At 38.4% G+C, this 72,089-nt stretch overlaps 3 protein-coding genes across 8 annotated transcripts in view; all 3 read right to left on the reverse strand.

Annotated features, from left to right (window-relative positions):
* Positions 1-2,201: 2,201 nt before the first annotated feature.
* Positions 2,202-6,332, reverse strand: LOC135477362 (prenylated Rab acceptor protein 1-like). 2 transcript variants are annotated; one of them, XM_064757465.1, is made up of 5 exons: positions 6,192-6,332; positions 5,565-5,774; positions 4,343-4,440; positions 3,853-3,954; positions 2,202-3,070 (listed from the first exon to the last, which is right to left on the reverse strand). In XM_064757465.1, the coding sequence occupies exons 1-5, from the start codon at positions 6,254-6,256 to the stop codon at positions 2,979-2,981; spliced, it is 567 nt and encodes a 188-aa protein (XP_064613535.1). In that variant the 5' UTR covers positions 6,257-6,332; the 3' UTR covers positions 2,202-2,978. The 2 variants fall into 2 exon arrangements, with proteins under 2 accessions (XP_064613535.1, XP_064613536.1); XM_064757466.1 differs by having other exon boundaries at positions 6,187-6,315.
* Positions 6,333-18,506: 12,174 nt separating this feature from the next.
* Positions 18,507-42,227, reverse strand: LOC135482284 (high affinity cGMP-specific 3',5'-cyclic phosphodiesterase 9A-like). Of its 5 annotated transcripts, none has more exons than XM_064762194.1 (18): positions 42,003-42,227; positions 41,503-41,714; positions 34,731-34,801; positions 33,522-33,599; positions 33,084-33,145; positions 32,544-32,598; positions 32,114-32,184; positions 31,119-31,236; positions 28,912-28,966; positions 27,720-27,794; positions 26,730-26,816; positions 26,063-26,250; positions 25,695-25,851; positions 25,077-25,193; positions 23,148-23,252; positions 22,284-22,412; positions 21,739-21,822; positions 18,507-20,837 (listed from the first exon to the last, which is right to left on the reverse strand). In XM_064762194.1, the coding sequence occupies exons 2-18, from the start codon at positions 41,569-41,571 to the stop codon at positions 20,817-20,819; spliced, it is 1,542 nt and encodes a 513-aa protein (XP_064618264.1). In that variant the 5' UTR covers positions 41,572-41,714; positions 42,003-42,227; the 3' UTR covers positions 18,507-20,816. The 5 variants fall into 5 exon arrangements, with proteins under 5 accessions (XP_064618264.1, XP_064618262.1, XP_064618266.1 ...); XM_064762192.1 differs by lacking the exon at positions 28,912-28,966 and adding an exon at positions 29,603-29,660 and having other exon boundaries at positions 42,003-42,225; XM_064762196.1 differs by lacking the exon at positions 28,912-28,966 and adding an exon at positions 29,603-29,660 and having other exon boundaries at positions 33,102-33,145; positions 42,003-42,223.
* A 23,045-nt stretch (positions 42,228-65,272) lies between these two features.
* The window catches only part of LOC135463597 (serine/threonine-protein phosphatase 2A 65 kDa regulatory subunit A alpha isoform-like), an 11,730-nt gene continuing 4,913 nt past the window's right edge, over positions 65,273-72,089 (reverse strand). The window contains 12 exon segments of the mRNA XM_064740918.1: positions 65,273-65,289; positions 65,620-65,655; positions 65,658-65,710; positions 66,397-66,539; positions 66,803-66,958; positions 67,130-67,189; positions 67,724-67,765; positions 67,767-67,847; positions 68,327-68,426; positions 69,071-69,227; positions 69,593-69,707; positions 70,027-70,182. Coding sequence (XP_064596988.1) covers positions 65,273-65,289; positions 65,620-65,655; positions 65,658-65,710; positions 66,397-66,539; positions 66,803-66,958; positions 67,130-67,189; positions 67,724-67,765; positions 67,767-67,847; positions 68,327-68,426; positions 69,071-69,227; positions 69,593-69,707; positions 70,027-70,182 — 1,116 coding nt within the window.

The raw sequence follows: 72,089 nt of genomic DNA on the forward strand, positions 1-72,089 counted from the left end.
TTCATGGGCGCTTCGAACAAGTTTTATACTTCTAATTCGGAAATTTACAGAATTGAGTTGGCAATCAGAGGTCGATTCCTCGCCTTATCGAACCCATCATATGGAGCATACATATATTTATAAAAGATTTTGTGAAATACTTTTTCAGGAAATTCTAGAAATACAGTTCATATTAATATACTGTACAGTTTCAGTTTGTAATATTTTTGGGTCTTGCCAAATATGACTTCTGGAACTAAAATAATGTTTTGCTGTGAGGATGAACATTGTGTTTTGATTTATAAGGGTGTTATATTTTAGAAGTTTCTAAAATAGCACCAGTTGCACGGCTATCTATATTCCAGAATTTGGCATTTTTTGCTGTATATGAAGGAAGCGTGAGTAAATCTCCTACTTTTAACTGGCAGTATAGAAGCAACCGTTTTAAATCTATAAGCGTGAAGTCCGACATTCTTGTACCACTCGTAATCCATACAAGGGCATTCCAAATTGATTTAATGTTAATGGTCGTAATTAAGACCCGTTTGCAAAAAGAAAGACAAAAAAGTGCACCGGTTCCCAATGGAATATGTAAGAATATAATGTATAAATAACACAACGTTTACGTTTTCAATAATCCAGGGAAGACAGTTGACATCCCTTGCGTGTAGGCATATCTGTGCATTTCGTAGTCTGTGAATACTTTATGGATCAGTACAAATAAAGATATATCCAAATCAGACATAATTTGACAGCAACTGTTCATAAAAGCATTCATGTTGGTATAATAAACATCAATGCTACAGTCCACATATCACCCGAGTTAAGCGGAACTATACAGTGGGACTATGCGACACATATTTTCACCCGACAGGTGAATTCATTGTAGGCCTATACACGTATATGTCATGTAAGTGATTTGAGAACTTATATGCATGTATAAGGCCAACAAAACTACCTTACGAGCAATGTCGACCACATATTTCCACCAATTTTTCAAAAACTACGTTTTAACGACTCCGTGCATATTAAAAGCTTATCATATATTAGATGTCATGATCCACCTTTCGCCACATTTTTAACCTCAACTCTCTCACTAGATTTAAGTAGAAATCCTGCATTTCCTCTCGATTGTGTTCTGTTTAGAAATAGCACTCTAACAAAACGTATATACAAGTGTCAAATACCATGGATATCTTCACAGCATTCGAAACATTCATTTGTTTGACTGAATTGAGTTAAACATGGCTTTCGACAATAGTCATGCCGCGGCGGTGTTTCCTTGCAGTAGTGCTGCCTAACTGGAATACCATGTGAGGGAAAAGTCTATTCTGTATTGCAAAGGTACGATAATTTCTTATACCAATAGTCGTCTGGATTTTGAGTTCTGTGAACAGAGTAGACCTTGTCATAAGCACTTGGCCTGTTTACTTAACACAAACGCCAAGGCTAAACTCCAGGTCAGAGATGCGCCAAGAGTTCTCATTCCACAGCCTTGGGTGTATGACCGAATTGGGTATTTGTAACACCACTTAATCATTGTTAGGCGGAGCTCCTTTCATCACATTTGGTCATCCAATCTAGACTTTTTTCTTATAAGGTTTGTATTCTTATTCCATAGTACAGACAAGAACGATACTAGCAACGTAATCCAACCACAGTCCCAAATGTCATTAGTCTCGACCAGTTACCGTACGTATCATGTGGATGGGGATGGAACAGCTAGTGTCCCCTGTGCTACAAGAGATTCTTACTGCCTTCGACAGGTAAGCATCAGCGTCACATGTTGTCTTGATGTCATCTCATGTTGTAAACAATGAAGATGGCAATATAGAGGATAACAAGCATTCTGGATATACTGTATTAGCAAGGTATCTTGTCCCGGTGAAGCCACATACAACTTTCGTTTCAATCAGTTTTGGAAAAACGTCCGGAAAACTCTTAGTCCAAAACTGGACAAACCGGTCACAATTTTTGTTGAAAAAGAGCCGAAAATGTATCTTGATCTTAACTGTTTGAGACAGACACAGTGAAAACCTTTAGTTCCATCAGGTGCCAGTGACCGGGGGACAAAGAAAACTTCTGTTCCACCAATGGTGTGATTGTGCTTGCAGTTTTGGCAACCAGAAGAACTGATCTGATGATGTCATCCTGACAGTCATTTGAGTAAAATATTGACAGCAACTTCATGGAAATTATAGTCTGCAATACACACAAACCCTTTTTTAAGCTTTATTGCTTAGAAATTCATAAACAACAATATACTCCATTAAAGCTATAACACATCCACATACTACTAGTATATGTATTATCAAAAACAACAATACAAATACAAGATGGTAACAGTAACAGAAAAAAAAATTTGTCAAGTCAGAATAATGCTAACAGATTTGACCAACACAGTCCAAAGTAAAAACATACAGCAATATTTTCCTCATTTAGACAATTAAGCAAAAAAAAAAAAATCATTTTCTCAAGTTTTCAAGAAGGTCCAATTAAAACAAGTTTTCATTTCTCTCTATCCTCCATTTCTTGCTCCAATGGCACACCTAAAGTTAAGTCAAACTCACTTTTTTTATTCCAATATAATACCGGTCCTTGTACGGTGAGAAAAAAACATGATTGAAGCCAAGGTTAAATAAATACCTCATAATCTGGTAGAAAGTTTTACACCATTAACTTCTACATCTCACAATGAACAATGAAACTGTAAGATACAGAAACGTTCAAATTCAATGTACATGCAGGATGATACACATAAGTTCACAGTTAACTGTACCACCTGCTCATGTCACTTGCATTAGGACAAAAGTGAATATGTACCAGACAAATAGCTCCCCATATACATCAGAAACAAAATAATATGTCATAATATCTTCTTTCCAAACAATACTGCCAGTCTGTCAAAAGGTTCTTTCATAGTAATTCATGTGCCGTAATTACTTATCAAGATCACAGATGTTTAGTGACCCAGAATTTAAAAAGTCATAAGAGAAAGGCTAAACTGTTTCCATTTCCAGGTCAAAACCCTCTTGTTCTTGACGACCGCTGTACAGAGATGCATGAAGCATTATCACAAAGAATGAAGCACCTGCAAAAGAACAAAACATAAAAGGCACTCTTTTTATGTAAACAATTCATGGATTATTTGACCACCCAGAAAAAGAAGTAGGGCAATTTGAAGTAAGGTATGTATAGATTTATTGACATGTTATTGCCTGGCTAATTAAATGAACATGTACACTGCAGATCAAACCAGAAGGAGATGGCTTCACAAGAATAACATGGTCAACCTGCTTCATGCTAAGATTTACCACATGTGTGCCCGATACTCCCACCAAGAAGATATCAATCTGGCAATATCTCAAAAAATTGTCCTTTCCTCTGAAGTTCTTCTTATGTAGCTTGGAAAATAACCTGGTCTATATAGCATCATTCAAATATCTCACATGATCATCATAGCTAATTCAACAGAACATTATTAAAACATTAATATCTGAAACCACCTGACCTCAGTCTTACATTTTATCGTACTACTTTCATCCTAAAACTGCCACGACCGATGCAGATTACCTGTATCTACAGAATTTGTTCCAGGGAATGTTGCCAAAACTATAAAAGCAACTAATCATCAAAGAGCACACCAGATGGGAAAATACATGTCAACTGTAGTATTTCTTAATTTTAATGATAACAAATCAAAGACAATTAAACCACTTGTGAATGCTGATAATAACTTCAATAGCCTATTAATGACTTCAACAGCCGATTTTACAAAACTGGGCAGATATGGTGTGATGGTTTTTAAATACACCTAGATCTGACAAATGACAAATAGTTATGAGTTAACAAACTTTTGTCAACATTGCTCACCTATAACCCAAAAAACTGCACTTCCTGCTCCAGCCAGCCAGAAGAGCGGGAAGGAGAGAATCCCCACTGCAGTGTACTGATGAGCCACATTCAGCTCTTTACCTGAGAGAAATACACACATTGATTTACATGCACTAACAGATAATATAAACCATCAAGGGAAATGTTCAGTAGGGTAAAAAAAGTGTAATTAGGAACATCTATATTTTAGTTTATATCACTAGAAAATACACAACAAGGGTAAATCATCGCATATATTACGCAAAATAAAAAAATGAAACATAGGCCATCTTCAAATTATCAAAATATGGGAAAAAATTGAACACTTAATCTTTTTAACCATCACAAGTGGATGAGCTGAATGGTTATTTCTTCCTAATGCCAGTACACTGACAAATGCCTAAATAATGAGCGCTGTAGGTATAAATGATTAGAGTGACACAAGAAATGAACTTCTGTCTGAGTGCAAATCCAGAAGATAGCACCTTACCCATAATAACAACTTTCTTAGCTGCATTTTTCACACTGATGATATAACATGCTCCAAGGCAGGCTGCAATGGCCACAAGGAGTAAAGGTGATGTTAAGCTGAAAGAGAAAGCAAAATGGTCAAGGTCTTGATGCCATTTTATGCCTGCAATACACAACAACATGCCTGGTTGACACCAGATGGTAGAATCTTTTGAATATTTACAGAAAGTCACAAAGAAAAAGATAAAAATTTAATTTGCTCATTTGTTCCCTTTAAATAAAAATTATTAACTAAGAAATCATGTCTTCCATGAAAACCAAGTGTGTGATTTATAACCCAGCAGAGATATGTTGAAATCTTCCCAGGAAGACTCCACAAATGGCACTATAAGTGCAGTCAAAATAATAATGTCATCAAGGTCGCTATGAACAGTGAGGGTGGTCTATGGCAAAATTGAGCATGCACCTCACAATTTTGAGTTGCACACCTTGCCAAGGTTCATTCCTCTCCTTTTATAAACTAGTGCATAGAAGAAAGGAAATGTCTTGTGTAGACTGATGTGTTAAATCCTTTTTAAAAATTTAAAATTCATTTTCAAAAATATGAAAATCATTTTAAAACATGTCTTGCTTCTGATAGCCTGATCTGCAATATTTGATCTTGGCATTAGGGTTTAATGACATGATTAGGGCCTCTTCCATCTTGGTTTAATGTTCTTTACATTTGAAGTACAGTATACTGGATCAAGGCCCTTTAACAGTGGCAATTCCAGTTCCTGCATTCTCTTGGAGAAGTGTGTATTTTACACTTCTGTATGTCACACTTTCAAAGTTCAAAAATGTACTATACTCCAAGCACTACAAAATAATTATGAAAGCTTTAAAAATCAGTTTCAATGCTTTGAAATTTTTTTAAACCTGTGATTAGCATTCATCCGTCCATTACCTCACCCTAAGTAAGCAAGCAAAATAGTGACTATCACCATGTTGTCTGCTGCTGGCTGTTCTGCTAGACTGACTGAGTGGTTTTCAATTCAGCTAGAACCAAAACTTCATGCCAGCCATTTGTGAGCTTAGTTATATATATATATATAGATCTGATATCAAAGCAAGTTATATTACATTTACACTAAATGTACACGATTTTCACAGATCACTAAGGCTGACTGGCTAACTAGTGAAAATTCAGGAAATAATAAGAAATGTCAGAATAACAAACAAATATTAGTGCATATACTTACATACAGAATGCTACAAGGACTATGAAGACAAACAGATAGTTGCTCTGGAAACGCTCAATATTGGAGACAATTCTTTTAGGAAGGGGAGCTACAGACTTTGGAATACTGAAGCTCGAGGTACTTATAAATTCTGACCATGGCTTGACACCTTCCCTTCTCTTCTGGAGCCATTCTCTAGCCGAAACACTGGACAAAGTTAAAGCCATGAGCCTACAAACAGAAGCAACTATTAGAAATATGCACAGTGCAGAAAACGAGCCTATTTGGGATACTCTGTATGCGAGTTTAACTGCTTCAGTTGTAATTTGACAACTTAAATTCTGAACACCACAAATGTTAACTAAGAATATTAAGTAACCAACAAGTAAAACCGACTAATCCGCACGATAGACATACCTTGTTCTGACAAGAGTTTCGAACAGACTTGTTTTGACCCGTTTCATATGAATCATTCACATTAATGCTCAATCTTTTCATCTGTCTAATACATTATTAAATAGCCGTCTTCATTCAGCTGTGTTTTTATTGTATGATGTATGTAGTTTGTGTCGTGATACCAATAAGACTGGCGCTATCATTTTAAAAAATTTCAGCACTCTAGCTCTCAATATTTCCTCCATACCTTACCCTTTTTTGATAGGTGTCTGTATTTCCGAGGCCCCGTCGATGTCCCCTTGCAAATTTTCGGCCATTTCACTCTGTGATCATCTCTAACTTCTTCCTACAATTTTTTTTTCGTATGTTGTTTTCTGTCACTTCCTTACACGTTGTCAGTCAACCCTACGTCATAAAACATACCAACCTTGCCTGCGAAATGCTCTCATCGGTGGAGAAATCGGCCGATAGGGGGCGCTTCGAAACAAGTGGAACCTTGAAATCAGCCAAAGTGAATTTTCATAGCAGAATGAACTACATGATCTTTGGTAACTGGTAATTTTTTTAATTTTTTTTCCCTTGACGGTATCATGACAATGGCATGGAACAAACTGCCGAGAGTTGTTATTAACAAACGTTCAAATAACACGTGCCCACAGCAAACTATTGAATGACATGTATAAGAAGCAATGTCTATAGAAGTGCACTACCTAAAAAGGTACGTATATACATATAAGTTACAACAGGCAATATATAGGGCCTATATCGGACAAAACCCTCCTAAATCCGCATTTATCTAAATTTCTTAAATGCAAGGCTTTGATATCATTCAGTGGCTCAGCATCATTTATTAGGCCTACTTGAAACTTAAATGTAGACCTAATATTAAACCAGTAGTTTTCACCAGTGATCAAAAAGTGGTCAGGCGTGCAACTCTGTCACACGTACTATACATGTATGTACATGTATATTTCAGGTATGCACGTTAAAATTTTTTGCTGATCTAATGCCATTTCACTTAGGCCTACTGATGATTCTCAAATCAACGTTTTTTTTTATTTTTTTTTATTTTCTGCATCCATGGGAAAGACTCAGTCAATTTGAAATCGGGAAATGTTTTATAAGTTGTTCAAAATTAGACATACCCTTTGTGTTGTGCTTTCTTTAATTCATAATGGACGTTGTATTTATTTTTATTTTATTTTTTTTGATTGGTGTTTTACGCCGTACTTATTAATATTTCACTTAGGCCCCTATACGACGGGGGCACGTGGTGTTCTAGTTAACGCACAAGTTACATCTACAACGATGTGGCTATAAACGGGTCTACGCATCAAAGTTTCTCAACGCATCGTTTGAGCTTTTTAAGCTTCATTTTATGAATTTGTTGCCAAGTTATCGCCGATGAAGATGAAGATAAAATGATTTGATTAAATGAAATGAGACCTTGTTAGGGCATCTCAATCTTAAAGCCCGTACAACAATTTGAAAACAATGACAACATGCATGGACGTTGTAAATAATTAAACCTTGTATACCGCCCCTGTATATACACCGTAAAGATAAACCAACCAGGTTCTTTATCGGGTCGATTATTATAAGGATTATATATATCAGCTGCATCGTTTATAAAGTCTGTACATGGCCTTACACGTACAGTATGTCACTTGGTTGTAATACTGTTAACATGGCATAATCATCACTTTATGTGGGGCACTGCAGCTTATTTCTACATTTACTGTATACAGAAACCACAATGGCTACATACCGTATTTGAAGTGGATGTCTATTATATGGTATATTTGATAGCATCTTCATGTTCTTGATGGTTTATCATGACGTGGATAACCAAGTTTTTTTTGGTTATAATAAACCGACCGCATGTATGTAGGCCTATATATACATCTGTAAAGTTGCGGCAATAACAGGCAGAACTGCTCGTTTAGCGCTTTATTATATAACGTAGACTAAGGGGAGAAAACTTTCACACATATCGTTACTAGCGAGTTGTGTTATATTAAATATGCAGGCTATGAGAAAATACTCATTTTCTCACTGGGCGTCATATATGAACGTTAATTATGTGACATACTGTGTTTAGGCTGAGGGAAGAGACTTTCACACCAACCGTCGCATATAGATGAATCTGATGTGTGCTATATACTGTGTAGGCCTATATAGGCTATAAAGAGCAGAAGCTTTCACATTGACTGCCACTGCATAGCGAGTTGCATTATATGTCTATACGCAGGCTGATGGAAGGGACTTTCCTATATACCGGTACCTTGTTTTAATATACCATGTTAATACAGAGTGTTTGTGTGGCATTGTTGAACCTTTTCGTTGCCTATGTACCCTTACCTTAATCAGGGGAAGTAATTTCTTTTGATCATGTTTAGTTTAACATAATAATTCCCCTTGTTTCCGCCGGAAGTATAATCTCAATGGCATGGTTATCAGTCCTTTGTGTTCACTAAATGTTACAGGTCGATGGATGAATCAATGATATTAACTGAAAATGCGCTGATGTTTGTTGCATAGTGGTGCAAAGAATATTTGGACCAAGTGGTAAGCCATGTTAACTTTATCTGAATTTGATGTAATGAAACTGAAAACTCTTCAGTTGAATTCTTACTCTCTGTTATTCACGAGTCTGTTGATTCCTTGGTTATTGTCTTAATTAAGCACCTTACTAGAACCCTTGACAATAGATTAACAGAATACCATAAACTCAAAAGTCCGATATAACCCAGAGTTGTTGGTTGTGGAGTTATTAGAGACTCCCCAGTAATAGCGACCAGGGTAGGTGCGACAGTTGATGGCAGCTGTTGGGATCTAGTCTTGTGGTGCTAAGTGATTGGCTAGTTTATGTAATAAACTATTTGTCCAGTCTTAGTAAGACAGTGTAATTAGATCAGACTTATATCAACAAAAGATATTCATACATTAGAATTGAATGGTGATGTCACTGAAGACAATTTAAACAATTCTAGTGACTCAAACGAAGTGTCATTTAAACCTCAGGACTTTTGTGGTGAATTGGGAAAAGGAACCCAGAAATTAACCAAGACTGATTCTGATACCTCGTCTGGTGAAGAACAGAGTTTTGTCAAAGAAACAGCTCTTGATGTTGCTGATTTTGTGGAGCAGCAGTTCACTGAATTTGAGACAGTTTTGCAACATCAGATTAGTGAAATTAAACTGGCTTTTGTGGAAATGTTCCAGAGACAATGGAAATGAACAGTTTTCAGCTTCACAAAACGAAATGTTAAGTTTAAAACAAGTAGTGAGCAAATTCTGATCATTTCATTGCTGCAGTCAATGCTATTCAGAATTTATCATCCACTAAGGTTAACAGTAATATCGGTGAGGCTGGACAGAGAAAGACAGAGACTCAAAATAAATAATGAATGATAAGTGGCATACATTCCTGCGTTTCAAATTCTCCTACTGTGAGCAGTCAGTATGTTCCTGGATGGAAACAGCGTTCTGATAACAGAAGCAATGGAGTATTTGTTGGTGATATAGTGGGGTTGCACATCTTCTTCTGATGTCAATACCCAATTCACACCAAATCCGGTGGGACATGGTGATAGTATCAATTCTAAGGTGTTAAGTAGACCCAAAATGTGTAGAATGAAACCGCAGAGTTATGACGGTAGTGAGGATTGGGTTGAATACCTCCACCGGTTTGAATTGATGGTTGAAATAAATGTCTGGGATGTTACCTTCAAGGCTTTACACTTGGCTGGTTTGAGAGGGCCTGCAAGAGCCTGTTCTAAGTTAATTAAAAGAGTGTGACAGGAGAAGTTTTGACTGTTTAGTCAAAGCTCTTAATTATAGATTTGGCAGTGTAAATAGAGCTGAACTGTTTTAGAGCTTGTTTGCTGAGCCGGTTATGGCGGGAGAAGAAACTATACCTAAATTGGCTCTGTCCATCAGGAAGTTAACTCGACAAGCCTATCCCCAAGAACCGACTGAATAAATTGATACTAGTGCTTTATCTGTTGATTGCTTTATGGATGCTATGGATGATGGTGACATGAGGCTTCGAATGAGGGAGGCTCAGTTGAAAACCATGGCTGAAGCTGAAGTTATGGCAGTACGTTTGGAGATCATTCGCTCTGCAGATCGCCAATGTGGTAGACATGTACGCGTGGTTGGAAATATATTGCTAGAAAATGCTGAGCCAGTTAAAGGCAGCAAACCAACTGAGGTTTCATTTTCTTAGGAGTTGGGTAGTTTCAAGCGAGTGTACTGAATGATCTTAAAAAGGATGTGTCACGAATTAGTACTCACAGTACATGTAATAGGAAACCAGAGGCTTATATGTCATGGTTGGACTCCTAATAACTAGGGTAATAGTTCTCGACATTATGACCAGCTTCCTGACCATCATTATGACCAGGGAAACTACAATGCACCGAATTCAGGGCCCAGAGTTTGGCACAGTCAGAAGGGCCAAAATTAATACTGATTAATAATGTCTTAGGCAGTGGTGAAGGACTTTTTTTTCGCTGGAATGGTTGAGGAAAAGCCACTATCCATGTTAGTTGATACTGGGGCGAATGTCAGCATTTTGAAAACTGATGTTTTCAAGCAGCTGACTTCCCAGAAGGATTTGGTGACCTGTGAATACTTGTCTAATGTCTGCAACAGGGGACATAACTCCATTTGATAGCTATGTCACAGTTAATCTTAGATTTGGAAAACATCAGTTTTCTCATGATGTTCTTCTGGCAAATATACAAAATGAGTGTAATCTAGGGGTAGATTTTCTGCTTAAGAATTCTTGTGACCTGAAACTGAGTTCAAGAGGTTTGGTGATTAAAAATGAGAAAACATGGTGTTTTCACCATATCGATGAAATTCAGCCCACCTGTTGTCAAATATCTGTGTCAGAAAATTCTGTTATTTCCTCAGGCAGTGAAGTAGTCATTGCAGCGAAACCTATTAGTGTTTAGCTTGGTGTGGTGGAGCCAGTTGAGAGATTGTTACCAATCACAATTTAATTGTGGGAAGAGCACTGGTTGACTGGTGTAATGAACCCAACTGACAGTCCGGTCACATTGTGCAAACATACAACTTAGGCGACATGTGAAAAAAAAGATGGAAGCATTTGGTTCTGTGTGGATTGCCGCTTATTGAATATTTTGTTGTATTAAAGATTCAAACCCACTTCCAAGAACTGATGATACTTTAGATTCCTTATCTGGGCCTAAGTGGTTCTCTGTAATGGATCTGAAGAGTGGATACTTGCAGGTTGGCATGTCTGAAACAGATAAAGAGAATACAGCATTTACTACAGGAGGTTGTGGCTTGTGGCAGTTTACAGTCATGAGTTTTGACCTTTGTAATGGCCCCGCTATTTTCTCACGTTTGAAGGAGAGAATTCTTTCAGACTTATCCTGGAAAATATGTGTGGTGTACCTGGATGATATAATTGTGCATGGTAAAACTTTTGATGCAGAGCTTGCCAATTTACAACAGGTGTTTGAAGTTGAGTCCAAAGAAATGTGACCTGTTTAAAAAGCAAGTATCTTTTTTTGGACATATAGTTAGTGAACATGGAATAACTACTTACCCACAAAAAGTTGAGTCTGTTCAGGGTTGGCCAGTTCTTAGTAATGTTAAACATGTTAGGAGTTTTCTTGGGCTGTGTTCCTATTACAGCAAGTTTATTAAAGGGTTTGCAAATAAAGCCCGGCCATTACACAGACTAACAAAACATGATTCTAAGTTTATGTGGACTGAAGAATGTAACAGTGCCTTTCTGGAATTAAAAAGGAGTTTGATTAGTGCCCACATCTTGGCCTACCCTTTAGCAGAAGGAGAGTTCATTTTGGACACTGATTCTGGTAATTTTGCTATTGTTGAAGTCCTTTCTCAGACTCAAGACAGAGTTGAGAAAGTCATAACATATTACAGCAAAGCTCTGAGTAAGACAGAGCATAGATACTGTGGGACTCGACGAGAGTTGTTAGCAGTTGTTTGGAGTGGCTCATTGAGGTGTCTTAAGAATCCTGAGGGCCAAGTTACTAAATGGACTGAAACACTTGGTACCTATGGTTACATAATTGAACATCAACCTGGAAGGTTACATTCTAACGCTGATGCATTGTCTAGGAGATCTTGTTATTATGAGGATTGTAACAACTGCGAGAAACTTGTACAGAACGATGTACTGTTTTCTTCGGCAGACGGGGTCGAAGCAGTACCTGACAAGACACTCTGTATGATGAATGTTAAGAAGTCTTGTGGTGAGAAACTTGTGCAGAACGATGTACTGTTTACTTCAGCTGGAACTGAAGTAGTACCTGTGGATGTTTTCTTATCCAATTCTAAGGAAAGTAGGAAGTATGAGAAACTTACACAGAAAGATGTGCTATCCTCTTCCACCACTGAGATGGAAGCAGCACATGTGATCTCTTGCTCAGCTGTGAATTGCAGGATTGTTAAGGAATCTGAGTCTGTTGACACGGTTATTACTCTTAGCAGAATGCAGGATTTACAGATGTCTGATCCGCAGATAGGGTATGTTCTGAAATATAAACCACAAGGTGTAAAGCCAGCATGGACTGACATAAGTGATTGTGATGTTGCATTAAAACACAACTGGAGTATGTGGGATGCTCTGTGCATTCGTAATGGTGTACTGTATAGAAAGTGTAAGTCTGCTACAGGTGATTTGATGGAATGGCATGTTATCCTTCCTAGGACTTTGAGAGAAACTGTTATGAGGAATTTACACATTTCTCCTACAACTGGTCACTTGGGAATTAAGAGAACTATTGAGAGAATTCGTGATATATTTTATTGGGTCGGGTTGCGACGTTATGTCAGACATTGGTGCAAGATTTGTGATATTTGTCCTTCTAAGAAAAGATCTCGACAGAAGTTCAAGGCACCCATGAAGACGTACAACGTGGGAAGGCCAATGGAGCGTATTGCTCTTGATATTATGGAACATCTACCTATGGCAGATAACAAGAACAGATTTATACTTGTTGTTGGGGATTACTTTACCATGTGGGTTGAGGCTATTCCTGTTCAGAATCAGGAAGCCACCACTGTAGCAGAGAAGTTGGTGGAGAGATTTATTTCTTTGTTTGGAGTTCCAAATGAAATTTATTCGGATCAGGGTTCTAATTTTCAGTCACATGTGTTTAGTGTGAAGCGTGTACCTTGATTGGTTGTAAGAAAACATGGACAGCACCAAACCACATGGTAGAAAGAATAAATTTTACACTGGAGAACATGCTTTCTGAATTTGTTTCTGCCAGTCAGAGAGACCTGGATGTGCATTTACTTTTGATGATGATGAAGATTTATCGTTCCTCAGTTCATGAATCTACCAGGGAGACTCCTTGTGCCATGATGCTTGGACGGGAGATCAAACTGCCCACTGACTTGATGTGTGAAATGCCTGAAAATACAAATGAGTCAAGTGAACTTTTAGTAACTGATTGTGCTTATCTGCTTTCCAAGCGTTGGAGAAAGTGCATGAACATGCCTGACGTTACATGCAAATGGCTACTAATCAAATGAAAAAGAATTATGATGTAAATGTTCCTAAACAAATTTACCAAGTGGGTGACAGCATTTGGCTAGTGAACAAAGCTAGAGATCGGGGGTTATGCCCAAAGCTGGAGCGTCCATGGAAAGGACCTCATATTGTGACCCATAGACTAAGTGACCTGACATACAGAGTACAAGAAACTAGAAGATCCAAGCGTATGGTTGTTCAACACAACAGACTGCCATACGTCTGGGGAAAATGCACCCACTTGGTTAAAGGGCTGTTTGGTGACACCAGGAAGTGCCAGTGGTCAGGATAATAACCCTATGGACATATCACTTGGTTCATGTGAATCAAGTGTGGAAACCTTGAGCAACAGTATGATCGCAGACTGTGACAAACATTACAGTACTTACTGTGGACGAAGACAAACTAGGGTGCCTTGCTGGTTAGGGGATTATTTTCTTGATTAAAATAATATGAGATGAATGCTTACCTTGTCCCTGTTGGTATTCATATTTTAGGTCTAAGTTTGGGTCTGCCGGCTGTGTGATATATTTGAGTCCCAGAGGTGAGACGCAGCAGAAAGACATGTGGTGGATATGGAATACGGAACGGCAATTTAATACTTTCAAAAAGGAGATGCGTAGTACAAAGCTGACACATGTGGTACGGGCCAAGGTGCCAGAGACGACAAGCATATGCAACTGAAGATGTACACTGGAGAAGAAGGATTGGCCGCTTCCATCGCTGCCTAAGATTCCAAGACTATCAAGGAAGTCCTCTGTGGGTGGAGATGAACCAGAAGACTAGCGGGTACCACCTACCGCCTTGTCCAGTACTCCAGTTCTGGAGGTGAAGGACGTCATACTGTTAGATGAATAGGAGCCTTTGTCCCCGGAGAAATCTGAGATGGCTATCACCCACGAAGAACCCCAATTCAAGTGATCTAGAGGTGGAACAGGGCATTCCTTGTCCGTAGGAGCCAACGAAGGAAAACGAAGTAACAGACACGACTTCAGTACTGACTCATGCACTCCAGGAAGATCAGCAGATGAGAGTGAAGTTTGATATCGGCGGTCGTCTTTTCAAGACTTCACTTCCAACACTCCGATCCTTGCTCATTATTTGCGGTACTGCAGTTGGGCACTGAGAAGTGCCCCTCCATTCAGGGTCTAGGGGTTCCCACTTATTTTATTGACAGAGACCCCACTCATTTCCAGGACATTCTGAACTGGTTAAGATCAGGGGGCCAACTTTCCAACGCCACATTGCCCGCTTCGGTGAAGGAAAGGAGAGAGTTGTTACAGTAGGGGAATTTCTTCAGAGTGCAAGGTCTAGTGCAAAAGTTAAAGGAGTTGACCCTGCTAGAGGAATAGGGATAAATATGTTATGTTGTTGCTGTTGTTTCAGTGTTGAGTTCTGAGCCCATAGTCCTATTCAGGACTGGGCTCAAATCAACAGCTGATGTTTGGTTAAATAACTATTAACCACATTCTTAACTGTATACAGATATGAACCTATAGTCCTTTTCAGGACTGGGTTTCACAGTTACAGTTGAGCTTCCAATTAGTGGGTGAATATAGCGTGAGTCTCATGATCTTACATGCTTTCTCAGTTTGTATTTGGTAAGGTCCGTCAACTTACTTCTCCGGCTTGGTCCGGTCTTCACTCAGTTTCCTTCCACTTTAGTGTGGATTGCTTTCATATAGTTGAAATATTCTTTAGTAGAGCTAAGAATAAGCATAAATAAATAAATTGTACAGGTAGCTGTTCTGTAAGCCTACAGTTTGTACACCAAAGTTCTGGTGCAGTAGCGTAGTAGTGAATGTAAATATGTTCAATTTTAGTATTTGGAATATATTTCGATTACCTGAAATACATGGACTGGAACTTTCTTATTTAACTACTAGTTGTTGTTGTTCTTACACGAAGGGTGAAGAGTGTGACTTTGTTTATTTGTTTATTTTATTCATTTGATTGGTGTTTTACCTCGTACTCAAGAATATTTCAGATATACGACGGCGGTCAGCATTATAGTGGGTGGAAACCGAGCTGAGCCTGGGGGAAACTCACGATTATCCGCAGGACCTTCCCACGTACGGCCGGGTCTGACTTTGTAATTTCACTTCAGGTTCGTGACTCACTAATCCTTCTTTATCTAATTCTGATTGATATGATAGAAGGGGTTATTGTTGGGCCCTAAGATACCTACCAGGCCAGTTTATTTCAGGAGATTTCTTCCATTTTCTGTCGCAAAAAAAACTTGGTTCGGATGATGATCACCATCAGGGTCAATCCTCACGCGCGCCCGTGTTTCCATAGTGAATGACGCAATGCAGGGGGTCACAGGTCATGGTTGAGTAGAATAAATAGTGAGCCCGCGAAATCGAATATGTCGGTTATTCAAAATTCTCTCTCGGAACATAGCAAAATTATCTTTAGTATTTCACGATCATCGATACACAGACTTATGCCGTGCACATGGCTAATTTTGTACGCAGAAATGGAACTTCCATTACGCCATCACCGAATCCGGTTATTCCTCTTACCTTTCACGACTAACATAAAGCTGTGATTACCAGGGTTTCTAGGTTGGAATCCTGTTTTTAATACCTGGAAAGGACCTTTTGAAGTAGTCCTGAGTGCATCGAGCCGGTGGAATAGTTCTTGAATCAAACAAAGATTAGGGACTTCCCCGCCTTTCAACTAGTGTGTTTTTCACCCCCACCGAATTGGGTGGTTAGTTATGGGCTGTACGAAGGGGACTTACTGGAGTAGCTATATTTTGGGCGGTTACGACTTACCTTTGGAAGCCTTTGAAGTTGACCAAGTTACCCTCTCTCGGTAAAATAGTCACTGGGCTCCTGCTATCAGTGAATGATAAGATGGAAAGACAGCCGAGACTTTAATGGAGATGCATTTGTATTTTAACATGGATGGGACATTCCACCAAATATGGTGATATATATTTCACCCTGAAATCAGTGTAATCCTTTTCTTTCCCGTTGATCAGTGCCCTCCCCTTCAGCTACAGCAACCTTGTTATTTCGACATGATGGATGATCTCTACTTTGGCCAGGGAGGTATAAGGACCCAATGAGACCAATTTGAATCTTGGACTAAATTTGCCGAATTTAAATCGTTTCATTTTATTGTATTTAGATGTAATGAAACTGAAAACTCTTCAGTTGAATTCCTACTCTCTGTGGTTTATGAGTGGGATTTCTTTGAGTACTGTCTTAATTAGATCCCTTGACAATAGGTTAATAGAGTACCTTAAACTCTGATGTCCGTTGTAACCCCGAGTTCCCGAGAAAGCAGGATTAATATAACCTGACGTAATGTATTCATAATAATTCGCAGGTTTATCAAATAAATTACGTGATCTCGAACCAGATGTGAGAACCAAGCCTTCATTATAAAGCTCATTTTTTGAAGTGTTCATAGATGTCGAAATATCAATCTCAATTTTATGAGAATGAGTTTATTGGTTGGTGCTCAACGCCGTTTTCAAGAATATTTGACATAAGTGTAGGCGGTTAGTTTCGCCCCAGGTGGAATGCATGGAGTAAATCACCGGCTTTCAAGGAGCAAGTAACTGACGAACCTTCTCTCATATTACACAGTTATAGGTCCTACATGTAGGCTAGGACTAATATAGATATAGGGCATACATATTGGTGAAAATCAAGTGATTTTCAAGATATATCACTACGATATGACTACAGTATACTGCAGTCGTTGCATTAAGCCGTATTCATTCACTCTTTTTTAAAAAAAAATGTATTTAAGGCATACAAGCGTTATATCTATAGTATACTGACCGATGGGTAAGCTGTGTTATATATTCTGTAAGAGCAGATGACTTGTACCGGTAGCTTAAAGGATACATCAAAAAGAACTATAAAAAAAAGATTTTGTGTCTATGCCAGATGGAAAAAATATGCCAGGGGATTTTTGCTAAAAAATTATTTTAGGGGTATGTTTATACCTGTTAATTACCCCTCTATATTATGCATATTTTCCGTCAAAGGTTTTTTTTTTCATCAGAAATTACGCCACCGTTGACCTTGCTCGGAACTCGGTGAACACATGATAATCTGCACATTAGGACATAAAATCTTGGCGTTTCATGTATCTTTTGACGCATATCTTCCTTTGCGTCTGGGCTTATTTACAGTATGATATAGTTGTCTATATGTATATATTGTTCAAAACTAGATAAAATCACGTAGATTGTTTTAGATTAATTACCAACAGACTAACAGATAAACCATCAACCTGACATCTACATCGTTTTACAGTTTACAGTTGTTGCATACAGGTTAGATATCTTTAGTACATGGGCCTTACAGACTAATTCACTAATACCTATAAAGACGCATTTGTATACGGCATGTATATAGTAACACATTTATAATGCATTCACCCATCTCATAATATAATACATATTAACACTTAATAGTTGTCCTCTTTATATAGAGAGACCCAATCATTCTATTTCTCTGAGGAGTGGAATGCAGCCCAGGGAGTAAGGTTCCCATAACAACGAGGCACACGCCGATGTGTTTAGTGTACCATATGCACAATTCACTTAGTTCCCATCGATATTAAAACATACAACTTGTCCTTGACACAAGGTACATATTTACAGGAAAATGGCCAAAGAGCATGTGGCGAAATAAAGCGGTTGTTTCCCTCGATGATGACACATGCATAGTTCTTCAAGGTTCTACATTTTATAGTATCTATTGTACCCTGTCAATTTTGATATTAAAAATGCGACTTCAAAGCAAAATTCTTTTTTCTGATTTGTTTTTATGTTTTTCAACCAGAAAGGCATAAATATGGTAGCGTAGGTCTTTCATATCCTGTGAGAAGAGAAGGAACAGCTTCAAAACACATTCTATAACAGACTAATATGACAGTCGGAGATGTCTTTCTCTTTAATGAAGCCTTTTCTGATTCCGCATATACTGGTTGCCACAAACTGATTAAATGTCTAATTTAAAATGAAGAAACACACCCATCTCCAAGTTAAAAACGTCAATCAAAGTTTTATTCAGTAAATGATCTATATCTGATTAAACAACGGTTACATTTCAACATGTGATAACGGGAAGAATTCCCCAAGCCCCCAGCTGAACAGCGTTCGTTGGTACGATGGCAAGTGTTTAGCAGGCGTCATTCACATTTTGTACTAGAGAATACAGTTTAATCCATGTTATATGCACATGGTCATTCGTTTCCATTGCAAAAATCCGAACTATCGAAAGTTGTGTTTATTTCTATATATTAAGTGATCACATGTTAGGTTTACTTCACCGAGTAGAATTCAGAATCAGGAAGAATAAATAGAGGCTAATACTGTTAATCTTGTTAATCTCATCATTTCACAATTTGGGTGAACATCCTTACACGTTAAGATCAACATCTTAGCCCGGTAAAAAATGATCGTGTTTCTTTTTTGTGTGATTGGTGCGATATTGGACTGGTATACAGCGCGTGATTGCACTGGTACATTTATGAGTGTATCACTCCCATTTACTAGACGTGTAACCTGCACAGTTACATTATTAGACCGGTGCTTTCAATATTTATCTAAATCACGACGATTTTAAAATACTCCCAGTAGAAAAACAAGCTATTTCTCTATATAAACAATGTAGAAACCAAAACGACTGTACAGCCACATTTTTTAAGAATATAACAGTTACAAAATATAGCATATTATGTCAACAATATATCTCTATTATACCCTGAAATCTCACAACACGCCGGTCACCACAACACTCCACCGCCATGCGCCACACACTACTCCAAGGTCGGAATATACATGTAGTGTGCTCGTTTCCTGCATTGCAAATAACGCGGAAGTGAAAATAAAGTGCCTTTTTTCATATAATGTCATACAGCATTCTGGCCCATAGAGTAAAGAACCGTGCTTGGTGGGAAAAATGCATGTATAAACATGAACAAACAGCTGGTTTCAAAATCACCATTGAACTTCTCTAAGCATATAACTATATTTGTATTGTGATTGAATGAACCGTTGATAAGGCCAGCATAAACATATATAACAGATACAGGGTAACAAAGGCTGGGGAAGAACATAAGTATAGTTTGTAACTGTCTACAACTACCCGTTAGCTGTTCAGTTTACTTTACAAATGTCGCATATTTTCTGTTGGAACAGCTTGAAGGGACTCTACATCTGTCGTCTACAGGGCACACGAGATCAATATAAAACCAATATGTCTATCTTCAACATACCGGTAAAGGGGTGAAGGAGAAGTACGTTATACACTGATATACTGACCATCTTTTACCAGATCACAATGACACCCGTTACTTCTTGATGCTGTCTTACAATGGCAACAAAGAAAATAAAGAAACAAATGAGGCAAAAGACACTAAAAAGACGACAAAGTACAAAAAAGAGAAACAATGTGAAATTCAGCGTAACAACGTGGCGGTTTCTCAGCAAAGTTCCCCACTCTTTCTTGACCACAACTATAAATGCACATTCCATAAACCATAACTTAGTGCTAACTGCACTCTATAATATATAACTAGAGTCACGATGTCAGGTACAAAAGTTCAGAGGACAGAAAACATACAGGCATTGGAACAACTAGGAACGTGATTTCCTGGGTGCAAAGATAAACTATAATACAAAGCTGCTCTTGTACAAAAAATACTGAATTTTTTGTCGCTGGGAAATATACGGAGGTACATATGAAGAGTTTTTACAGTTTGAAAGTAACAGTGAACGATTTAGTGTAGACCTACAAGGCCAGTCAACATATTATAAAATGACCAGCCAATGTCCAATCAAACGTTGAACTATAATAAATGGCCAGTCAACGCACGAACTAGTAATCTACCGTAACTGTAATCAATAGGCAACTAAGGTAGCCAATTATAATGATCCCAGCAATGAACCATTATAATATTATTGACCAATCAGTATGAAGGAATCACCCAGTCCCCAACCACAGCATCATGCAATAGGCAATCAAAGGACGATTCAATGGCCAATCGCTGTGTAGGCAAGTTACTTGCCACCAGACCAATCAGATGAGATTCGGAGACAAAAGCAAATACCCTCGGCGAATCGGTCTTTGACAACAAGGCGCGTTACTCATTTACACAATGGTTACTTAAACCCCAATAATCCATCACAGAATGGGAAAAATTTGATGAAAGTATTCCATTTTTAACCAAACCATTATAAATGCATGGGGCACTAAGAGGGAGACGATGGTATTCTAATACCCAGACCTGAGTTTGGAACGGATGGTAAAGATCTAGAAGCTATAAAAGGCACAGGAAAGAGGAGTTTTAAGCCAGGGCTATCCCTTCTTCTGCTGCTTCTGTAACAAGATAACCAAAAAAGAGATGAATATGACAGCTATATTAAGGAAATGGAAATCTTTTAAACGGTTTTCTTTCATTTCAATTTCATAATAGCTAAAGAGTTCAAGAGAAGAACAAGTCTAGGTGCCAGTATACCTTTTACAATTTAACCCACGCTTGGCGAAATCTTTAATTCTGAAAAAGCTATTAAGAATTTACACTTAGCTCTTCAAATTAGCATACATGTAAATCATCACAACACAGAGGTAATATGTAACACACAAAAATCTTTGCCAGTCCAGTGATGGATATTTCTATATACATATAAGTTTTGCATTACTTGCTTTTATCAGGTGAAGTACTTTTAAATAAACTATGGGCTTGAAATGTTATGTATCGGCAGTGTAAAGCTGAACAAGTAAATCACCTGCCTTTAACTGGACATTGGTTCAGTACCACGTATATAACAGAGAAGAACGTCTTCTTATCATTTAAGTCCACTTCCAACCTCCGACATACACAATATAAATATACACCGTGAAAATATTTAACACAACAGCTATCCCAACAGGACCCACCTCCTTATTGTAATAGGGTTGGCTTTTTCTTTGGAATCTTGTAAAGACAAAATGTGCATATTGGATTAGGTAAGTGCACGCTATCACTGAGTAGGAACAACCCACAACGCGCACCAAGCTAAAGCTAGTTTACAGCAAGATAAAGCAAACAAAGGCAAAAGAGGATAAAGTACAGCAGAAGAAAAGCCCTCACGTATATATCTGGATAGAGGGGCATGAAACCTAGAAGAATCTTAATGGAAGTAAAACCAGTGAAGGTCAACAATAGTGTAAAGATATTAGAACGAAAGTATAAAAAAATAAAAATAAAGTCAGATAAGTCATTTGATATTTATCTTACCTCATTTTCACTTTTCATTTCCTCGTATCGTCTTAAGGCTGACCGTAACTGCTCGACCATTGTATCCTCTATTTGCTGGAATAACTGTGAAGTAAGGCATGATAAAATCTCAATGTTCCAGTACAGGATATCAGGCATCATTATGTGCCTGCGCCATCATTTAATAATGAATTTCCTATCAGAAAAGTTCTACCTGATTAGTTGTGTATATATATGCCTACATCAGCACCTCATTCTAGTTGGCGTTGAATTAAAATCCAAGATATTCAGAAACGTTATGTAGGTGGTATATGCTGATGTGAAGCAATGCGGTTTAAAAAGGACACAAAATCGTCACTAATAGGCTGGTGAAATAAGTAAGTCAAGGCTAAGCTAAATTTGGGGTGCTATATTTTTGGTCAAGTGTGACCAAGGCTTGGTGTCCTTAAGCCATTTCCACTGTCGGCCAATCAGGTTCGATTCTGTTCTTCTAGAGCAAACGATGAACGAAAGTCGACATTTACTTTTCTCGTTTCTCGATTGTTCCAGCCTGGAATTTCACCCACCTTGCCGACGGTTTCAAACATTGGAATGAGGACGAATTTGATGAAGCCAATCTGCGCTGTTGGTTTGGTCACTTTGTCTCGGTCCATGAATGGTGCCACCGGCAGACCTTCCATCTTCTCTCGATCAGACTGTCGCGGAAAAGAACATCAGCACTCGTCAGTGGCGTTTAACAAAATGCACCACAAACGCGATAAATCAAAGGGTTACACGCACTACAGTTGTTAAAAGCCATGCATTTATGAATGTAAACGTAAAGATTAATTTCTACAAGATGTCATGGTAGCTGTGGCATTTAGAACTGGTTTATAAGCACTGTACCACGTAAGTACATCACTTTAAATAAGACTTTTAAGCTATGTATGTTGACATCAGCACATACAGTGGACATATGTGAATTATCTAAGGAGTCAAGGAAAGGTGTAAGACACCAACAGTTTTAGACTCTGTTTTATTAATTGTTTTACCACACACAACTCTTCTGTCCAATACATCCCCATTTAATTTAATGCAAAGAAATGCAGCTGATATTAAAAATGGATCATTCACCTCTTTCCCTGTGGTTAGAGAAAAATACAGTTCTGAATTGGACTGGAGACTAGGATTTGAACTTCGATTTTCTGCTAACAAACATGTTGTTGCCAGGCCACCATAGCTGTTATTATCTCCTACATGTATAATTAACCTAGCTCCATGTTACACGCTGCTTTATAGACCCATGCCCTTTGGCGTCATAGCAGCCACAGCTGTATCAAAGGAAATGAGGACAGATGTGGGAAGAGCGCTGCTTCGAGTGCAGATGAATATAATGTTATCAAAGTGTTATGGAGGGGAAAATCTATAATTTTTCAGGTAAACGATCTAACCTGATTGAAGTATTCCTCAAGGAGACAATCCACCCATGGTTCAGACACTTCCATAGGACGAACTTCATTTGAGATATCACAACATTTTATCAGGACCATCTTAAGCTGAAACCCACCGAGTACATGTTGAGACAATTTGTAGATAAATAAGAAAATAAATAAATAAATAAAAAATATTTCTACATTATTATTTTTTATTTCTCTATTAAGATTAGAATGATTTGGCCAAATAATTTAAGCAATGGACTTTTTATAAGACGTTCCAGTAATGTATGTTGACAACCATATCGCTTGAATACTTTTCATATCTCTAAACAAATATCACATATACTGTATTATTAACATTCATTACACAATCAACAATTTGGATTACTGAAATGATACTAATTAAGTAAGTCACCAGTTAAGGCAGTGTGAAGCAAGAGAATATTTAAATGAACTTCTGATTACAACATGTAAAATTACGACAAGCTTAATAAACATTTTGAAAAACACACAAATATCAAACTAGAAATGAACGTAACCGAGAACAGTAGGTAAATATAGTATAAATACCACAGGGTATTAGGAGCATGCAGACAAGGAAACACAAACACACACAGGTAGATTATAACTACAATGGAAAACTGGTAGAGTACATCCATTTTTAAACGACTTAAAACTATCTCATACAGAAATTTCACAAGACTCACACATCTTAAGTATTCGACAGAGCAGACTTAGGACAAAAAGTGAATGGAGAGGTTTCAAAGCCCCAACTCGAGTGTAGTAAACATAAAATATCAGAAAAAGCCAATAATTATACTGCTCTAGTTCTAATTAAATGTCAAGCTCATTAATGGTAAGTAGTAAAGTATGATAGAGCCAGGTAATTTAACACGGTAACCACTCCTTTGTCTTATGTGCATATAATAACTACATAAGGTGAAGGACAAAGAACAGGAGTGAAGAAAAACTTCTGCACATATATATATTAAATGCATACACATATATGAATTAAATTCTGTACACATAAGAAAAAAATTAGTTGTACAGAAATGCAGCCATGTGTAAATTTAAAAAACGTCTACTGAAAAGTGTACGGAGAAAATAAAACCAATAAGTCTAAAGGATAAAATGTTGAAATAATCAAGGATTAAACCATACAGGAAATAATTACCGAGTTCCTGTGTTCTTCATCAGACCAGTCAAAGTGGTCAAGCTTCGATGAAAAGGCATCTAAAATTTCTTTATGTCTGGCCATGTCTGTTGCTAGGATGAGCATGACCATTCCCTGTTTGTTAACGGGTTAAAGGGGATTAACATTAACAACACACACCATGCTGGTTATAGAGGAGTGGAGAATGAGAAAAAGCAAGCAAGCTGTGGGACCATTTAGCCGGGCATGCCGACAGCGCCATCTTCCGGAAGGCTATTTTAACGTGTTAGCTATAAATCACGACTAAATATACCGAGATTGCTCTGTCGAACTGGACCAGTAAGTCCTTAATGTTGAACCGTTTCCCGCGCAAAGTCGACTCGTTCGAAGCTGAACATTGTCCTCTTGCAATATGTGAATAATGTATGATTTCCTAAGTGACCAGTTTGTCAGCTAAACGCCATTAAAAGACAAGAAGGAACAACAGACTAAACAGCTTAAAACCGAATTTCTTAAGCAGGAGAGATTCGCCATAAAAGTTTCCAGCACATTTCTGGACATAGATTTATACGATTTCCGTAGGCGCTAAAATGGACCAACAGCTTTCTGACTTAGAGATAAATGAATTTAAAAAAAAGTACAAAAAAATCACTGTATATATGATATACTGTCCAGACGGGCATACCTGGGAAACAATCGGGATAGAGGGGGTGGGTAGTTCAGGATTATCGATTCTTACAGGTATTAACTCATGCAAAAGCGTTTGGTTCACGAAATACACTCATTTTTACCGTGTCCAAATGCTCTTTGTTTTGGTAATCAAAATTCGTGTTGAGCTTTTCTTTAAAATTCTCCATAATTTCAGCGTGTCTAGCCATATCTGTCGCCAGTATTAACATCGTCATTCCCTGGTAAATGAAAGCGACATGCCTATTTCGTCAGATTGTCGTTTGATGCGTTAAAGAGGACGAAAACGTGCACGTACAGTGACGTCAAAGGGTGAATCTTTGTAACCGGAACATTAATGGCCACCAATGTTAAATAATATCAAATATTTTCCATCAGATCACCAAATACTTTTTTCTTCCAAAACGTTCCTGCTCATTCATATAAATCATTAGTTGCAAAAGTAAGTCTAGGTTCCGACATGTGCCGAAGGACGATAAAAGGGCACCGCTGGAAAGCAGAATTGTTCAGGTAGTAATAATGGACAGCTATCGCCTATTATTTCTGCTGCCAATGTCCAATTTGATGACGGGGCACATGCTTACAGTTCATATTAATCTCTGTCAGAAGTCACAAATTGGTCTTTGAAAACAGAATACTTATCACTGATGAAATATCACCAGGTGGGATGGAGCCCTCTTTGACTTCAATTCAACATAACCTTTCCCTTGATCTATACCTACCGATCGAATCCTTTTGAAGGTATCTTTGTCGACGTTAAAGAAGATATTACATTCAGGGTTGGAAAGGATCTGGAAGGCCACAGCGCAATGGTGATTCTCCAGCGGAGAAATGTCATTGTAGCGGATGGCTAATTCCGTGCGTGCGTTAATCTGGTACCTGCATGGCAACCAGAAAGGAGACATAAGTGGAAGTTACGGACAGTCTTCTCCGGGACACTTTTGAGCTTAAAGGTTTTCTTTCTTGAGAGTTCGCTCAGAAACGGTAATGGCAAAGAACCGAGCTCAACGAAGAATTATAACCTTCTCGGGGCTGCTATTCAATACCTTTGAAAAAATTGAATATATGTAAGATGAAGACTGTCCCTTACGTATTATTGTATCCCGGGTGGTCCAGATCGTGGCATACTGCCGCTGTGAGGAGAATGCCGAGGTCTTCGCGGCTGACTTTCTCCCACAGCTTACACAAATGGATCATACCGTACATCATTTGTGTCACGCAAAAGCAATGTCGGAAGTTGTGGAATGGATTGTTCCGGTAATTCTCCTGAACGCATAGCTGCAAAAGATTAATGCTATCACGTCAGTCTTTTATATATAAACAAGCACAAATTAATTCCCTATAGCTGACACATCCCGCAAAAAGTCCATGTAGTCTTCCAGCGGGGCTACTCTTCAAGTGAATGAACCATGATTAAATAAAGGGACATCAAGGGCGACATGTATAGCTGCTACTCCCAGATAAAAACCGACACGATGAACAGCCAAGACCGATGTACAAAAGTTTAGAATACTGTCGCAATATATATCGACATAGACTGGAGCTACATTTGTCACCATTCTTATCATCTTTTAATATATATCTCCAGTAATGCGTGGCCTCTACCAAGGATTCTTAAGGCATTTGTTGCATTTAATTTTTATCATCCTCATTTTCTTTCGTTGATTATTCTTTCTAGTCTATGTGTACATTTTGTGTTGAGCCACTTACTTAACATACTGACGCTAGCTAACAACAGATGGTAAAGTTTCACTTACCAGCCACCTCTTGAGGGTGATGGGGTTGATGTTAAACTCCGTAACTAAATCCAGCTCGTGGTACATGTGCTCCAACAAGCTCAACATCTGTTGATCCCCAAAACAGTTCATTGAATACACATTTCCGTCATGTCGACATACAATTAATAATTCAAATTTGCAAGCTTTCAAATGCATCTTGAATTTTAAGAAGTGGTTGGTGGATTTTGTAAATGTTAGGGTACTGAATATGACAATAAAGAACTTGTCTGCATGTTCGAGTAAATTCACCAAAACTGGATGTTTGTATGCGAAAGACAAAATCAGCAGTTAAAAACTGGGTCATCAACACTGTTTATTTTGCTGTTGATTTTTACTGAGGGCACATTTACAGAGATAACATGTTCAAGGACAGCCAGTGGAAAATTAGACATCTCACACATTGATAGTTCTTCTTTCTTAGATTTCTTCAGGATCGTTTCACAAAGAATATAGATATGTACATACGGTTATGATTATTCGGTTAGGACAGCAATCGGGTCTTGTCAAGCAGATTTTCTGTCTAAATGATTCATAGATCTGTATGACTAATAAAAGTATAGCTGGAGACGCACGTTAGTGTGTTTCAACACTTCCACCGATCAATACACGATTGACTATTAATAACGCTCAAAAAAGCTATAGCATCTTTTTTTGTTTATTTTTTAAATTTTCTCCTTTATGCCATTATGTTTCTAGAAAATGGTACATAATGCGCCGTATCACATCTTCGAACTAAGCGATTTGTTTACCAATGTCCTTCCTCTCATAGTCACTGGCTTTTAAGAACAACATAGATGGTGCTTTTTTCCTTCAACGATTTTAATCATCCACTATATCCCAATACTCTAATAGCCACATATACTGTATAATTGTTTGTTGCTTTACTCCAGTATTCTCAGTGATGTATAAATTGCCTGCTGGCTCGTTCCAAGTGAGTTTCCACTGTTTGACCTGGATTCTTTTACTTACCTCATTGGGTTCCCAGTGCCAGATGTCGAAAGTAGGCTGTTTTAGGTACTCTACTGTCTCTTGGGAAAGCGTGTACTGAAAAGCAAAGATTTTTTTTATTGTCATAAAGATGAAACGAACACTGAACAAACACAGCCGTCGTTAGATCAGACAATGGCTGATGTTTGCTCAAGCCTTCGCTTCCATGGATTCTACTCGCTCTCGTTGACAAGATACTAGCCTTGTCGATGGAAGAGAATTTCGCTGAAAAACAGAAGATCGCTATTACCAACGTTAATCGATGAAAATGGCATAGGAGTGGTGCTTATCTGTTGCTAAAAATCTGCTTAATCTCACTACTATTCATATACTGGTTTTCCATTTTATTAACAATGCTTTCAGTGGGAAAAAAAACTTTGTTATATTACAAATAAATATGTTCAAAAAATAGATCAGATCAGTTGAAACAGCATTATGTTAAAACATTTGATGTTAATGTTGTTCTTGGGTAAACACAATATCCTGGACATTTTGTACGGAATAACTGGCGCGACATCAATATGTCATGATTTTCAGCTAAGACTAACTGCATGTACGCAAAAACGCTTTTGCTATGGAATCTGGGAAGACAGATCTCTCTTAATATTGCTGCAAAGTAAAAACAAGTGCTTGCATGGAAGGCGCAACGACTTACACTGTACCTGGTGTGCAGACATAAGGTGGACAAGAATGGGGAAATGATCAAACGGAAAGTGGTAAGTAAAGTAGGTAAAATGGTTTACCGACCAAATATAAGCAGCATGCATTCCTTATTATACTTTTTAAGAAATAGGATGTTAAATTATAGACATGTTTCTTGAGTACATCAAAGACAGAAGATAAGAGCACTTTTACATTTTTAAGTGACATATGTGCTTTAAAATTTAGGTGTTATCTAAACATCCCTCATGCATCCCCGAAATCGAGTTTCGCATACATGCTTAGACTATGTAAATAGTATCTTGCTAACTAAACATCTGTGGTAGGTATCGTCAGTGATTCTCTCGCCAATAGGTTAGAATGAAGACAGTAAGCAACACATATATAGTGTAAATACTGTCGAGACACATGCACTAACTGCACATGGTTCACAGACATGTAATACGTCATAACAACAAGGGTTTCTCTAAAGCTCTACTTATGCAAAGTGCTAGGTAGATCAATGAAAGTTTACCTTCTCAAAATTAGGAGGCGATTTCTTGTTGGTCGGAGTCTTCTTTTCCGAGTCGCTAAGCAATACGTGTAAATACAAATAAACATGCTTTTCTTGCGTTTAAACCACATGGGCGAAAGGTTCGAGAGTTCACTTCATGATCTAAACAGGGTATCCTTGTCATATTCTTTGCTTAACATTATGATTTTAGTTAAGCAATTAAATGTCCAACGATATTTCACTTTGCACACGTCTTTTACTGGAAATAAAAGTGTGTAACGGTCGTGATCGTATAATAGATGCACTGGCTACTTGTCGTGTGCCTATAACGAAAGTAAATACGAAAGCTTTGTTGAACAGGTTCTGAGCCAAAGTGACCATTACATTTAACTAATGACTGATCACGTAAGTGTTATAAACAATGGTTTAGAATCGGCTCCCAGTGCTGGTGGACACAGCCAGAAATGAGTCCACAATGGCGAGCTTCAGGTTTAGATCAACCGGATTCTAGCAAAAATCATGTGTAATGTCAAATGATATGCACGATACCCTGCAGAAATCACAAGTTCTGGAGTGTTCTTTGCCCGCCGGGGGTGGGGAGGTAAACATGGGTCAGGTAAAACAGAGGGGCACATTAGTGGAGCGTTAGGTCGTCAATAAACACACATGGGTACAGGGCACAACACACATTCACCAGTGTCCAGTCCTTTACCTTGGGATAAGCAGGCACATCCCGCTTGAGACTTATCTTGCTTTCGTCACTCAAAGAACTATAAAAACGATGAAGATCAGGGTCGAAGGTAATTACTTTAGTTTTACTTTTAATTCAAGTTAAACTAAAACTACGTTTACTGAAAGTACATAAACAAATAAGCATGCTCTCAATAATACTTCAAATATCTAAAACAAATTCAAGATAATAAACCAAGAGGGCTAAATACTTTAATTGCACCAAGAGTATTGCTAAACGTGCAAACAGTTTTAAAATAAATATAAAAACACAACTGCATAGAAAGAAAATACAAAACAACAGACAAAAATTTATATTAAGTGCTAAACTTGAAATTATAAGACTATATGTATTTGTAGTTTTCTTTTTTTAATTTCACAAAGACAGAAAACAATGAGACATAAAATTGTCAGAGACCAATGGCGTTTTACACCCTATCAGTGAGTACGTAATGGAATCAGTGAGTGCTGTAATCATAGGACAAGTGACAGCCTGGTGACCGTAATGAACTATAAGGCATTAGAGGGTCATCATGCCATGATGACTTTGGCGAGGTTCCTCAACAGGTGTACCGTATATCCGATATATACATACACTTTGCGTACTTCTCTTGGCTGCGAATTCTAATTATCAGATCTTATTGTATAAGCGCTAGTAGAATCATGATGTCGTTCATATAAATAGAAGTGTACAAGTGTATAGTCTGAATGACGTTTGTAAAATACGAACATTACATCATCTTTCCTGTTCGGGGCCTTGGCTCTTGAATATTATACTAGTATGTTGAGGTAAATGTACGTCAGGCCAAGTTTCACAAAGCGCCGGACAACATTTTTTTATCGTACATTTGTCGTACGATATTTTGTATGTCACTTTTACCGTATCATTTTTCCATAGGCCCGACATCTTTGTGAAACTGGGCACTGAACTTTTTTTGGTGTGGATAAATTTCAAAACCTAAATGCATGGCAAGGATTTATGAAGTCGTTCATGTTCTTGATTAAATAGGCTAATGCTATATCAGTGACACCTAAAGAACCGTAATAGTTGAAACTATAGGCTTCGATATAATTTATTCAGCATTTGCAACCCAGTTTCTGTTATACATAATGCAGTTTTGTCGATCATGGTATCTATGGTGTGAGCCGTGGGTTACACAGATCACACAGTCGGAGTTCTGCCACCGATGAGTCTCGGAGTGATGACGTACGTTTATGATATGCCAGGACTGTTTCATATACATGATCAAACAACTGGATAGATTGCTCAGTGTGGGGGTAACCACTGTCCGCTAAAGGCGACTCATTAAATATGCAGAGTAAAAGTAGCGGTGCGAAACCGATATTATGCAAGTAAACAAAGCTGAACAAAAGACACGGAGTTTGTCATGCTAAATATGTATAGTGACATCTGTGTCAAGACCAAACGAGACAGAACTAAAAAATAAACCACCTGGGAGTAAACAATATAATACCTAACATATAATATCATAGCATACCTCATTCTGTTGAAATCGATAAACTTCTTTTGAGCATTCCAGATTTGGTCTTTAATGTCGGATATGTCCCGTTTGCACTTCTCTATCTCGACCACTTTTAGACCCTCATCTCCACAGACAGAAACAGAAAAGCAACGGTGGAGACAGTACAGTATATGACATAAAACCTACAAAGCCGTTTTCACAAGACACTGGCAGCTTGGAAGATCACAAACCCTGGAAACACCACGCAGACCAAAGCAGAATTCGCCAGCGGGTGTCTGGTGAAGCTACACACAACTACCAGACGAAAATGATCTGCATCGGCTTGTCTGGTACTGATTAACTACGCCAAGATCATATATTGCGCATGGGAATAACAGACAAGGATTAATTAATGATCAACGTGGTTATATATAGCCTTGAATCGTCGCCACAAATTGTGTTTGAAAAAGAGTAATGCCTAGATTGCTCAAGGCTTTTAAGCCGCTTCACGAAATACTGTTGTATCGCTGATGAACTTCTGCCTCCAACCAACCACTGTCCAAAGAAATTTCCAACCATTACAATAATTAGTATTGATTGAGGGAGATTCGAAAAGGAAAACCATATTCTTCTCAATCATGTATGTACAAAGAATTGACATCTTGTCTGCCAAGGCTGCCAAAATAACATCTTCCCTCAGATTGTTGGTACATTTAACTTCTTGTTCATGTTTCGGGGGCAGTTACACTCTTTTCTACACTACAACATTGATACCTATGTCACTGATACTAAGGTTTAACCTCTCCAAAAAAGAAAGAAAGAAAAAAAACACATACACACACACACACACACACAAAGAAAATAGGGACATTGGACGGGCTGGGAAGAACGGTCCTTGAGGTTCTTGTTTTTGAGGTTCTTGTTTATAGCGACAAGTATATAAACAAGCTAAGCAGGCGATTATACCAAATCTGACTTTTAGTAATGTTGTCATGAAGGCATGATCACAGAACGGACATGAAAATACTCACTTTCCAGCCGCCTCTCTAACGAGCTCAGGCGGGTGGTAATGTCTGACTTCATTTCTTCTACTTTAAAGGCTCTGAAATATACATAAATATATATAATATATATAAATATGCATGCATTTGTAAAGGACGAAAAAATATTCTTTCCAGCAACTTCTAATTTCTAAAATATATACACATTTCTGTCATATTGGGTTTTGATATAAGTTGTTGACGTGACCTCCTTGTGAAGAAAGTTGACAGCAACCATTGTCACATTTATTATCAGTAGCAACTTATGTAGTCAGGCTCTTCACGATAGAAGTAAGGGGCAGGCTATGGTGACTTTTACAAAATGACCCCTAAGAGCAGTGAAGTACCTAGCCACCCGTCTAGCAGCTGACTTTATATATTACCTCTGCACAACGTTTTACACAATAAAGGCGTAAGTTACCTGTTGAACTGTTCAGCAACTTGAGACAGAACATTTTGGAACACTTCGCTTTCATCTGGAATCAGATAAGAAAGTTGATAAACCGTTTACTTCTTAACAGGAGACATACATCATGAAAGAACATGAATAGTTTTTTTCTTGGTAAAAAAGTCCAATGGATTTAAAAATGCCAAAATAAGAGTAATTCAGGCTCCTCGCATTAGCAAACCTCTATTAATTTGTTCCACACAAAATTGACTACTGGAGGTGTGAGCTACTTGAACTCAACCAGCCATGCAGACCGAAGCTGCTATTGTCTCCAGTGTCTTCGCCACGTGGCAACTAACAAAGGTCAGAAAATCCTAGCAACAACGTAAAGTAATTGTTTATCATCAGCCGTAAGGCATCTGTGAAATGTACTACAAACGAAATCAGGTAGTACCAGCATTATCACGGCCGGAAATTACAGCTAGGAGAAGCATGAGGGCTACCATTCTAGCCTTACCATAATGGCAAGAGAGTCTACAGTTATGTACTATATGTGCATTGAAAGCAGAATACCTTTAACATTCAACTGACCGTTTCGGGAAGATGGGTTCTTTACCACCACTGTGTACGGTGTCCTGTATGAAAAAAAGACAGAAAGTAAAACATATTGTCAGGTTGCGTCATTTATCTTTCATTGCAAACTTCAATCAAAGAGACAAATAAAACGATTTTGACGTTTTATGGGGCGGCGGGGGTTAGAGGATTATAGCAATATGCACAAAATTTAAAGTGTAAATAGAGTAGATTTGACAAGACATAAAAAGAAAGTGGGGGGAATTTATAACATGTTACGGTCACGTCTTAGAGGCAATTTAATGTCAGAGAAATCTAGAAGTTTATAGCTGATAAATTTGACTATTGTGATGCTTTCTGCGCATAATTAGACATTCCACCTGCTGCCCAAGGGGTGATTGGTGGGCTGTGATCATGTGACAGCAAGTAATGACTTACGAGGGCGTGTTGATTGGCATGGAAGGGGAAGCTGTCACGTGAGCTCCGTCGACGTCCTTCAGTGTTATGGTAGAATATCTACAACAAAAAGAGCAGCATCATTTCAAGCTGAGCGTAAACAAGTTCAGGTGACATATAGCTCCTTGCAATGATTTTCTCCACCTGGGTTCCGCTTTTATATGGAAAGGTTAAGTGTTGTCATGATCTTCTATGATAAAACACTGATGGGAAAATGTCAAGCCATCAACGTAAGCAACACGTTAAGATGTGATAATTGAGATAAAGATAACAATTATCATGACGCAGCTATGCTGTGATTCAATGTGGCAGAACTTTTTTCTCAGTCATATTTAGACAGACTTCAGCCACGAGCACTGTTCAAAAGACATTATTCAAAAGTTATAAATTAAAGTGAGTTATATATTGTGAAGAATTGCTTAAGGGTAGTAGCTCTGGTATCAGCGTGGTTCAACGTTATTAAAATAGCTAGGAGCTGTGGCAGATTCTGATAATCAATACTCTATACTCTTTCCACTTGCATAACCTTTACTGCTTCCTCCACGTATATAATATTTTCTAGTATTGGTAACATATGTCTAAAGCAAACACCCTGTATCCAGTACCACAATCGATGGATTACATTTCTGACCATCATATTAATTTATCCCTCTCGTTCCCGTCATGGCCCAATGATAACTATAGAGGAATAACGGTTGTCCGTAAACACACAGGAGCGTCGTAACCCACACCAAGACGACGGCTGCTGGCCCGTTTTGTAATCAAATCTGCAGGTCAGACATCTAACAGGAACGCTATATCGATTTATCGATTTACATACTAATTATTGTTATTCTGGCAAAAGGCTCTTTCATGTTGATAGACATGCAAATCCATCACTCCTGTCTCCACTATCCCGTATCCACGGCGAAAACTAACGTTCTAACGAACAGGACAGGATATCCAGATACCAACTTTGGACAATTTTGATAATGACAAAAACATGAGAAAATCCTCATATTACTTTAGAGCACATCTGCGTCCTGAAACTATATGAAAACAACAGCGTTGTTTCCCGGCCAATCAAATGCCGCAGTAAATACCAGGATAAACCTCTATTGGTACAGTTACATTTTTGTAATGATACTGCGCAGCACATGGACAATATGTGTGGACATAATATGAAATTTTTGCTCGCAACTATGTACGTACTTGTTCACCGCTGCTGCTTGGCATATTAGCTCGTGTATGTCACGGGAACTGGAATGACGACTGAAGATGATCTACAATAAAAGAATATGTATTAGTTACAAATAAAACCATGCCTCTACAGAACTACCCCAGTCCCATACTTTAAATTATATTATAATATATTTTGGCATCGTCCAGAGGAACATTTGTAGAGTATAGCTTTGTCACTATATTAAGTCAATAAATAGCAATGAATGCTTTCAAAAATGTGAACCAAGGTATACCGTACGAGTTATAAAGTTTCCAAGCAGAGTGAGTATTCGACATGCGAAACTTATCAACTCTCCTGCATTATGCAAAGCGTCAACAACAGATTTTTAACTACAGCTTGCCCTTTATCCAAAAGCTATTCTAAACGCCATGGTGATCTTTGCATAGAAACGGGCCATATTGCTTCAACTATCATCCCCGCCATGAAGCAATGCTGTTACATGTATTATATGTTGTAAAAAAAGTAACATCAAAAGAAGAAAATGCAGAAAAGTCTCTTGGCTATTCGCCGACAATTATAAAAGCTTACGCCCCGTATATTTCAGGTAAATTCATTATTTTAGCTGCTGTCTGTAAAAGTAATCCAAATGTTTCACAATCAAACATTATTTGAGAAATGAAAAGTCCATGTATTTTTTTCTTTGTCCATGGGTAATGCTTGGAGAACTCCTAAAGATTTTATTTAATTGTGACCAACGACCTTTTCATCCCTTGACATGGTTGACGAATAGTAAGTAATTAGAACTTCTCGGAACTATATGATTTCCTGGGGCTGTTTATCTGCCTTCCGTTTTGTGTCTAATGCCAGAAGGAGGTTCAGCTGAAGGTCAGCTTATTGGGGGTGGTAATGACAGTCGCGTTATATGGATAGTGCTGGGAAGCAGCCTATTAACTTGGATAGAATACCTCACGTCTGACTATTCTCTCCAACGAAGTTTACAAGCTAACATTCTCTTCACACAACTTCTTATTGAGCAGATTGGCACAAAGACTCTTCTACGACAATTCTGTAGAAAGAATTCGTGTCGCATCCACGGTGATAATACGTGTGCTAATATGTGTACGTAAACAAAGAGCTCTGTCGACGAAGACCGAAATCATGTGGGCTGTACAAGCTTATTTCCATGGCAACACACCTGCCGAGGGGCAAAACAGGTAGATCGTTGGTAGGTGTGTTTCCCGCTGTGCACCGTAAATTGTAGGATTTAAAACCAATCCGTGCCAATTAAAGCCGTGTCGTGAATGCTCATAGATGTGAGGGAATTTGAATTCTATCCCACCGTTCCAACCTGCAATCCCATCGGTGATATGGTGGACTACTTATCTCGGTATTTATCGGGTATCCACGTGAATCCGAATTGATTCTCGCTATGACTAATTCAGGACTGGATTTATTTCAGCACCCTCCATTATCAGATTGACTTCTAGTTGCCAAGGAACTGCATATGTCCCAAGACACAGGTAACTCTGGCCAGTGGCCGTTTGTCTAAATTTAACCCAGTTAATTACATGTATGCCTGTGTGGAGAAAATTTCGCGGGGTTAGGTGACCATGTAGCATGAAGCACGCGCGGCACGGTAAGAGTAAACTACGGCCTGATTATACGGATGGTGAGACACAAGGATTGCCTTTCTGGTAAACATCTGATCACACATAGCCGGCGACAACAAGCCCAATGGGCTGAGACTTCTGGTACCGGTCAATAGGGCAAAGACAATGGTGTATACGACAGAGGACGGTATTTTGACTGGAGTCTTTGAACTAAACCTCTCTAAACACGTTGTGGATTATTTGCTTAAGGGTCCACAAGAACAATTCAAGGCGAGAAATCCAAGCGAAAGAATTCATGAATGCGATATTAGTACTTTTTATATCATAACTCTCTCAAACGAAATTAAATTAACGTTATATCTTAGAAGTTTTCAATGACTTAATTGAGCAATAAAAAGCCAGTTTTGTTGAACTTACTGCATCAACATGTCTCGTTTGCTATATTTTGGATACGGTATATCTGATAATTGTATACTATGATCTGTTCTTTGAAGGCTAAGCTCGTAATTCACCATGAATACACCGCTACTCGCGTTCATTAAACACAATGACAACAAATTCTACTTCATATCAATACGCGGGTATCCATTCACAATAACCAGTGTTCAACACGCTGGCATCTGTTCCGCTGAATTGAACTTTTATGGCTTCAATGCTTACCCAATCAGACACCATGATTTAAATGTCAAAAACACGACTTTGATCTTTTGACAGCTCTCGTGTATTGGGATCTTGCTGTAGTCCGCATTAAGCTTTGTTGAATATCAGTATGTGCATGTTAGGACAGCTGCCTGAATGACTGCAGTGCTGAGCATCGTTCCATGCTATTATTTGAAGTAATACCCAACCTTTGGTAGTTATGAAAGTAAAAGTGCGTATCAGTCGGTCACGTCATATTTATACCATGTGCCGTTTTAGCTATATCACTATATTTCCTAATGTCTGAACCCTGCTTAACGATATATCTTTCAATTCAATTAGAATAAAATGGGCCAAACACTTATGGTTATTCAAGAAACTGTACAGAAATGGGATGTGAGACTATAGTCATATAGAGTACAGAAATGGAATGTTAGACTATAGTCATATAGAGTTCAGAAATGGAATGTGAGACTATAGGCATATAGAGTACAGAAATGGAATGTGAGACTATAGGCATATAGAGTACAGAAATGGAATGTGAGACTATAGGCATATAGAGTACAGAAATGGAATGTGAGACTATAGTCATATAGAGTACAGAAATGGAATGTGAGACTATAGTCATATAGAGTACAGAAATGGAATGTGAGACTATAGGCATATAGAGTACAGAAATGGATGTGAGGTTATACTTATACAGAGTACAGAAATGGAATGTGAGACTATTGTCATATAGAGTACAGAAATGGGATGTGAGACTATAGTCATATAGAGAACAGAAATGGGATGTGAGACTATAGTCATACAGAGTACAGAAATGGGATGTGAGACTATAGCCATACAGAGTACAGAAATGGGATGTGAGACTATAGTCATACAGAGTACAGAAATGGAATGTGAGACTATAGTCATATAGAGTACAGAAATGGAATGTGAGACTATAGGCATATAGAGTACAGAAATGGGATGTGAGACTATAGTCATACAGAGTACAGAAATGGGATGTGAGACTATAGTCATACAGAGTACAGAAATGGGATGTGAGACTATAGTCATACAGAGTACAGAAATGGGATGTGAGACTATAGTCATACAGAGTACAGAAATGGGATGTGAGGTTATACTTATATAGAGTACAGAAAAGTGCATCGGCTACATGTCAGATTTACGACAGACTGTCCGCTATCAACCCCACCGGGATCATCTAAAAATATGTCATTGTCGGAAGTGAAAGCCTGCAGCAATGGCGAAAGTATGGACCGATTTGTATGTTATTATGCTCCATAGTGAGCAATGTGAGAAATATAAGGGATGTTGACAGGAGTAAAAAAAAAACGCAGACACCGACCTAAATGACATTCGCTGCGACTGGTCAAACTACACCCAGTGACCAAGCACATTAACATGCCATAAGTGATCTAAAGCGATGTGCCGTCGTGGGAGTACGCAGCAGTTCATTCAGGGCAAGAATAAAACTAGCTTAAATCGTTTAAAACATTTAAATGATATTGTAACACCATTATAAATTGAAAAATAAAAATATTTTAAGACGAGATGATTGACTTAAACTTGGAAGAAATAAAAACATTTTAAAGAAATCTTTGCTTTCAGGGAATGTGGTCGTAAAGGGTTGTCTTCGCACAGCAAAAATGCATTGTTCTTCGTTGAGGTGATAATTTGCCACACTAGAGGTACATTGTGGAAAGCCACCAATGAATTAAGTATTCATTTACAAGATACATATAACTCAGGAATTCATGAAGTGGTTCAGATGTAAAGTGTGGATTTAATTAAGGAATAAATAAAGACATTATCCCGTGGTTTAGTATGTTACAGTAAAACGCCAATTTTCACAAACAAGGTCGCGTAAATTTATAAACTGTATGTCAAATTTGTTTCCTGAGTTGGCTGGATTTATAAATCAAGCCATTTAAGTTGTTTGCGACTGTTTCCTAGTCAGTAACAAGAATAAACAGCAGAATCTATACCCCCCTCGCCCCCCTCGCCCCCCCCTCGCCCCCAAACCAAAATATAGTCTTACAACGGTATTAAGCCTAAATGATTTATCTGATTGGTTTAAACTTCAGAGTGATTAAACAAAAGTTTAAAAGTCAGAATTAAATCACATGTAGTCATGGTCTCAAGTACGCAGATCTTTGACAAATGTGACGCAAGCAATGCCTACAATCGAGAATTCAGACCTACATTATAGATGTCGCTCATTAGATCCGGGTGTGCTTCATACGGGTTTTGATGAAAAGGTAAAAATCATGACTTCTTGGCGATAACGGTACGTTGACATTGTCTGAGCAACTTCACACCAAACTCATTCACACGGTACGATTCGTGTTAACGGAATGAATGGGAGTGGACGAAGTGAATTACAACAAATCGATATGAACCAAATCCTACAAATTGATTGAAATAGAGCGTGTTGTGTTTTCATTCGTCTAGTTGCATGCGAAAAAAAATGGTTTCCACCAATCGTGCCCTATGGACGAAGATTCACATATTTTTAGGAGTGTTATGAAGATACCAAGCGGGTTCGATATAATGTTACTTGAATATCAAAACTGGTGCGTTTTGTTGAGGTGACTTATAGAAAAGCCGAGCTAAATGGAAGAAACTCGTTTCGTTGGTCAATATTAATTTGTTTTTGCCACATCAACTATACTTCCGTTTGCCGTGGACATCTCTCTGATTTTCTTATGGTATTCCAAATTTTGATCGGTGGAACGTGAGCGCGACGTTTTCAATATTTTATTATAAGTCAGTAATATAAAATACGTTTGGACTAAGTGATGTATCTTATCTTTTCAGTTGATTGCCCCCTAGCAAACAGTTTTTGTCACAAGTTTTTGTTATAGTGGTTGTAGAGCCATCTTTTTTACTGTTAATGGTATTTGTATAGAGCGACATTTCTACATTTATTATTGTTAATGAAATCTTAACAGTTTGTGTATTAATGGGTTTTGAAGCATCAACATGTGATCAATGTATATGTACAACTGTGAGTGCTAGTGGCACCTGTACCCCACTAATTGATCAATTAGTAATTATCGTATAGGTAATACGTCGTGTTTTAATTAACAATGGCATACGCGTTAATCCTTTACTGTAACTGTCCTTCGGTGGCTGATGTTTGTAATCACATACATCTATATCATCAATAGTTGTCGTCCTACAATACAGTTATCGCTTGTATTAACGACGTTACTCTTGTTTTACACAAATATGTAAAACATACGACCATATGAAAACAAAAACTTCTTTTCTCATGCTGCTATCGGTGTGGATTTTAACAAACTACACGATCCGTTGCAAAATTGTAGTTTATGAGTATACCGGTAAATTTAATGTCATTTAGCCCTCGTCACACCGAGCGAATTATAATAATTTAAAGTGTCAACGATCCACTGTGCAGTTCCGGGAAAATTAGTAGCCATTACGCACATGTGGAATAGACGGAATTTATGATATACTTGGGCTAATCGGGACAGCATGGTTGCCGAATGATTTATCAGTACAAAATAGCGTCTGAATGAGAGCAAAGGTGACTTTGAACAAATCGACAGGGAGGAGGGGATTAAGTGGTGACCAAGTACACCAATGCAAGGTCCAAAAGGGGAGAAGGTGAAAGTAATCGGTATTTACTAACAGAGGTTTAATGTTCCAGTGTTCTCAGTGGTTGTTCCGGGGAGTTCAGTATGTGAGTTATTTGTCACGTTTTGACACGGACATATACTTGAACACAGCTGTGTGTTTCCTAACACATTAAATATGTCATGAGAGCTCAGTTTAGCAACTGGAGTACGCTTTTTAAATAACCCGAATAAGATTAACCGATTTAGCTCCAGACGTCCTGTTTAAGTTGACGTATATTGTAGAGACGACTACAGAATGATGTATCATGTTACACATATACACTATACAGGAAATATCTGACTGGCGTGTCTTCATAAACCTTGACTGGTGTGTCTTCATAAACCTTGACTGGTCCACGGGGTCATGAGTAACTTACATTATACGTATGAAATGATAAAATGGACAAAAGACCTGAAATGTTCATTGATGTAAATGTAAATGATTTTGACTTCTATTCTGCTCCACTTTGCGATTTCAGTGCTGATGATTATTATATTATATGGAAAGTCTCTTCCTAAACGTCAGAAAATATCAAATTCCATCAGAATCCCATTCGATGAAAGTGCCCAATATCGATCACAGGACGTGGTAAAAAGCCGATCACTTCAACTGAAGTGATTTCCCCGAGATCGATATTCCTTGCGTCTAAAATATCGAGCTAGACTAAAGTGCTATCCTTGATTTTCTCTAAAACATCAACGATTTTCTGTTCCCACCTCTAAGTGTGTTGATGTATATAATTACGGTGTGTCATGTCGAGTGACAAACCAGCGTCGTAGCGGGACATATCAGAGCTGAGTGGATTTCCTTGGGTGTTGTTCAATGTACGGTGTATAACGTGGGGTAGAACTAAGGTGGGCGAACCTGCAGTTTCTGTTGGAGTAGGCGAGCAAATCACACTTACCTTTTCTATTTTCCCGTTTATGTCCAAGTGGACGGCCCTGGAGGTGTCGATAGACGAACCGTTTCCCATTCTGTTGTGTTTTGTAGTGGGTGATACGAAAGGTTGAAAGGTACTTGTGTGCCTCGTGGCTGTGGTGCTCGTGTCGGACTGGTGTGTCAATAGCTGGATGTCAGCATCTCTATGGTAAGGATCCGATCAGACAACAACTGGACCTGAAATAACAGAGTCTCTAATGAAAGCTGTAAACACGCCTGGAACTGACAGGAGTCCGTACGGCTATGAAGGCTTGGAGTACACAGGCCGGCAACCAGTTGTGATAATGAGCCGTATTTAGCAGATGTACTGGACGGAGATCGCCATCAGGGGACCTCTTGCTTATCGACAGTTATCACATTAGACAGATGCTATCGCCATCGTTGGCACATTTTCACAGGTACATGTTCATACCACCCATCCTCACACCTTGACCACACAACACCCCAACACAGAGAATCACTCACCTGCCAGGATGTACACGTACTGTCGCAATGAGGGGACAATGGAATGTAGTTCGGGGATGCGTCCAGGGATAGGGCGGTGATTACGCTCTACGGTCTTCTCTCCTGTCACATCCTCGTTTGAGAACCGAGTCGGTATATGTACCGGTGATAGCAGTTGCTGTGCGCACGTTGTTCACCTGGCAGTCAGATCAATGTAACGCGCGTCTACCACCGCTACGCTCTACTCTACTCTGGATCTCCTTCTCACAATTTTGTCTCGTATTTTGTCCACCAATCAGCGCGTGCATGCGCGCTGGACGTGCTGTATTTGTATGACTGTTGTCATAGAAGCGGAGTTGTCGATGGTTGCCATGGTGATCTCATATTGGAAAATGACTCGGTCGCCGAAGTATGCTACGCAATGGCCGCTGGCGTCCAAAACTACGTAGTCGGAGGGGCAGGAAAATTGGACTGTCCAGTTGAAATGTCACCAATGCAGATGTCTCACATTTCCAGCGGTGTTACAAACCATAATTAGCTGAAGTAATTGTAAAGATTGCAACATCGCGTATATTACCATATCATGTTCCGTGATAACCAGTACAAGTACGTTCGAGGATTATGGTTTAATTAAGCCCAAATTAGCACTGATCTCTCTGTCAAGACATTTCTAATTTAGATGCCCGTCGGAACAAAAGGAGTGGAAAACACATCGAAAATTTGCCACCTAGACCATACGCACGCAAAAATTTATTATCAAGTTACGGCACTTGGAAAAGAGTCTGTACTTCATGTATTGTTTATACCCTAAAACTATACCTTCATGTTTAATGCATCAGCATTTTTTTTACAGGCAGTGCAGAACTGAGCGATTATGTAAATATGCACCATATCTTTGCTCCTAGAACTTTCCAGCGAGTATTCATTAGTATTCATTCATTTTTCATTCATTTTTTTTTAAAATCTCCGTTTTCTTTTTAAATATATTTTCTTCAGCGGCTATTCCTGAATTACAGGGTATAGTCATGTAATTGCATTCCCTTTTAGAAAAATATGTTCTCGGAACCTTGAATGGGTACCTAAAATCGGCAAATTACACTACATTACAGAGTTACACTAAATGAGAATCGTAGGTATTTACTCCCAAAAAGGAAACAACAAAAAATAAAACTAAAACAAAACAAAGAAAAACAATTTATACAGAGGTGTGATGGATGAGGTGACCACAGATCTTTTAAAACGTAAATTGCCCCATTCAGTGGTGAGAAATATACTGAGTTTCCGCTTAAGACAACTGTACCGATTTTTCGAGGTGTTATTTTTCACGAAACTTCACTTATAGAAACAGAGTTGCACAATATATAGTGTACCTCAGGCCCTATCAGTATGCGAAACACTGCACCCACATGAACGTGGTTGTTGCGCAGGCTAGGCATCTAGCTCAAAACTATACACAGACTAATATGCTTAGAACAATGTGAGGCTGGGACACAGGCATTCTTGTTCATAGAATCTCCTCGTTACTTTGTCATAAAACACGATTACGCCTTCCATTAGCGGCATGTCTGAATGCAGTCGAGGACGAGGGAAGAATGCGGAGAGGACAATTAGAGTAATGGAACCTCATGATTAGATTTGCGGCCCCGCCAAAACCAGCCCAAACTTGTCTTCTCCCTTAATCCCATATACAAGGACTTTTAAAGTTCCGAAGCCTGTTTTGACCATGATTTCTGAGGTCAAAAATATATATGGATTTCCTAGTTACACATTCTGACACCATTTCTTATTTCATTACCTTTGTATAAGACCTCAAGGGATATCGCTAGAGACTGGCCATTGGCACACGTGTAAAGCGATTAGCCCTTTATAGGTGAAACCCTCAGTCACTCCCGTCTTCATTTGTTAACACGGTGCAAAATATGACAGAGATTCAGTGTTCACAAGATGTCCTATTTTTACAACCACGAGGAACCCGCGTTGTGGACGGGGAATTGGTAGAATCTCCTGCTCTCGTTGTTCGTGCACGTCTTTGCGACAAGAAAATGTCCGTTTGCACGGGTGATCGTTTGAACAATCAAGCGTTCGGTGGGTGACGACCACTTTTCGTCTACCAATATAACGTTCAAGTTTGTGTGTCACGTATGGTTTCTCGCGTGCACTCCGGTTACCCCCCCCCCTCCCTACCGCCCGCCCCCTTATTAATCTGAGCTTTATATCAGTAAAACTAAAGACAGTAAAAAATTCTAGAGTATAAATGTATACGTCAATCAATATTCAGTTTATCAACCAATCCTGTTTTCGAAAAGCAACCCTGAACTCTTAAGTGGAAAATGCACTGGGTTATGATCAGAGCAGATAATCGCCATTAACCCAGCAACTTATCATCAGGAAATTTATGTTGATGTGATATTCTCAAGCCATATAATATCACACGTATTGATGGGCATACCAGAAAATAATGAACAACATACAAGCCCCCTCAAGGACAGGATATTCCTAACGAGGGTATATGTCAAGCACAAATATACCAGGGAATGATATCCAAGACATGGGTCCTCACAGGATATCCTAAACAAGGGTACATGTTTGGCACAAATATACCACGGAATGATATGCAAGCGACGTGTTCCCATACACAGGATATCCCAGACGATGGTGTATCAGGTGCGGGTACACACGGAAATGATATGCGAAACACGGATATCGAAGTGAATAATGCATCAGCCACGCGGGAGTGCTCAGCTATATGGATATACCAACTGTGAATATCGTAGACCATGAAGGGTATACAAGGAAATGTCATTTGATGACATGCATTGAAGGTGACATATACAGGACGGGGAAAGCATTTTAAGGAAATTATTTCTGGAAACTATGATTCGTCCTTTCCCCCTGGCTCTGCCCAGTTTCCTCTCACCAGAGTGCCGGCAGTCGTCTTATAAATGAAATATTCTTGAGTATGGCGTGAAACACCAATTAAATAAATAAACAAATAAATAAATAAATAAAATTCATTTTAGAGGTTCAGTCATCCAAATATTTATTTAAAAATGTGCTAAAACACTTAATAATAAATGAAAAATATGGACTGTGGTTTTTGCAGTAAAATCCCCCAAGAGTCACAGTATATAAAAGACATGCATATGTATATATGAAATTTCATTGCATTTCAGGCCTTTGACAATTTGAATTTTCATACCGACAGCTGTATCTTTAATATGTAAACTAGAAATCGTGGTAAGTTGTTTTGCGTCATCCATGTGATGAAGTTGAGCGACACTTCTGGAAGATATGTAAGCCCCTATGTTCTAAGACATATGAGTTCAAAATAAACTGTAGTACACAAAATAAGTTTTACAGTTCCATGAAAATAAAACTTGAAATAGAGTTCCAACAAGTTGAATAGGTTTATAACACTTTTATATTCATTTTCCCGCTATGGCATTTGTTGCCCAGCTACTTGTACCTATTTGACTGAAATTTGAAAAGACCGTTTGATTTTCAGACGTGCGCAGACAAAATTGATTTCTGTGTATCTGTGCAAACTACCAGCTGCGTCCATTGCTGAACATTTGTCACGAGATGAAGAAGTTGAGTTCCACAGTCCTCATTAGTTTTACACCACTCATTGTGTCTAAATCTGAACGAGACAGTCACTGAGAATGGAAGGCCGTGTAACAGAGCTGTGGTGAGTTTACAGATAGGAATGGCCTTGTTTTCCAAGAAGCAGGTGGCAATGCGTGCTGATGGCATACACTGACATATAGCAGAAATAATGAGAGCAGCGTCCGTGTATTACAGTTGGAGAGTAGCAAATGACTCTATATGGGAATAGACTAGTCATAAGTTAAAGTCTTCTCAGTCCACAGTTACTCAGAAGGAACGGTTGTTTCGAGTTGCTCTTTGTTTATATCTAATGATTGACAATCTGGCTTAGTGGTCCACCCAGCCTTCAAATTACGTCAAAATTATTACATCACAACTCTTTATTGGATGGCTCCTGCCGTGTCGTACCCCAACCAAACTTTAAAGAAACCAAATTTAACTCCACAATTGTCTGGATCGCTTGTGATCTCTTTGTCCTCATGTATGAGGGCAATTAATCCCGTGAACCGTGTTTCTGGAACTATGAAGTTATGTAAACTATAACTATACGAACCACGTTTCTGGGACTATGACGTTATGTAAACTATTACTATACGAACCGTGTTTCTGGACCTATGACGTTATGTAAACTGTAACTATACGAGCCGTGTTTCTGGGACTTTGACGTTATGTAAACTATAACTATACGAACCATGTTTCTGGAACTATTAAGTTATGTAAACTATAACTATACGAACCGTGTTTCTGGGACTATTATGTTATGTAAACTATAACTATACGAGCCGTGTTTCTGGGACTATGACGTTATGTAAACTATTTGAACCGTGTTTCTGGGGCTAGGGCGTTATGTAAACTGTAACTATAACTTTTTGAACCGTGTTTCTGGGACTATGCCGTTATGTAAACTACATGAACAGTGTTTTGGAGACTATGACGTTGAGTAAACTTTAACAGAATCTTCTCCCGTCAATTAGAAGTTTAAACCGCCCTGTTCAATGCTTGAATGGAAACACGATCGCTTCATTTTGCCTTGACCATTCATTTTCGAATCTGTAATTTTTCATAGAATGGCCTTGTAGTTTCTGTTAGTTTTTCACAAATCTTGTAAATTATTTTTCGTTGCGCTGGACTTGAACTCATTTTTGACAAGGCTATATACACGTAGGCCTAAATGCCCTTTTGCTACACTTCGCGTCACAAACCACGGTTCACGGAACGAGTATATAATATGACAGTTTCTAATAGAGTTAGGACTTTAGGCGTTTATCTGACCTCAATATTCTCCATAACTGAACCCAGGAAACCGTTGTATAATTTATCACAAACCATATTCACACCAATATGCCCCTTATTAAGCCCTTAATAACTAGCTATACTTTCGACGACGTTGTTTTCAAAATGAACGCCATTACCATCACTCAAAACTGTACATATTTAGTACAACTTTTAAAGGAAAATGCAATGGCCGAGTGAACGTCTAACAGGATATCTAAACACATTATTTGGAAACTATGAATACAAATGAGCACTCCAGGTAAACCTATACATATGGCGTATTCCACCATAGTACTTCCTTTGCAAGTCACATCGCAAACGTGCTCTCCAAAAAAATAATGTTAAACTTAACAGAAAGTTAAATAGAAAGCAATGCTAAACTGTACATGTATTCTGTTATTGCAGCAGATTATTCTCTTAACATGACTCAACATAACGATCCTAAAAGACTAAGAAGATATTATGTTGAATATGACATAATATTGTGTTATAATAACGGAATACATTCTGACACCATTCAGGAAACAGGCTTTCTGTGAGAATTTACAGATTAATTTTTTGAGTGTATCTATCATTTCCAAGCCTCCCTTCTGTTGTTCTTACATCTATATTCGTCAGGCTAGTATTGCCCATGTTTGTATTAAGCGTTTTCCAGATGTTAACCTTTTAATCTGTAACTCATCAACTCTACAAGTCGGTCGGTGTATCTACCTTTCGGTGGATGATCAAATTTCTGGCATATAGTTTTTTTTAGCATGGGCCATTCCGTTAACGAGTGGCCAGAGTGTAAGACAACACGAAACCTTGTACCGGGGAGTTTTTGCAGCTTTTGTGGATTAGCGCCTGTTTTTGTTCATATTCGAGCACAAGTTATTGCGCCTTATCATATTCCAGAGTATCAAATAGCTCAACAGGGCATACAGAATAGAGAAATCTCCCGCGGCCGAGCGGGAAGATATAAACCATCCAAAAGTGTTATTATTTAAAATTTGTTCAAAGACTGTCTGCAATAGAACATATTTATTTAGGATGTTTGCGTACATATGGTAGTAAACCTATTTTAACAGCAATTCCGGGACTTCCATACTTATGCACCTGGTGCCTATTGTTCAAACCGACTTTATAACCAGATGATTTAAATTTATGTATCCACGTTATAGAATCAATAGCATCTAATTTTGTTGCTCAGAAAAAGCAATCATATCGTGAAAAATCAAGAATTCTTTAAAATGTGGATATTTTAGGCGCCACCGAAGTCAAGACACATTTATCACACAGATTATCAAAACGCTGCTGGCATTTTACAGCATGTTTCGAGTCATATCTATGTTCCGGTCTGTAACCTTACATGAGAAATGTCATATAGATTCCAGAACTAATTACATACGGCTTTAACCATCATATCACCTGCTGTAATGTCAGTAGTCTCCTTTAACTGCGTTCCTAACAATCAATAATATATCCAGCCTGTTACTGAGTATGGAAAAAATTTTTTTTCGTATTTTAAGATATTTTGTGTATTTTAGACTCTTCTTGAGGAGGCGATTTAGCTGTACTAATAACAAGTTTATTTAAAATCTGTTCAAAAACTATTTGTTTGTGATAATTAACATCTATGTTCTGTGTTTTTATGGCATTGCTTTAACGCCTGCTACTTTGGTAATAAGGCCTGATTTGAATCACAATCTCATTAATATATATATATTGGAAGAATGGCAATGCATGCTTATTGTATTATATGTACCAATAGCGAGATAAAAAAAAACAAACTTGCCATTCGTAAGCATTAGGATTCTGGGTTTGTCTCATTATTAACATACAATGTACGTTCAGATGGAACGATATGACATAGGCCCATAGACATGGCTGAATTGATATTACATAGATACAGCAGGAAATAGAAAGATACAGGAATAGGGAAAACACTATATGAAGTCGGTGCTGAGAATAGACGGCCATGTAAACACGTAGTTCAGTAAACCCTGTATTGAACACAGTATATAGACAATTCAAAATCCCTGTAAAAACGGTAACATGATATTTAGAACTTCTGACATCGTCATAACACAGAGGCAACACCCTGAAAGCTTTTAGGAGGTAAAGATCTGAAAATAGATTCCAAGAAAGCGGTAGCCAACCCAACTTTAATTAGGTCTACGTAAAACATCTTAAAATAAGAGGTGTGGAATAGTGTCTTCCACTAAACAGGCGTCACATAAACCTGAGGCATGCTGGTGGAACCTATGGGGATATGAATTAACTAGAAAATGACCCCAGACCAGTCGGTGGACAAGTACATCGGCCCGTCATCTCGGGAACCTCACAAACTGGGAGGTCACAAGAGGAGACATCTACTGAAAAAAACCTCCCGCGTGTGTTCTAATCCCAGTCAATCTACAATAAACCAATGAAAAAACTTTTTAGCTGGGACATCACTTCTGAAATAGAAAGCGGTATAACACCAGTGACGGCTTTCATTAACGACCCTGTCTTAGCCAGCGCGTCAGCTTGTTCATTACTGAAGACACCAACATGACTCGGTTCCCACTCAAAGTATACATCTCACTATGGTAAAATCTAGGATTAAGACAATCTAATATATGAACTATTGTTAGAATTCTAGAATCTAGACATTATAGTTTGCATTTAATACTGTTTCCGGGAGGCTGGAAGACGTAAAAATTGCTAGTCTTACTAGTTATGAGTAATTAACTTGTCAAAATCCATCCGGGCACTGAGCGGTTTCCTCACGCCGTAATGCTAGCAGCCGCTGAATATGTGAAATATTCTTGAGTACGGCATAAAACACCAATCACATAAATAAATAAATCTCATTATAAAGCAATTTGCATTTCTGGGCTATTGCGATTATTACTTGTACAATATTTAAGGTTATGAAAAATTTGGTTAATGGTTGCCATTATGATAATACAACTGTGTGAAGAAAGGAATTGTTATACTGTGTGACGAAGTTTGTAGAATTGGACTTGATAGGGTATTGATACACAATCACATCTGGATAAAACTGTAACAAAACCGCACATGTCAAATATTTTGTGAGGACATTGTAATCTATACAAGTACACCAGCTGTTAACTTTGTTACATTCTGTGTATGCTGTAGCATACATCCTTGCACAGTGAAGCAAATCCGTGTTAGGTCTGTGAAATAATTTGATGTTCCCGTATATAATAAATTGTTGGAGAAAGCCAAATGCAGGTGTTCCCCGCAAGTAGATCGATACCCCTTTACACACAGTACCTACACAGGTTTGCTTTTTACAAGGAAACCTTGGGCAGAAGCGTATCGATTAGTTCCCATGGTAACAGATTGTTCATTAACAATCTAGAGTAGACAACCAGAGAGAAATATTCGTTGTATTACCTAGCGACACAAACGGATCATAAATAAGGAATGGCCAGTTTGCCTGACCTCAGAGGATTTGATTGATAAATGATAACACGATAAGTGATAGGTAGACAGAAAAATACAGGTGTTATACGGCACCAATGGCAGCCATATACAGCTCTGATAGCCTGCTAATGCAACTCACGTACACAGCTAAATTATCATGTCTGATCTTCCATCACCGTTATCCTCCCCACCCCCCGTTTCACCCACTCTCTCTCTCAATCTATTGACCTACTGACGGAATTTCGCATACATCGCCATACAAATTCTAAATTGTTCGATGGTCTTTCCAGGAATAAGACCAGATGGTAAGACTTCCGGTATCTATCACAGCTTAAATGCTTATTTAGCAGTCATCTCAATGACAGTTAAGCCCCACTAGCTGCCATGTGGGACTGTTACGTGACAATAGAGACTGTCATGTGACAATCAAAACTGTGTGTCATGTGGAACTGTGGGTGACAATTAAGACTGTGTGTCATATGGAACTGTGGGTGACAATTGAGACTGTGTGTCATGTGGAACTGTTGGGGGATAATTGAGACTGTGTGTCATGTGGAACTGTGGGTAACAATTGAGACTGTGTGTCATGTGGAACTGTGGGTGACAATTGAGACTGTCTGTTATGTGAAACTGTTGGGTGACGATTGAGACTCTGTGTCATGTAGAACTGCTGGGTGACGATTGATACTCTATGTCATGTAGAGCTGTTGGATGACGATTGATACTGTCTGTTATGTGAAATTATTGGGTGACAATTGAGACTGTGTGACATGTAGAACTGTTGGGTGACAGTTTAGACTGTCTGTTATGTGAAATTGTTGGGTGACAATTGATACCCTGTGTCATGTAGAACGGTTGGATGACGATTGAGACTGCCTGTTATGTGAAATTATTGGGTGACAATTGATACTCTTGAACCTACCAAGAGCAACAACGTTTTTTTTTATTTATGAACTAATTAAATCAATTCTGAAATTCTGAAACTGTCATGTAGAACTGTTGGGTGACAGTTGAGACTGTCTGTTATGTAAAATTGTTGGGTGACAATTGAGACTGTGTGTCATGTAGAACTGTTGGACGACAGTTGAGACTGTGTGTCAAGCAAAAGAGTTAGTTGAGATTGAGTGGCATGTCGGATGGCGTTTGAGGCTGCCATGTGGAACTAATGGGTAAAAAATGAGACTGTGTGTCATGTGAAAGAGTTGGTTGGGACTGTATATCATGCTGGATGGCGATTGAGTGTTTGTCATGGGAAAGTGATGGACGGCGATTGAGACTGCCTGTCGTGTGAAAGTACCATTGAGACCGTTTTGATGTGGAAGTGTTGGATGAGGCTGTCTGTCATGTGGAAGTGTTGGATGAGACTGTCTGTCATGTGGAAGTGTTGGGTGACAAATGAGACAGTCTGTTATGTGGAACTGTCTAGTGGAACTAATAGATGGCCATTGAGACATGTTACCTGGATTGCCATACTCGAACTGTTGCCTGGGTTGCAGTATCGAACTGTTGTCTGAATTTTTGAAACAGTAACATAAAATGAACCTACCAAGAGCAACAAAGTTTTTTTATTTATGAACTAATTAAATCAATTTTGAAACTTGTTGCCAGATGTAATAGTAAAATACAATATTTTTAAAGATGCCTGTACGACTAACGGCAGTGTGGATTTCTTCATCCAGTAGATTCCTACATGTCATTAAGGGTAATATCGGATGGTCAGTTTTTAAAGTAGTGAGAAGTGTTCCTATTCTGTCAGTCCGGATTGGTTTTGTCAAAATGCAGTTTTCAAATCAGATTGTAAACTGAAAACACCGATTTTTCTCACGAAACCAGTGGCTAACGTTCTCATGGTGCATAGCTTCAGTGTAATCTTAAACGGTTGTATGATGATTTAATGTAAATTGGAGCATTCAAATCGTTAGCAATGAGCCGCGAAGAAAAACAAGCCATGTAAATTATAAATATGAGATTCCAGACCTATGCATGATGTCTTACAAAATGATAAGTGGAAAACAATTAGTCTATGCGTCAAAACAGTCGTATACCAGCTGTCAACAAATATAGGTGTTCCAGGTGAATAATCGCAAGGTCAGTTCTTAAAACGAAGTTAACAGAACCACCAAAGAATTAAGAAAGTATTGTAAAGTTTATTAGAGATTATTACAGAATCATGGAACGAGAAGCAGTCAACAGTTTTAAATGGAATGTTTCAGGCGAATGAGGGAAATCAGTATTGAAATCGTGTAGGCCTACCATGCTAGTATGTAAGTTGCCGATAATAAGAACTTTTTGTAGAACCTTAAACCATAAATCTCACTTAGTTATCAGGAACATTTGTAGTAAAGCAAAGGAATATTTTTTCCTCCATCCATAGAATGAGTTATAGGTGACATAAACATTTCAATTCAAGTATGTTTCGTCCATACAAGGGGATTGGTTGTATACCAGTCTATGGTAGATAGATGTTTATAGGTGCTTTTCTTTCTAGTGCTCAACATTTGGTTGACTGAATAATTGGCAATAATTGGTTATTCCAAGTAGGCTGTGAGATGAGGTCTGATACCATGTACGTATAGTTACATGGCTGTTGTGTATAGTTGCCACGTTGTATGATGTCGGGAGTGGCTAAATGCTTTGGGAATTAGCAGGATTGCATCCGTTTCATATCAAACTGTGCGCTGTATGCTGTATAGTAAAGTGGTTATTACACTCTCCATGCGGACGGAACACAAGAAATCAATTTATGCTTGCGAGATATGCGAATGATAAGACGAAGTTAGAAGGTATATATGATATGTTTTGTCCGAATCATATGATCGATATACAGCGTTCCACGCATTGGCGAACAACCAACAAGGTTTGTGTAGCGCTAATCAAATACAAATAAATGCGAGCATGTTTGTTCTTGTATTAGGCGGCCAATGGTTAGATAACCTATCATTTAATATGATCAGGTGTAGCTATCGTTAGCCGCGTGGACTGGGAGTAATCAGGCCAGTCAGGTGAGTCGGCAGGAAGCGTTCGTGGCCCCGGGGAGGAGGAAACTGGGCAGTACCAAACTAACTGTTCTATGATGAGGGACAATGAGCGACGTCGCGCTGGGACCGTCCACGACCTTTATCAGTGCTGTCCTGCAGAAAACCATTCTCCAATACAACAATGAATCGTGACAATTATCGATTAATAAATTATCGACACTGATACACAGTCGTATTTACCATGAGACTACAGGGCTGTTTGATTAAGGTAAAATGGTGATGTTTTGTTGAAGAACACTATAATTTGAGTTAAAACAACACAACAACAAAATATACTAGTAAGTTTGAAAATTTAAATTCCAGATTGTCTCTGGTCGTTTTCACTCAGACACTGTTACGTACCTCCATAGAGGTTGCACTGATCAATTTCAGTGAAATTAAATCTTGAAAAAAATTGAAAAAAAAAACACCTGTTAAAAGTCAAAAGAATTTAGACCTTCACGTATTCTGCATATTCCTTTGTCAGATCACTCCTATATATATATATATATCTTCTTGTAACAAATCAGGGAATCTCATGAAAACGTCAACACATAAATGTGGCAAACTTAAATATTTCGCATTCAGTTGACATGTAAGTGATACAAAAACCTAATGTTTCATTTTTTGGTTTCCCCCGGGCTCTGTCCAATTTCCTTCCACCATAATGCGGTCGCTGTCGTATAAGCGAAATATTCTTGAAATAACTAAGTAAATAAATCTCTCTTTGGTTTAGACTTTTACACTTCATAACGAATCTGTTAAATTTATCATAATATTATCTTTTTCGAGCGATGCCGGCATAGATTATGTTGGGGCAACATAATATAATCTTTTCTGCCACCATGCACTTTGTAGCGTTTTATCTGAAGATCATTTCTGGACAGCTGTACGCATTGTTTTGATTTTGGGGGGTTTGTGGGGGGGGGGGGGTTCTATTCGGTATATAATGAAAAAACCCATCGTCACAAGAAGTTAATTCGCGAACGAGAAAATGTTATTTCCTCTTCAACTGTCGAATCGTAATACGTCCTCTTATTTAGGGCGAAATATTTTGCCGATGGCACAGCATTTCTGATAACCAGGTGGGTACCTGGCAACAGTTAGCACTATTATTTTCCGCCCTGTAGGGTCTATGATTCGTATGTAGATGTTAATCTCTGAGTTACATTTCACGACCAAAGGGTCAGTTAGAGAACAAGGTTCATAAATACAGCATATGTTCTTATGTAGGGGATGCGTTGCGAATATATGCAGTTAATTATTATTTTACTGGCCGAAGAGACCGCTTCTGTGGTCTAAAGGTTAGACTCCTCCTCGAAGTCGAAAGACCTGAGATCAAACCGTGGTCGAGTCATACCAGACACATTAAAAATTGCACTTGTTGCTGCCTTGGCACCCATCACTGAGAGATTAGAGCAAGGAAACATGACTGGTTTGCCCGGTATCTCTACAACGTGAATGTAGGGTATCATGTCTGAGGTCTTCCGCATGATACTTCAGAGGCGGCAGCACTTTGGCGGGATGTACTACCCCTGCCAGAAAAAGACACAACATTTTAAACAACACCTCTTCGCCATGTGACTGAATAATTGTTAAGTACGACGTAAAATCCCAATCATACATACATACTGCCGACAGTCATTTCATGCGAAATACTGCTGAATTATATATACATGCAGATCTCAGCATTGAAATCTGGGTGTTCTAATATTTACCATATGACGTCATTAACTCACTTTGTATGCGTGTTGACAACTAATCAATGGTAAGATGCAAAAATGTGTTCAATCGGTGGTGACCAATATTTAAGTTATAACACGCGAAGAAGACATTAAGAAGTACTTCACATTGCAGTTTATTTGCTTAGTTATTCGTGTGGCATTATAATTACATATACCCGGTAGTTGAGTTGCAGCGTATATAAATGACCGGTACTCTGCGACACCAGCACTGCTGGGCACATAGATAGGTGTGAACCTTACCCAATCGTCCAGGTGCTAAGTCCACTGATTATCAAGTATAAACTATCTCTGAGGTGGTATTATATGAAGGAGCATTTCACTGTCGTTGTTAAGATTTCTCCGACTCAATAATTCAGTCACGACTCCACGCTGACAAGTGTTCTTCAGTTCAGTTCAGTTCGACACTTAACCATTTTAGTGAATGAAGTGGATTGTGTAGCTCACCTTGTCATGCTCGGCCATTATTGCTGGCAATGAGCCTGAGTAAACAATTTAATTCGCAGTAGAAGAGAGAAAGTGTTCATAAATCATCTAGATTGTATTACCTTCAGGCACAGATATGTTTTAAGATGGCGGGCGTTATTTGGCTAATTATCATGATACTGTGATCAGAACAAAACTGTCGACCCCCGGGAATAGAATGTGGGGTTTCACGGCATATTCCTGTGCACATATTCATATACCATTTCATTCCCAATGGGGGGCCTCCTTGGCTCAGTCGGTTAGCGCGCTAGCGCAGCGTAATGACCCAAGAGTCTTTCACCAATGCGGTGGCTGTGAGTTCAAGTCCAGCTCATGCTGGCTTCCTCTCCGGCCTTATGTGGGAAGGTCTGCAGCGACCTGCGGATGGTCGTGGGTTTCGCCCGGGCTCTGCCCGGTTTCCTCCCACCATAATGCTGGCCGCCGTCGTATAAGTGAAATATTCTTGAGTACGGCGTAAACCACCAATCAAATAAATAAATAAATCATTCCCAATGGCTGAAACCAGTGGCTAAGACTATGGTTAAGGGGCTTGTCTTTCAATCGCTAGGAAACACGAAGTATGAGTTTCAACTCGTCCTTGGACAAGGAATTTGTAGCCTCCGTCTTCCTCACTACATGTTTGTGGGGCATTGATGACATTGAGCGGTCGGCGACATCGGGCATGAGCAAATTTTCAGTAATGTTAATCTACTTTTAATAGGAAAAGACTATTCACTCTGTGTCGTATGCTGTTTTATAAAGTAATTATTGAGGCACCTTTGCGTGGTACATGAGGTGTCCTGGATCAGTGTTGGCAGTTTATTGAAAAAAGTTGCCCAAGCATGTGGCTGAACTCTAGATTAACTTCATTGCCCAAATCAACTTAATGTATGTATGTATATCCATGACGACGATGAGTTATTAGGTATATGTACATATACCGTGTCTCCTTGTGCCAGAGCATGTCCATGCCACCACTGGAGTATCATGCCGACAACACCAAACATGACACCCAACCCAGTGACATTATACTGACACCGGGCCAACCAGTCCTGTTTCTTTGCTCTAACCTCTCGGTGCTGACCGCCAAGCGAGGCAGGAACTAGTACCAAAGATGCCTATATTGAATAATATCTGAACTTTACTGAAACGGGTAAATATCATGTGGCATCGCTCGTGAATTTCACGGCTGTATTATAGGTCTCTGCAAAGGCTTTTTGAGTTTCACGTATACAACGACGGTCAGTTTTATGGGTGTAGGGAACAAAAGGGCTTGAAAAATACCACCAACCTTTGGAAGTTAACTGACAAAACTTCTCCACACGTGACGCACGGGTGTACAGTATTTCATATTAGGGGGAAGGCAAGTGATCTCCATCGAACTTTATGTAACACCACTAAAGCAGCCCTAGGAACGACATCAACCGATTTTTCTTAAACAGAAGGCTTTGCAAACAATTGTGGCCCGCAAATCTCGAAGATTACAGTGCCGGTGCATACTGAAAAGACCTCGCCACTGAGCCACAATCCTCACCACTCATCCCGTTAACAGCAAAAATCAGCTAGCTGTCATTACACATGGGATAATACACTAAGTCCAATCTTCAACAACTCGACGCACAGGTTAGTAAACCAAACCCTGGAAGAATTAAACCCACCCATCAATTGTACTGGTTGGTTATAAACATTGAGATAAACCTGTTCAATGCTGGATTTAAGTGAGTTCTCAGGGTTTAACGTCGTACTTAACAAGTTTTCAGTCATGTGACGACGATCGCCACGATATGGCTGAAATATTGCCGAAGTGGCGTTAAGCCATAATCGTTCATTCATTCATATGACGACGAACATGATTTGAACCTGAGACCTTGTTAATGAGAGGAAATAAGAGCACAGTGTCACTCACTGTACTCAGCGCTCTTTGTATGATTTTGACTTATGCACTGAAAATTATACTTTGTAATATAAAGCGGGATATAAGGCAGTTTATTGAGAAAGTTAGTAAATTGTTTTTTTGGGAGAAAACTTTTAAAGGAAAAAACATTTACGGTGGGAAAATATTTCCTTGGTAGTTTTGTTTCCATGGAGTGGAACAAACAGTAATTGAACACGAGCCGTGAATCTGCTAGATCCGCTCTTCCCCAGACGGTGTGAACACCTACATACGATAAAGGCTTAAGGATTACTACATGTTTTTGTCATTTCTATTCACATCTTCTTGTTATTTACTCCAGATGTCAGATTTCTCTGTCGCTAAGCAACCGGTAAATATTCCCATGAACTTTTCACCTTATGCTCCAAAAACTTTGACTTCACTTGACAATACTCAGTTAGGGTTTAGCAAAAATAAAATTCAGTTCCATACAAGAATTATAGGCCCGAGTTTGATGCTCTTAACGGGTCCGACTTTTTTGTCTTTCTTATACCAACCTACACCTCCGGCTGGTAAAATGTGTTGGCTTAGATCCAGCAAAGATAAAACATATTTGATCACCATTGCAAAGCTAATAGATGTTATCGTTCTTATGTATCTGTTAAATTCATTCTCATTTTTCTGCCCCCTTATATGTTAGTCTTATGTATGTTAGATGTTTGCTATATGTATGTGGTAGATATTGTTTTATGTATGTGTCAGATGTTGCTTTATGTATGTTTAAGATATTGATTTATGTATGTGGTAGATATTGTTTTATGTATGTGTCAGATGTTGCTTTATGTATGTGGTAGATATTTGCTTTATGTATGTGTTAGATGTTGCTTTATGTATGTGGTAGATATTGCTTTATGTATGTGTTAGATGTTGCTTTATGTATGTGGTAGATATTGCTTTATGTATGTGTTAGTTGTTGCTTTATGTATGTGCTTGATGTTGTTCTGGCCCCCTAAGATGTCTTTATTCTGGCCCTTTTGAATGTATAACTTGTAGATATCTTTCTATGGGATTTGTAGATAGCTTTATAATACAATAAGAATAGACGACCATTTGAATAAATTCCTTCTCTTTCGAATGCCTTTTTTACCTCAGAAGAAATCATATCCCTCCTGCAGCATGGTGATGGTAAACTTTACAAGGTACCAGAAGTAAACACAGAGCTCCTCTGTCGGGGCGATGGTTTCGCTGTAAGATAATAAGGTTTTCTATCATACGTAAGAATGTGATTGTAATACGTGTGGTATTTGGCTTCCTGAAAAATTTATAAGTTTTCTTTATTAGAAGTGGAAACATGTATCTTCTTGTAGATGTATGGTTTCCCTTTGGGGCATACAAGGTTTCTTCATCAGAAGTTAAATAGATGGCCCTGTCTCAGTGAAGTTTGTGAAGATCTTCTATCCTTTTTCGGGTATACATTTTTTCTTTAAAGTTTGTAACATTTCTCAGAATTTAACGCACAGCTTATTTCTCTGGTGCATACTTTCTGTTTGAAGTTGAAAATCTTGCCTCTATTAGAAACACGTGACCCCTCTCTCTGGGTGATAATTTCACTGTAAAGTTTATACGTTTTCTCTATCAGATATAACCACGTGTCTACTCTTTCTGCACTGGGTGATAACTTCATTGTAAAGTTTAAACGGTTTCTCTATCAGACGTAACCACATGTCTACTCTTTCTGCACTGGGTGATAACTTCACTGTAAAGTTTAGACGGTTTCTCTATAAGATGTAACCACGTGGCTCCTCTCTCTGGGTAATTTCTTTACCTGTAAAGTTTATACGCTTTCTGTATAAGATGTGAACACTCTTCTTCCGGGTGTATGGTTTCTCTATAATGTTTGCAACGGCCTTCCACCTGAAGAAGAGATATACCTTCTTTCTGTGGTGTATGGTGTATTAGAAAAGTCTGTCAGAAGTAAACACATATTTCTCCATCTGATCTGTGGTTTCTCTCTGAAGTTTGCCAGGGTTCTCCATCAGAGAGAATAGAAGTTTGTCTTCTCTGAGATGAATGGTTTGTATGAAAAGTTTATAATTACGATCTTTTGTCAAAAAGGGCAAGTTCCCTCTCCAAGGTTATAGTTCCCCTCTGTTTATTTCGTTCTACTGGAAGTAAATACCTCTGGAAGTAAATACCTCCAAGTACAGGATATCCCCTCTACCTGAAGCATGATTTCTCTAGAAATATCCGTAAGGTTCCTCTCTCAGAAGTTGATAATGTATATCTTTCTCTTTTATGATGCGCAGTTTGTTCGTATAATGTTTTTAGTAGAAGGAGATGCAGGTATATGGCTCTTCTCGCTGATTCATGTTATGTATGATATATGTACAGATTTGCTTATATTTCTCCGTTCTGAAGCCGGGTCATATGGTTCTTTTGAGATAGTTAAGTCTGATACATGAGTCTGGCCCCATAATGTCTCTGTATTTCCAAGGCTGACCTTTACCTGTTGATGACCAAGTTAGTCGCCGGTGGACATAGATTTATTAAGCTAGCTGTTCACTGTTAACATTGTGGGAGCATTTACCCCGACTCTTTGAGTATAGCACTGAGCCATGTGTTAACGCAGTTACTCTATACTGACATGCCACATCAGCTTTTCCCCGGGCTGAAATGAGCCTTGTCAACATCCGTATGAGGAGATCGCAGCCGATGGTAATCCCATACCGGTGTTCAGCAACTGTGACATACGATCAGGTCGGCCTTATGTGGCAAATCAACGCCTATTATACAGATGAATCTAGTATCATGTGAAAGGGCAGAGGGCCGTATGTACGGATTGAGTGTCCAGGACATCCGCAACTTTAGTACACCTGGCTAGGCATCTGGCGATACCGGAAAATGTGCGTGATGAGGGGAAGGAGGCGTTGAAGACGATGTTGGCGTGAGGGGTGAGGTGGGGTTGTTAGGTCGTCTGACACAAAATGAGATCGATACCAGTCTTGGAATAAGGTATAACCAGACCTCAATCCTCAGCAAAGGTTGTCCACACCAAGACGTCCTCAAAGCCTCTGTGTCACGGGCCTGCCTTCTTCAATAACCCAGAAGCCCTCAAAATTATCCATCTCACAATGTTTCCCTGCGCAAGAATTATCAATTATTTATATGTTCACACTACGACAAGTCCGTGCTAATATTTAACACCAAACGGCTGTACGTTTGAAATTAGCCATGTCAATATTTGCCGCGCATCCCTGCTATTATTCGTATCGTATATTCATGGTATGTCAAACAGTCTCCAATCGATATAACATCTCAGGCGTTGACCTGAAACTCCGCAAGCCAAATTTCACCCTGATCGGTCTAATTAAAAAAGATGTATGGACATTAACTACTTTCAGTTACGCTTGAGAGTGATTTACAGCAATCAATTTGACTGCGGCGCGTGATCATGATAATGAAAATAAAGTTCAAGTGATAATATTTGTGCTGTTCTTTATTAAATTAATATGTACACGATTCAATTCAAAACACAGAATCAATAGCCTCCATGTACTGGCGATCAGAATTTATCGCACACAGTATCATGCATATTACACAGATGTCAGCGGTAAATGCAAACATAAATACGAAACGGCAACGGTATAGATTTTCTAAACGAATTCCCAGCTACGCAGTCGGTCCAGCTATGGATCCAATCTGCTTTATGTTGGCTATCTCGTAGACATAATCAGCGACCATTCTGCCAGATGTCCCAAGTGATAGTACAGGTCATTGCTTGGCCCGAAAGACGATTGAATGTTGTGCTTTGCTGTGTATTGTGTCCGGCATTTTCCTCAGGCATTTCGAGCTCTTTGTCGTGGAATAAAAGACCCGAATATTGTTCTTTATGTATTTGTTTATTTATTAGAGTTTAACCCGCAATACTCAAAAGTTTTTCACCTATAGGACAGAGTATTATGCATACAAATAACTGACAATCTTCCTCGCGCGTGACGCAGATTTGGTTCAAGTTTTATGTCATGCATGAATTAGTCAAAGGCCAGTGGTAAAATCATGCAAATCATGCATCTAAATGCCACCAACGCCCATGCAAGGTGGAGGTACAGAGGAGTCTTGAATATTCCCTGTATTAGTCTAGGGCGTATGCACTATATATATACCATCATACTTAACAATTATCTGCAATTCCTTGATGACTAAAGCATACAATTATATTGACCTTTTCCTCACAAAAAATAAAAAAATGAACGGTTTCCGAGATATTGATATTTAGTGCAGTCCATATATAAGCCTCGGTCATCTATTGGCGTGGGTGCAGGTGGGGGTAGGAGAAGGGGAAGCTATATTGTCCGCTCCAAAGTCGCCTTTTTTCCTAACCCCCATCCGATCCTTTCAAACTATTTAATTATACTAACCACAGGTAAACTAAAAATATTTCGTTGATCAAAATCATATTGTGCATCCACTTCACTATCGGTCTTTTGTGGCGATAAAACACACATTTCGAAAGACAAAGAGAAAATGAAGAATATTTTAAGAGTATAATTTATGGACAGTTTTTATAGTTTTATATTTTCCTGTCATGAAAACTACTCTGCGGGTGACATTTGATTACACATAACGCTTCAATGTTTGCGCCCACACAGCACTGTGCAATGCTGTGCTTCTAACCGATGCTTAGTTAATGACTGGATAACTTATACGACAGCGGTCAGATGTATGAGTAGCGCTCACTGTCTACCTCTTTTACACTTTTAAGTGGCAGCATCTACCCAACTTGGATTTAATTCCAACTATCCTTCGGTGCAAAATCAAGGTAAATATACATGCAACACTGATGAAAATATGTTGTTTGGGTGGCCAATTCGATAAGGCTTTATGCACTTGTTTAAGCCACTCCATAAATCTACGACATAAATTTCTTTCACTTTTCAGTCAAAAACTCATATTAACTTTGATTTATAGTAGCCTTTTGAACGTCCGAAATCCATAAACGAAATGTAGCAGTGCGCCCATTTCCTCGTCGGCGAAGACATGTGTATTGATCAAGAAGGCACAAGTAAACATATAACTGGATGGCGCAGATTTTTAGGTTTAACCAAAGTTTGTGGCGTTGATTAGGCTATTATTGTGTGCAAAAGAGAAAGACAGAATTAATATGTCGTTCTAAGTGGTATTTTTTTTTTAATAAAACCTGCAAGTGATATTTCTTTTTTGATAAAACGTCAAGGTTTCTGTATACTTACACATGTAGTTGTATTCTGAGGCAAACAGGTGTTGTTCACGTGCACTGCGTAACCGCATAGAATGACGGTTTTACATAGACTGGAACTTACTTCATTGTTTAACTGGAAAATGTTCGTCCTTGCATAAGCCAAACTGGCTTTCGTAAGTGTGAAATACTTCAGGCAGGTGGTCATTTAATGACCTGCAATAAGCTGGTCATATAATAAGCTGCAACTTCCGTTATGTAAAATGACAATATTGTAGCTTAATGTCAAGTCTTAATAAAAACGCTCCTCAGGTGTTCGTGTATTTGAGCCATGTTCTATCCCTGCTCCCTCATCCACCCTCTTCAGACCGAGAGCATTAATACTCCGTTATCAATATACACAACAAATGACGTTGCTCTCTCTCCATGTCGTCAACAGCGTCTAGGTCTAATTGAGATGGCCCTGGCACTAAAGTTTTCCCCTTCTACCCACAGTGAAGGCTATGCCCGAATTCCGTATGGGGCACGGTTTGCTTCATACAAGAAACCTGAACGACATAAATCCCGATTGTGATCGTAATTCTACTGTTGACTTTAGGACTAAAGGCCATTTTTACCGAACGCCTTACGACTTCATTCAAAAATTCAAACGCCGCAGTTAACATGTTTTCCTCGAGGAAGTTTAAAGGTGGTACGCCGACTCTTCACTGCAGAACAATGTACCCATCAACTTTTAAGTTCTTTCCGGTTCTGAGTTTGGCTTTTGAAGCACCAGCAACTAAGTCTTAAGTCTTAAGCTTTAATATTCTGCTGATAAAATAAAAAATAAAAAAAAAATGGTCCTGTAAGTTTGTCGTCTCAGATAAACGTTTGTGACAATAACGTTGCCAGGTAATGTATCCAGTTTGGGGTCGCTTTATTCCGGTTTTCCAACATATGGCCCTGGGCTTATTTTGTCACGCTTGGATTACTATCATTCGCTTACTGACGAGCTGTCTGGGGAGCCGTTAACTCGGAACTAAAAAGGCTATTTCAAGTTTTATCCGTCGAGCTACATGTCACAAGAGACAAATTGTCGACTTCTACATGCGACGGATCAGCGCAGTTTTCGTGGAAAGGCTTTGTGTATATTCGATATTCTCACGTACTGATCAATCCTACACATATCCCATGAAAGGGATTTGTGTGAAATAGTCTACATCCATACCCTGTCAATCGTACAAATATCCCATGCACATTAGCACCCTAATCAAGCTGTAAAACTGAATCTACCGTTATAGTCACGGGATGCATTCGTACGTTTACTGCACTCCTCAAATACCAGCCTGCCAGATTTCACGGCATTTCAGCCAACTATTTTGTACTCCTGAAAGACTTTCATCCAAAGCTACACGGAGTACACCGTCTGTATCACTCAAGCCCAATCTAACTACATGTAGTGTTCATCTTTAGTGAAATCCGATGAGTGTTTTACAACCAACAAGGCACTTCATTCATTTGACCCAATCATGTTGTCAGTCTATAAGGGGAGGAAACCAGTCAAAGCCCATTGAAACCCTTGTTGCATGCCTGTCAGAAGTGCTGCTACCATGGTGGTAGAAGATGGATTCATCTCACTTGAAGGTTCAAACTAACCAACGTTCAATGACATATACAACATGGAAGATTATTGACTTAATAACTACAAGAAAGCCTGAACTAGCAGAATCAAGTTAGGATCATTTTTTTTTTATTTGTGACAGTTTACAACATTACAGTACACAAATCCACAGTTAAAAGACAAATGATTCAATCCTTTAACGTAAAAAATAACTTACTAAGGAAAATCGACAAATTTAATTAGATCGGGATGTTTGTTAGTACAGTTAGAGCACAACTGAACCCAGAACATGAAATTATATCAGGGTTGTGTAAGCTGATGCTACCATTATCAAATTTTGTACACAATTCCAGACAAAAGCCACAGTGCCAGGTTTAAAGGTACAAAATGGCAGATCTACGGCCAAGTGGAGCTGTTTCAACAGACTATTGTGTCCTACAACAAGGTACAAAAATTAAACATGCTCTCTTACACAGTGTTTAGATTTAATCACAAAGTTAATAGTACAATTCTGGGGAATCCCAGGTGCTCTATGTTGTAGGGCCACAACTGTTCCATCTGTGGTCATGTCACAGAGTAACTTCTTGTTTCCTCATTTCATAACTCTGTCAATGATACAATGTCATGATTAAAGCTTACTGCTGCAGAGAACAACTTCATGAACACCTTAAATACCTTAATATAACTGTCATGTTTATGGGTGGGGAGTCCCTTGTCAGTTACCTAAATGTTCTGTTGAAAAGCCGCCATCAGATCCAGTCTCGACTCCAGAGCAAAGAATTAGCTCAAAACAATAACTCCAGTAGTAATTCTTACGCTCTGTTGGCCATTATGTCATTAGGAATTTCATGGGAATAGTGTCCTTTATAACTGAAAAAGTGCATTCTGGGATCATAATTCTCTAATAATATTGTCCCACATGCCATTACACCCATAATCATTCATTCATTCAATCATTCTCTAAGGAAGGAGAATAAAAAAATCAGTGTCTACAGTATCAGTAAATATAAACTTAATGCCTTATTCACTGTAAAAGTAATAATATGATATGTTTTCTAAGAATACTTACATGACATTCTTGTATCTATGATAATTTCAGGGCTGAAACAATTAAAAAAAAAAGGTCAGATTTCATACTGATGTTAAGTTATAATATTAATTTTTATATTCAGTGGATCATCTATTCCAGACATAAAAATGTTACACTTGTCATCTGAACAATTTACTATTACATCAATGATTTGTGAATTTCATTTACAAAACATACACAATCTGCCATTAAGTGTTACTGATTTAACAAAAGAGCAAATTTCCATATATTCTGATTTCTACCATAGTCAAACCAGATGGAACCAGGAAACTCTAGCATGAGTCAAACATCCCCCTCCCCAGTACAGTATCACATCCAAATATGCAAGTTCAATAACTCACCATCTATTGCTTCAGCGGCAAAATACTGTACATCATATCTGAATCTTGCCTTAGCTTCTCCAGACATGGCTTCACCTGCTGTTGAATTACTCTACACAAAAAAAGAAAAAAGAAAAAAAGAAAGAAATATCCAGATTAAAACTCGGTACAAAAAAGAAGGCTTAACTGGACATGACCCAAAACAATATACGAGGGGAGGGGAAGTGGGTGGGGGGAGGGGGTATTTGTGGGGGTTGGCATGTAACCTAGGATCAGGTATTAGGAATGAAGGAAACTCAATGTGCTTGCCTGATATATAACAGTTCAATACATGTACTTAATCATATACCATAACATAATATTATACACTAAAGTGACGTGGAGGTCATCAATTTTGTAATTTACGGTAATTAACACACATCCAGCGCATGAAGAATGGAATATCAACACTTGCATGTATGCAAGGCTTCAGCACAATTTATGCAGTATTTTTTTGAAAATACCACTCTTTAACATTTACTCTAACTAATAAATATGCTTTACATATATACAAAGCCTTTATAATTCAAGAAATGCAGTACTTTTTGCAAATACCTTTCTTAACTACCGTACCATTGGATGGCGATGCCGACATTCTGGGTATGATATTAGCTACACTTGTCCTTTGTACAGGTTTTAAAGCATCAACAACCGAATTATTCAGACATGCCCACAAACTAAATTACACAGATGGCCCAAATTAAAAAAAAAAAACAACAACAGCCATTTGTTTATTAAAAATTATTCAGTGGTACATACGATGCCTCCAGTTTCGGCCCTAACTTCTGTAGAGTCTTGGCCACATTGAATCGCACATTGGCCACAGCATCCGTAGACATTCCTGTGATGGTGGGTAGCATGATCTTAGTAGTCACATCTCCTCCACAAGCATCTGCCAATAACTGAAACCATCATCACAACACTTGCTCAGGACCAGAATATGTGACTCATAGAAATAAAACATAAAAAAAGACAATTTAAACGTTATAAATATCTCTGACTGCAAGTGAAAGCTAAAAGCTGTATATTACAAAACCTATGGTTCAACAACTTACAAAAGCTAAGGGAAACAACTCTGACAACATTCCATTTCTGGCTAGCACATTGGTGACACTCTATTGATTCTGAATACAGAAAAAGTAATAAGATGTCTGGTATGACTTACGTTGATGCAGAAGAGGCAGGTCATACGGTGCAGGTAGTTCTGATCACGAGCCATCTGTAGTACTTTAGGGATGACTGTGTTCTGAGCCCACTCCACACCAAACTTCTCTACCAACTTTTTCAGGTTTTGTGTGGCTGCTTCACGGATAGCAAAACACTGCAAAAATCACTCACATCAATTAGAACAATGATTATGATGCTACTTCAGTAATACTGCAGCCGTACTGTGGCGATCAATAAGATACCTGCATAATGTTGAATGTTATTCAATGCTGTGAACACAAAAAACACCAGCACAAAGCTTTTTCAAACTAAACAATAACTCACCATGATCCACTAGCCATGTCATACACAAGGAGTTCAACTTCTCATCGAAAAAGTCAACACCCTGAAAAGCAAAACAGAAACATGATCACATGTTACCAAAATCAACATGAGAAAAATTCTACAAAAAAAACCCCCACTCACTGTAATTCTTCCACCTTCTTGCATGTGTGCAAGATGTTTTTTCAGACATATTCTGAGAGCATTATTCTGTGTAGGCTGATAAAATTATACTTTTTTTGAAGCCCTAAGATTGGCCAATCCAACCGGTGTAGTTTTATCGATCCAAATCAAATTAAAAAGGTGCGTAAATTTCTCTGTAAGCTGCTCTTTTCTATGCGAAAAGATTGAGGGATTAGGTTAAATCACTCTACACATAAAACAACTGAGCTATAACATATGAAGTAATGCTAAAAGCTTTTTAACGGACATTTTCGTTTCCCCCATGTAGTATGGTACATAAATATATTCAAACACATCAGTAAACCACACCAGTTTATCTTATATATTTTATACATATATGCAAATAATAACCGATTGCTATGCTTATCCCTTCATTCAAGCTTTTTCTTAAAATCGAAAATAAGCACTAGCTTACCAGTTGTCCTGCCAACAGAGGCATGTATTCAATGATTGCCAGGCCTTACTCTCCACTTAGTGTCTTCTGCCAGCTCCACTATAGCTGGTAACAAGCTCTGGGACAGCTGTTTTATACCGATCACCTGTAACAACCAAATCACACTCGTGTCTATCTCAAACTTACCATCTGGTTTCCGAAAAAAAAAAAAAATAAAAAAAATAAGAGCTCCAGATATATTATGAAGGCATCTGGATATTTCAAGCATTTCTGTTTGGATATCAAGGAGGTTTTAAGACAAAAGTTATAGTTTCTCAATAAAACAAAACTAACATTAACCGAAGTTTCTGCTTAATCAACCATTAAAGACCTCTACTTAGAATGAAAGTGTTACTTGTACAACAATTGGATCAGAAACAGCAGATAACAATGACAGGGATCTTGTATTCAGATTGCTCTTAACTTTAAATGTTTTTAGGCGAAATTAATGTGAAGTGACAACAGTTTTGAACCGTTACTGAAATGATACTCTTAGTCTATGCAAATAATTACAGTCCCATCCTCTACATTGATATGCATAAAGGATGTTAAACTATGAAGTAAAAGAGAGTGCACTGTACTGACCTCATTGACACAGTCCAGGTTAGAGATGATGTTGAGCCTGACCTCTGGGCACTCATCCTTCAGTTGTATCAGGAAAAGGGGTAGCAGGTGTGTGATTGTGCTGAGGACACACAAACACACTCAATATAATACTCATTTATTTGATTTATTTTATTTTACTCATTTATGGAAAGGATAGGGCACACCGAAAGAGGTTGATTGAGCTGTGCACCTTGAACACAAATTTATTGGGGGTCCTCTATGGCCTTGTGGTTAGTGTGCCACCAATACAGTTGTTGTGTGTTCGAATCCAGCTCATGCTGGCTTTCTCTCCAGTGGTACATGGAAAGGTCTGCCAGCAACTTGCAGATGGTTGTGAGTTTCCCCCCAAGCTCCTCCCATCATGATGCTGGCCGTCGTTGTACAAGTAAAATATTCTTGAGCGCAGCATAAAACAACACTCAAATAAATAAATAAGTAAACAAATTTATTAGATTTCCCTGAAATCTTGCCTAAGAGTGTACCCTCTAAGAGGAAAATAAAGATGATAAAATTTTTTTATGAAAAAAAAAAGTGCTCAAACTTTCATTTTCGTACATTCCATTCAAACTTCCACTACACCTGTTTAAGACCCATAAAACTTTCAGATTCAGGCAAAATGAGTAACCTTAGTAAAAAATGTTGGATGAAATATAAGACCAATTAGTACCTCATACACAAATATGTAAATAAGCTTTAAGATAAGATCAGACCTAGGTTACATACTTATCTTTGCCAAGTATAGGTGAGAGTCCCATTATGACAGAGGCGAGGGCAGACTTGACATGTTGGTTGGCGTCTGATACCAGGTCCTTGACACAGGGCAGAATGCTGGTCATGATAACTTCCTCTTTCACATCTGGGGAGAGTGTCTGACAGAAGTCTGTCGAACAAACAACATTTACTTATTATTGCCACAGTCATTCACTATGAAAGCCAACGCTCAAAATTATGGTTTAGGCTGAGATGTTTTCTAATTCTAACACCATTCTCAACACATTTTAAAGGCAACATAGTTACCTCTGAGGAAAACTGGCCTTGTTTTTTTTTTTCTTCTAATTCACACACACATAAATTTCATCACATCTTCAAGGCAAAATATTGATTCCCGAACACAATTTAACTGGCTTCAACACAACAATACAGACTTCGGGTCAACTTAAGTCAGTGATCCAAGGCATCAACTCTTGTTTTCTTTGAGAACCACTGACTGTTACTGGAGAATGTAGATTAAGCTGTGAGGCTTACCCTTGACCTTGTGAGCGGCAGCTGCCCTGACCTCTGCCTCACAGTCCTTCAGCAAGCTCTGGAAGGCTGGCACTAGATCAGTTTTTGTTATCTCTGGACCAACAGCTTTCTGCAGCTGGTGACAAAATAAAAGATTAAGATCATTTGAGGATGAGCAGGTTTACAGAAAAATTCCATGCCTATCAATCTTTGAGTGGCAACTACAGATCTAACAGAAAAAAATGTTTTACAGTGTAATATTACAATCTGGAAATCCTGAAGGGCTCAAGGAACTTATTATTTTTTTTTAACAATTTCACTTTGTCTTGAAAACCATTTAACAAAATTCTTTGGACTTCAGGGGCCAGGGGAAATTGCAACTGGTTAAAGAGTTAAGTGTGGATAAATCCCTAGATTAAGCACTGTGACACTTTAAGTACAGTTGGATGCCATACCTCTGTGAACTTGTCTGCTACCATGTAGCGCACCCTCCAGGACTTGTCCTCAGCTGCCTGTCTCAGGGTCGGCATCACCAGGTTCTCTGTGTCTTGTGTCGGTAACAGAGATGCTATGCTGACACAGGCTTCCACAGCCAATAGCCGCACAGAGTCCTACAAAACACCATGCCGTGTCTAACTCTCTGCACAGGTTTACTTAAATATCGGTGCAAAAAAAAAACTAGCGACGACTTTCCAAGAATTGTGAATAAAAAGTGATCTTATTTCTGAAAATCTTTAACTAATGACTGGTTAACAAAGAAAAGCTTTAGAGTTTATCTCCTAACCAGGAATGTGCACAATTTTTTCCCATTATTAACATAAAACAAATTCAAACATTTCATATGACATTTAACATGACTTTAAATAATAAGATGAATTAGTCACATGAAGTACATCTTACAGTATTATAAAGAATTTACCCTAAAAGATAGCTGGAGATGTCAGACTTCTGTTAACACACAGAAACGTTAATGGCAGTTCATGCTAATTACAGGCAAACATCTATTATATTCAACACAAACTTGATTCTCTATGGGTAATGTAAATAATTTGTGACTTTTTAAATTGATGCAGCTACTCGGGTAAATCTGTCATCTTCAGACAAAAACTGCAAACCATCCCAATAACCCAATGATCTTCTTACTTAATACCATTCAATGAACATGGAAAAACTGCCCTTGTATAAATATTGAAAACTTATTAAGGCCACTTAAAAATGTTCTCCCAAGCTCTCTCCCAAGATCTCATTTAAAGATCATATGGATCTGAGTTAATAATGTACTGACGTCATCTTAGGCCTAATGATGACATTGCGAAAACGAGGCAATAAGACTATTGGTGGAAGATTATGCATATCCTGAAAACTGAACACAAATGACACCTTAAGAAAATAACAAATCAAAAATTTTAAAAAATGATTTAGTGGCTACAAAAGAGCTCGCATGCAGGATACTCAAAACTGCACAACTTCAGCTCATTTCATAAAGTACTTTCACATTTACTGTAAAATAGATTCTAATACACTTTGAGATGTGAAAGTCATGGATTTTGAACATGTAGTTTAAGATAACACATACACATGGCTTCAACAATAGATCATCCCTCTCCTGTTATTGCCACGTTATGTATCTGCAAATGAGCTTGATACATGCAGTACTTTGTGAGACACAATCCTTAACGTTTATTGCAATACCCAAGAGAGTAAGGCATGAATTTCATAACTTACAGAAATATGCACACAATGATTAAATCATCACTTTACATCACTTTATGCACAACTTGAGTTCAAAACATGCAGTGCTCTTTAAGTTTTAACTGTTAATGGGTGCCAACGCTCAAGTCAAGCTGACAGCAAGACTTAAGTAATGACAATGTAATGGATTCTAGTACCAATTTATGGAGAGGAGAGGTGGGGTGCAATACAAATATTTTAACAATTATTTTCATTAGTATTCACCGACAACAGATGAGAGTGAACATGACAAATGGATACAGTGTGCAGATCTTTCTTCAGGATTAAAGATGTAGTACGGTGTATACTTAACGTTGAACTTAAAAGACTGTCACTGGACTTGACCTAAAACAGTATATCTACTGATCTTAAAGGAGAAGAAAACTTAAATATCAATCAAATACCACTGAAAAGAGTATGCATTTCCTCGCAGGTGCACGCCATAAAAAAAATTCTAATATGTACCTCAAGTTGATAAATTATAAATAAAGTCAGCGCCAAAATCTGCTGTGGGTGACTCCATTTTTCCTAAGAACTAGTCCTGAAGTCTTCTGTGTTAGGAGGAGAATTGTTGTTGGAAACCGCCGAAGAGTAGTTCGTACACTTTCGGTAGAACTCTTCTTCCCAGAAAGTAGCGAACAGTACAGTAGATTGGATGCAGGTTCCGAGTTTATAGGAACAAGCCAGCAGTTTTAACGACTCTCACTGGCTGCGAGACAACACACCCCCAGCATAAATTACAGGGTGTTAAAGATTGAGGACGCGATTGACTCCAGGCTTTTTAGGC

This window comes from Liolophura sinensis, chromosome 1, assembly GCF_032854445.1.
Source record: "Liolophura sinensis isolate JHLJ2023 chromosome 1, CUHK_Ljap_v2, whole genome shotgun sequence".
In the NCBI taxonomy this organism is placed as follows: domain Eukaryota; kingdom Metazoa; phylum Mollusca; class Polyplacophora; order Chitonida; family Chitonidae; genus Liolophura; species Liolophura sinensis.

Bases quoted from the DNA above. Each gene is read 5' to 3' on its own strand.
- LOC135477362 (XM_064757465.1), bottom strand. From the start codon at position 6,256: ATGGCCGAAAATTTGCAAGGGGACATCGACGGGGCCTCGGAAATACAG. The intron at 5,775-6,191 runs GTAAGGTATGGA...TTCTGTTTGTAG, and splicing joins CAGACACCTATCAAAAAAGG to GCTCATGGCTTTAACTTTGT. The intron at 3,071-3,852 runs GTGAGCAATGTT...GTTCTTTTGCAG, and splicing joins TGCAGTTTTTTGGGTTATAG to GTGCTTCATTCTTTGTGATA.
- LOC135482284 (XM_064762192.1), bottom strand. From the start codon at position 41,571: ATGGGAAACGGTTCGTCTATCGACACCTCCAGGGCCGTCCACTTGGAC. The intron at 26,817-27,719 runs GTAAGTAAAAGA...GGGGATCAACAG, and splicing joins GGCACTGGGAACCCAATGAG to ATGTTGAGCTTGTTGGAGCA. The intron at 20,838-21,738 runs GTAAGATAAATA...ATCTTGTTACAG, and splicing joins AAATGAAAAGTGAAAATGAG to AAGCAGCAGAAGAAGGGATA.